We start from the raw sequence: 72089 nt of genomic DNA, 5'->3' as shown, positions 1-72089 counted from the left end.
TTTGTTATACCAACTTAATAGTTTTTTTTCAGAAAGAATAGGGGAAAAATAATCAATATGCCTAGTTCATTTAAAAACAATAAATAACTACAAGTCTGTCCCCTGTTTGGTATGTAGTATTGCTATCAGCTGGGAGAGTGAAAGGCAGCAGTCTGGCCAGCAGAATCAGGCACTGTGGATCTCTTTAAACTCTTTTCCTGCCTCCAGGTGCTGGAAAGAGATCTCACTCCTCAACGGGGATGCATGGAGCAGCTGCAATACCAGCACTGTCTAACCTGAGCTTTCACACCTGCCATTTACTCCTTGCTGCAAGCTGCTTTTCCTGCTCCAGCCATTTTAGCACAGCAGATTCCAGCACTCACTGTCCCAGTCCATAGCCGTGGACATAATTTTTTCTATTCTAGTGTGACCAGCAGGTTGAGAGAGAGAGATATAAGGTAGAAATTCATTACTGTGAGGGTAGTGGGACACTGGAATGGGCTGCCCAGAGAAGTTGTGGGTGCCCCATCCCTGGCAGTGCTCTAGACCAGGATGGATGTGGCTTTGGGCAACCTGGCTGTCGTGGTTTAGGAATGGCACTCCCTAATTTAATGCCCTCTCCCCTGCCCCGTGAGACTCTCCCAAGTCACACACAGCTCACTTGCTCTCCTTCCCCTGAGGAAGTCATGAAAGATTCTGGGTTGAGGTAAGAACAATTTACTGGGAACACAAATGAAATAAAGGAATGAACAGTAACAGCAACAATACTAATGGCAACAGTGTGTGAAAAAGAGGGTGATTTACATGCAAAAATATTCACCAAGCCATGGACAGTGAAAACCAATGTTGGACCAGACCCTCGACAAGGCCACGCTTTGTCCCTATTGCAAGCCATGCCCACCTGTTTCCGAAAGTGGGAATCCCTTCTTTCCACCCTCTGACAGTGAGGTGAGGTGGTATAGAATGACAACCTGACATGCCCTCACTTCTCCAGGTTCCACCCCCACATAGCTAAAGCCAGAAAATTAATTCTGCCCTGGCTGAAAATCAGGACATAGATCTAGTGGAAGGTGTCCCAGTCCATGTCAGTGGGGTTAGATTAGATGATCTTTAAAGTCCCTTTGAACCCAAACCATTCTATGATTTTATTCATTGTATCTGAAAAGAGAGTCTAAATCAGAAACTGCGGCGCTTCATGCAAGGATTGTAAAGGCCATAAGTAAAACCTTGTCTCAAAGCTTGGATCGTTTTTTGCTTTGTAGTACACAGGTTAAACACATGCCCTGAGAAACTGTGGTAAGGGGGAGAGAGTGGGCAGGAACCATCAAGCCCAGACCCCCAGACCAGAGACTACCCTCTGCATGAACCAACCACACAGTCCAGAAGAGATCAGAGCTCATTTCTCCTGTATACCCTCATGTAGCACAACCCATGGTATAAGAAATACGATAATGAGTATAAAACATGGGGTATTTCTTTTTGTGACGCTTGAAGAGTGCAATTTTACCACTATTTGCTTTCACACATTTTTTTTCACGAGTTTTCCGTAGTTTTTGAAAATTCATGGGATAGGCTGGGAAATCAAATGATTAATAAGAACAAACTACAGGCATTTTTTAAAGGATCTGATATATTTCTAAGTCTCTTTCATCTCGTTGCAAACAGAAGGAGAAGAAACGCCCACAAAAATAAAATGAAATCTGAAGATCTAGGTGGCAGACCTTTAAGACACACTGTAAATATTGCAGAAATTATGATGAGCTTATAGCAGCCTCTGAGAAAAATCTGTCTAGTGAAAATACAGCCTCTCAAAGATCAGGACCATAATTTAGTCATGAGCGGAGAAATATGCTGTAAGTGCTTAACAAATTATAAAAAATAATAATAACAATTAATAATACATGAAACCTGAAAAAAAAAGATTAATCACTGCATTAGAGAACACAATAAAAATCTTTTGTTTCTTGTCAGGGATCCTGTTTTGACAACTGTATCTGCTACAACAGCATATGCTGGAAAAATGCTCTGAGATAGGACTCTGTTATTCAGATTTACAAACTAGCTGATTGGAATCTGGCCTGCAGCGTGACAGTCTCATAAATCAGTGATGAAATTTTGCTCTGCACAGCTTCCTGAGGTGTGAAGCAAGTGCCATTTTTGTAGGGGTAGATAATGGCTTGGCTGTATGGCACTGGTGTGTCTGGTCCTGGGATGGGTAGAGCAATGTATGTGAGGAGAGACTGGTGTCACATAGGGTGAGAGGGTGTCAGTCACGGAGAGGACCAACTCCTGATCACCAGATCTGTACAGGAAATTGAACAGAGAAGTGTTTTCCCAGTGTTTTCTGTGTGAAAATGAACCAGCTCCCTGTGGACTTGCCAGCAGACACAGGTGCATGTCCGTGTCCTCTGGCTGGCTTTGGGTGCTGCCCTGAGACAAATGCCTGTCTCCCAGGATGTACAAGCAGGAGCATCCTGCCTGCTCAGGTCAGGGTGCATTTGTCCTCACAGTGAGTTTATCATCCACATGGGAGTGCGCAGAATGTTGTGTTAATGATGGAGATCACTCCCCTGCCTGGGGCTTCAATTCTCAGAGCACTGATCCCAGGGAGAGTGACGTGTTGCAGCTGCTGAGTAGAGAAGGAATGTCTTGCCTTTGCCAGCAAAGGAGAAATCTCAGCTAAAGAGCTAGAAAGTCTGCCCAGGGCATGCTTGAAGGCAGAAAAAGCCAAAGGTGTTTGAAAACATTGGATGTATGGTAGCACTTCTCTTTCTACTTTTAGAATCCTTTAAAAGACACATTTCTTCTGTATTGTTTACTCTGAATTGAACAGATCTGTACATTGGAGATCGATTTTTAGCTATAGAATGGTTATTTTTTCTTATCTTGAAAACATAAAGGAGTCATAAAATAATAATAATAAATCACCCTTTTTACTATGTGGAACTCTCTTAATATTGCCGAAGTGATAGAAATTTGCCAGAGTGTAAAATGAGCCTTAAATCTAAATTACATATTGTTGTTCTCTTAACCTCTGTCATCTTCTCTCAGAGTATGAGATCTTGAGATGTGGCTCTATTCTTCTTCAGTGTTTGCAAACTGCTCAGCATGCATGGCAGGCTACTGTAAACATGTAATAAATAAGTACAGCATGACAGTTTACATCTCCAGCTTCACAGTTTTAAAGAAACAGTGGACACAATGGCCAGCTGGGGGCTCCTTATATTTTAAACAGACAGAACTTTGAAAAAGAAATTATCCATATAAAAGGTACTGCAGAAGATTTCTAACCTGACTAGTGAAACATGGAGACTTCCTCACATCTCCTCTCATTTCTTGTTGAAACTCTTTTTTTCCTTTTAGAAAATATGCCATAATTACAAAATGCTTTGCTCTTTTCTTCAATGCAGTCCTTATGCAGCCTTTCAAATATATAGAGAAAAAGGTCTTTCAGTATTTCTGTTGCTCTTACACCACAGGTAGACAGAAAGCTCTTTTGCCCCAGTCTTTGATGGCGTTTGCACATAACAAGGTGTAAAGCCCCAATTTAATTTTTTTTTTTTTAAATAGAAGTGGAAACCTTTCCTGTACCATTCTTTTCACTTCATCTTTTCTTTCTTTTTACCCAGGAAAATTTCTTTGCAGTTTCTCTCCTTGGGCTGACCTTTACATTAGGATCTACTCCAGGATCCACTCTTGCTGTGTTTTTCTGCTCACAGCCTCAGGGCCTTTTAACTTAAGATGGTTAAACCAGTAATAGAAGGAATATCAAATATTATCACTATTATGAATGTTCACTGCAATTTCTCAAGATGATGAAATATAGCTATTGATAGAGCAAGAGCACCTAGGAGATCCTGTCTCTGGCCAAGGTCACTTTGGCCAATCTTTGCACAGACACAGGACAAAATGGCAAGTATTTCTTCTAAATGAAAAAAAAAAAACCAAACCTCAGTTTATACAAGGTAATACACAACACAGAGAAGGGTGGCACATTGAAGCTGTTACAGTCAGTGTGATTTCAGCATGGCTGGAAGGAGAGACTTCCCTATGGAAGAGCATTTCTCCTCATGAGCTGAAACTTGGAACAGGAAGATTTTTCCATAATGGACTAGAAGAGAAAATCTGCTGCATATAAAAGTAGTCAGGACTTAAATTCCACTGCAGGTGATGAGAACACCTGTCTCTACCTAACATCGCTGTGCTTACCTTGGTCCCAATTACTCAGGGCTTTTTATGCAACCTCTTTATCAGCTCTTAACTGTACTTGAAGGATGAAAGAGAAAGTGAAAAATTTCTAGGTCGTTTCCATAGCTATACCTCCTTTCCCATAATCTGAATGACAATTTGACACCCAAGTTTCTATTGTCAGCTGTTCCTCTGAGGGGATGAGGGAAGAAAAATTTCATGAGGTTTCCAATTACAAGTGTAATGATCTCCCTGCAACAGAAAGCAATATCTGTCTATAACGCAGACAGGTTGGAACAGAAGATGCAGAAGAGGAATAATAGAAATGGGAGTGTGACACATACATACAGAGATGCTGCTGACATCTATCCCCCAACAATCCTCTGTCATTATTTGCTGAAAAACTCAATTTGCTTGTTTGGAGATGAAAAAAAGAGAAAACCTCCAAAATCCAGAAGAAAAAGACTGTGTGGCTGAAGAAGGGGAATGTTCTTCCTTCCTATCATTTTGAAGATTTTTGGAAAGCTGATTCCTTTGACATGAAGCATCAGCTGGACATCCTTGTGGGGATCTGACAACATCTAATTCCTAATGTCAGGCAGCGATTGGCATTTTTGCTGGTTTTGTCAGCTCTTGAACCTGACTTCTGTCTCAGCTCTGTTATGGTTAGTGAAGTTAGGCCCTTATTCTGCATCTTCTCTGGTGCTGCCATGGACAGACCATGATGCATTTTGGGCTGTCAGGTTATGTATCATCTTTACCAGTTTCTCTAAATGAAGGGAACATTTGCCCTTGTCTGTAGGGATATATTATCAGTGTGGTGAAATTGGTGCTGTGCAGAAGGATGGAGTTCCTTGTTTTGTCACCTGTGGCATTTTTCGGCTTTGTTTTGAAAACAGGCAAAACCATCAAACTTTCTACTAATTTAGCCTTTATCCTGCCTGTTTTCCTGCTGCCTGGGGGGATTTTGTAACCAGGCCTTACAGGCTGATTGACTTATCAGATGCAGTTGTTGGTGATAAATGGATGACTTATAAGACCAATGAGTGCAACCAGCAGAGATGTCAGACACAACATGGTTTTACTAGGGTCAGCTATGGAGAATGGTTATCTCCTTAGAAGCTGAGCTTTCCTGAGTTTGTTTTAACATTTCTTTTGAATCTGGATGGGTTTTTTTTCCCCTAAAATCTCCAATCCTGGTGTGGAGGGGCTCTGCCTACCTGTGATGTGTGTTTGTGCTGTAGAGCTGTAGATGTGCTCAGGGACAAGGGCAAGAGGAGCCTTTCAGATTTTAGCTGCCTCCAAGGAGTGAAACAAACATAGGTCCTGCTCCAAGGAAGGGAGGCTAGAGCGACCATCAACTATCTTGATATCTTTTGGACCTCTTGGGGTAAGTAAATGTTCTGGTCCAAAGTAAATCAATTCCCTTTTCTCTGCCTGACTTGATCTTACTTGGTTTCTCTACCTGCCTCCATAAAAACTCTCATGGTGCTGTCAAGAGGCATCATTCCCATCCCAATATGTATCCACCTTCAGTAGCATTCTTGCAAAGTGGCCTGTCCTGCAGTGGCTGGAAATAAAAAGGAAGGATACTGCTTAGCTTACTTTTCCTTGAAATTTATTAATGCTTTGAAGATGTTTTCCACCCTGTTTCCTGAAGTGTGGCAAATTCCAGGTATTTTTATCCTTTTGCATCATCTCACAGTTGAGTTGCTCTTTTCCTGTTGGTTCTGTCTTTGCAGGCAGCCTGGGTGATCTTGGCAAATCAAACCAATGTTCTACCAGTTTAAAAAGTTGTTTTGTGGACTTTGATGCTCATTGCAGTTTGGGAAATGCTCTGAACCAGACTGGTAGAGGCAAAGATTAGCTGTGTTTCTGTCAGAAAGACTCGCTGGAATAATTACAGCTCTCTGCATATAGTGACCAGCCCCTCTCACTGCACATGCAAATTTCAGGCATGTGGAGTGACAGCTGCTTTGGGTTCCAGCTGAAGGACTGGGATGCACTCTTCCCCATGTTTTACTTAAGTGGAAAAGAACAGCTCAGCAGATGGTGTGGCTTGAAGCTTGTCTTGCAGGAGCATTAAAAGCCATGATCTGGGGTCTGTCTCTGCTTGAGTGTTTCAGATGCTGACCTGGAATATACATCAATCAAGACCGGCATCTTAACAGTGACTCTTGGATTGTATTCAGGCAGGTTGTGGCTGCCAGGGGCCAGGAGTGGTGCACAGAGATGGACAAGTGGGTTTGGCAGCCAGGAAGGGGCAGCACAGCCACAGGGGTCACAGGTGGGACTGAGCTGTATTTTCTGCTTGGAAGAGTTCAGGCACCCTCTGAACTGGTTAAAAATCTGTTTACTGCTACCAAGGCAAGTACAGCCTAAATGATCTGATCTCTAAAGATGGCACTTTGGCTCCAGCACGTAGCCTTGGTTAAAATGCATAGACTTCTGGGCTGGTAGGCTGCTGCTGGGAACAAATTTGTTTCAGACTTTGTCCTGTACTGCTGTGAGCTCAACACAGCCACCATGTGCTGTGCTGGAAAAACAGGGAGGATTAATGGAAAGTGAAAGTGATTCAACCCTAGGGCCTGAGAAATTCTCCACTAATGCCAGTTTTCCAGCTGAGCAGCACCTTGGCTTTAGTGGAATTACCCCTGATTCATACCAGTGAAAGTAAAGGTTCTGGAAAAAGACCAAACCAATGTGGATTTTGCATCTGACTTAGCTCGCTGTTCATGTTTTAATTTTCTGATATCAAGTGTGTCTTGAATGCCAATCCTATTTTCTCTCAAATCCCAGAATGCAGATTTGTGGAAATAGGGCTTGGATTTGAGCCCCATCTCTGACAGCAGTCTAACTTCTGCATCTTAAAGAAAGCATAAGCCTGAACAGCTAGTGTTACTGAGGACAAAAAATGAAATCTGAAGAATGTGTTAAATTTAGGATAAGAGATGCAGACTGGAATGATGAGAGGTTTACAAGCCCAGCTTGCTTTGTTAATAGGTCTGGAGGTGGGACATCAATTCTTTTAACCTGATTTGTGCCCTGGTAATGTTCCTTTAAGAAAAGCAACGAGACGGTGAGAGACAGTAGGGTTTCATCACCACTGATAGGGTCTTTGCTGTGGGTGTTGTTATTCTGATCAGCTTTGACATAGTATAAAATAGCACTTCAAGTAAATCCAAGAAGCTTTTCAGAATTCATGAGGTTTAAGTCGAAATAATTACATTTATTGATCTCCAGTATGTGAAGAAAATTTCCAATTTATTGCAGAGCTCTTTGGTGTTAGACCTCAAATTAGGCCATGTCAGGAATTTCTTCTTTTTTTTTTTTTTTGTCTCTGTTTTTTGATGCTTTTGTTTGACATAACATTTTTTACGTGATAATAAATGTTTTCAAAACTGTTGTTGCTGAGCAGGTAAACCAGGATGCCTCAAGCAAGCTCCAGGGCAGGCAGACCCTCTATAGGACCAAAGGGAGGAGGGAGGATTTTGAGTCAGTTGTCCACATCCCTGATGTTCTGCTCCCCCCCCTGCCATGGCCTCATGGCAAATGAGCTGCTAATTGCTCTGATCTCCTCTGGAGGATAAAAAGGGAACTTTCTCTAGTTGCTTCCTCTAGTTCAGTGAGTTAAAGCCCAGGTGCTTGGAGGTCCCCAAATGTACCCTGTGCCCAGAGGTATCTTCCCTAGGAAAGGAGGCTGGTATTCCTGCTGGTTGTTCCAGAGTTAAAGGGGAATCACCAGTATGGCTTCAAGGGGACTAGAAGATCTATATATCCTGCCTATACATCTAGGTAAATTTCCAGGGCCATATTTGCTGGCTAAACTGTAGCTTTGTAGTCAACCACTGGAGACCAGCTCAACACCTCTACCTGGGGCCCAGGATAGGTGGTAGGGTCTGTCTGGAGAACCCTTCTTCTGGACATACATCTTTCTCCTTCTGAAGGTAGGTCAACCGGCTCCTGACAGAGAAAAACACTTACTGGGGGCTGTGCTGTAAGCATGGAAATTTTCCAGGTGCCTGAAAGAAGCATATACAGAGTTTGCTGGCTCAGAAGTTCAGAAGCCAAAGTTGATGCACTAGAAAGCCACGGCAAAAGCCACAGGGATTTCTTACTATACACTAATATACTCTACATTCTATATGGGCTTTCAGTGGCAGATGGCAAGGCTTTCACAAGCTGCTGCTTGCTGTTTTCTTGCTGCTAGGCTCTGCACAGAGCCCTTGGGCAGGGGGGTCAGCCGGGGCTCCCTGTGTTGGTGGCCCTGCTCTGGTCTGACTGTGCTCATGGGAAGAGCATCCCAGCTCATCCCGGGGCCACCCAGCTCCCTGCCTCTCCTTCAGCAGGGTACTGTGGGCTTTGCCTGGGCTGGGGAGTGACCCAGCAAGGCAGTAAGGGGGCATTTGTGCTGAGGGCTGTCTGTGAGACTGGAAGGTGCTGCCAACAGTTTAATACATTATGCCTTTCTTCCAATACACCTTTAAATTTAGATCTCTGTTTAATAAGGCAGTCCTCACATGTTCTTTCAGGGCACATGTATTATTTAAAAAACATTTATAAAGGATTAATGTACTCTGGAGCCCCACTGACACAAATCTCTATCATTTCCAGTGCCAAAAGCCAAAACAGTCCAGCTTATTCTAAGAAACCCTTTTCATCTGTGTGTTTATCTCTAAATCTGGCAGTGGGAAAAATGCTACACTTATAATATTTGTTTATCTACAGGACTCTTGTTTATCCAGTAAACAGGGACAACACAAGCAGTGATACTGCTGTCTCTCCTCTGCTCAGCCTAACCTTTCTGTTCTGCACCTTTCTGTTTAGCATATTTGCACAGGGGAACTCAAAGCTTCTGATCAATTTGTGTTGACTTCTGCCACCTTTGACTGTGCAGGCTGGTTGCCTGTACCTCCAGTGTCCTGGGTACAGATTTGTAAATTAGGATATGTGGTTTTTTGCAAGAGGCTTGTTGTATCTGCAGATGTCAACAGCTAGAAGGATCTTGCAGATGGAATGCTTATTATTTTTACATGGCAGATAGTTGTGCAACAAGGAGCAGCACAGCTGTCTCCCTCCATGACCCCACGGGGGCTCTCAGTAGCTGCCCCTCTGTCCTGGCAGCTGCAACTGCTGGGCAGTGTTGTCCTTCATTTAGCTGGAGCAGGCAGCATTTCCAGCTGTGGAAATCTATCTCATCCTTACATCTGGGGAAGTGATGACTGAAGTCACAAATGCTGGACTTAAGCTTTTGTGGGGAGCAGCAATTCATACCAGGAGAGGAGCAGGAGGTTTGAATCAGGCTTTAGGCATTGCTGTTCTTCTGGCACTCTCCTGGAGGATGGACTTGTGTCAAAAACACTTCCTCCAGATGCTCAGAGCCAGCCCAGCCTTGCTGGGCAGTGAGAGGATGATGGAGACCAACTCCCCTCTGTGCTGCCCTCTGAGCAGCCCCTGTGCAGCCCCACTGCTCTGCTGTGGATGTGCAGCAGGTGTTGGGGTGCACCAGGGCTCCCCCTCCTCTGGCTGACCTTGCTCCCTCTCACCAGAAGAGCTGCTTGGTTAGACAGAGGAGGGACATGGCAGGACAGCCAAGAGATCAGAAGGTTTTTTACACAGCTGAGTAGAGAGGTGAGCTGCAGCTGTGGTCTCACCCCACAGGGAGAGGTGGTCAATCTCCCAGCCTTGCCATGCCTGGCCAGGAGTCGCCATCCCAGTGTGTGTGTCTGTATCTGCACCTGGGTAGGGTGACAGCCCTTCAGCTGCTGGCTGAGCTCCATCTCAGCTCCTTTTCGACTCCCTGTGTCAGAGGAAGTTGTGGGGGCAGGAGGCTGGAGAGATTTCTCCTCACCCTCAGCACTGCGGAAAGCAGCCACTCATTAACAATCAAGGTTTCGCCAGCACCTAAGATCTTTACAAATTATTGTTGTGCACCACTCCTCTTCTGCCCTTTCCTTTCTCTGTGCTCCTTCCCCATGGCCTTTGATTCAATAAATCAAAGCTTAGTGCCAAATCTTGTTACATTCCAGCTTCCCTGTTATTCCCTCTCTGCCCTTTGGGAGATGAAAGCTTGGAAATGTGTATAATAATGAGGGTTCTGAGATGGGAATAAAAGACATGAGAAATGTAAACTAGGATGATGATCAAAGATGATGCATTAGCTCTGACGAGGATCTATATTGTTGCTAATAGGGTGGCCAAACCAATACAGGATGACAGAAAAAAAATTCCCTGAGGTACTGTCGATAAAGTCTCACTTTTCATTGGGAGGAAGGTGAGAAAAGAGTGTCGTAGAAAGGGACCTGTGGTATTTTCATTTTTCTCCATGACAGAGAGATAATCTCGGTTCCTGAGGCAGCTGAAAAGATTGGTGAAAAATATCTAGTTAGGCTTCCATTGAAAATAATGGGAGTATTCCTATTTCTTTCATATTTGTTTTGTAATTGAGAAATACAAAATAACATTAATTATTTTTGTTTTATCTTTTATTAGGTAACTGCCATCTTTAAAAATTGACAAAACAACAAGTTTTTAATTCTAAATTTGTGAGTTTTTTCTCTCCTGTTCCCCTGTTCTTTTCATTTTCATAGTCCTATTTTTTTCTCAATAGACCAAAGCGAAAATAATTGAGAAGTGAATTAAGCCTGTATTAAGATCTAAAGCAGATATGATGAAAGACTGTATAGTTTTAAAAAAATTATATTTTAAACAACAAAGCACTCAAAAGAGAAAAAAAGGTCAATTTGTGTTTAAAACCAGTTTCTAACACCTTTTCCTAAAAAATACCTTTCTAGTTTTCCAGATCAGAAAATTCTGTGTTGCTCACCATCTCCTCTGGTGTGTGCTTTCTTAGTTTTTGGCTTTTCTGCAACTGTCTTCTACATTTTCACCTGCTTCAATCTTCACATCTTGTGCAGAGCCTTGGATCCCAGAAACTAGCCCAGCCCTCATGGAAGTGGGGACAGCACAGAGTGCTGTTGTGATTTTAGCAGAAAACAGTGGGCAAGAGTTGCCAAAATGAGACCAAATTCCCCGAGCTTGCATTTTCCTGTGTCCTGCAATACATGCCTCTAACTTCTCAACCATTCCCTGTCTGATGTCCCAGCATTTGCATTGTTTTTTATGAGCTAATATTTTGTTGAAGACTTTATTGAATTGTGGCTTGTTGATTTCAGACCATTTCTCCAATTTACTGGCACTACTTTGAATTCAGATTCTGTTCTACAAATGTGCTCTTAAGCTGAAGTGATGAGCAGATTTTACAATGCACTATCTGCTGTTGTTTCAGTTACCGATGAAGAGCTGGAACAGATCCAGGGCTGGGTCAGATTCTTTTGGGATCCAGATGAGATTTCAGGCTGGCAGTTAATCACTGACACTTTACTGTTTGGTGTTGTCTTTTTGTTAGTTAGTTTGTTTTCTTTTCGGTTTTGCCTGTTTGTTTGCCTTGTTTTGTGTGTGTATGCTTGTTTGTTTTTGTTTGGGTTTTGTTTGTTTTTTACCCCATTTGTTTGTTTTTGTTTTTTCTCCCTGGCTGCACTGACAGGCAATTTCATGCAATTTCAGTGACTCCCACCTCATCAGCTGTGAAATGCTGATGAGCACAAAGCCGTAGCAGGTGGTCTGCAGGTGCTGCAAAGAGGAATTCTTCCTTATGAATGTTTGCTTATTAGAAGTTTGATAGTAAGGCCAGACAGTGTTTGCAAGGGAGTTTATATCTGGTTATGCTCTAGGGTCCAAACAGCTAAAACTGCTGCTAAGCTGGATTGTATTTCCTTGGTTGGCCATGTGGGACAATATTGAGTGCTCTGCTAAAACATATATCTCAACTACTTCCTCCTTACTCTCTTTACCTTGTCAGAGACAAAATTAGATTTTTCTGGAATAAACAACAGACTTGTCATCCCTTTTGTTGAAATGAAGAACTGAAATTATTTTTACTTGATAAATTCATTATGCTGAGCTGGTTGGTTTTTGTCAACTGGTTTTCCTTTGGGCTTTAATATATCGATCAGGTAGCAATCTCTGCTAGGGTTTTTCCAGGGAGACTTACTAGTCAACATTTTCCCAGGTTCCATTTCCCCCTTATTTTAAATAGATATTGTATTTTCCCTTCCTGCATCTCCAGAGATCTCTTCCAAGGCCTGAATTTCAGGGATGATTGCTGAACAGATCAGGTATTCTTACAACTGGTTCTTTCAGTGCTTGAGGCTGGATTTCAGAATACACTGATAATTTGACCATATCTCAAGATTTTTTTCTTTCTGGCCTGTATTTCTGTCCCCTTGTTCAAATTAATTTTTGAAGTATGTTATGGAGTCTGAAGCAGAGTTGGATTAGGCTGCTTCACCCTTCTCTATATCCAACATAGTTTCCACTTTTCTTGTTAAATAATAGCCTGTATATGCTCTTTTTCTGCCTCTGCTGATAGCCTAACATTTGTACTTGTGGCTTTATGCCCATTAGTAATTGTAATTAAATTTGTGCTTTTGCATTTCTGATTTTTATGCTGGTTCTTTGCTTTGTGGTCTACTTTTCACTTTTTCGCTATCTTCTTTTTGATTTTCAGGTCCCTAAAGGGCTCTTGACACAGCTATAATGGCCTTTAATTCAGCTTTCTATATTTCTATCACAGTAGGATAGGTTGCCATTGTGCTTTAACATGGTTTATCTCAGTAATGGCAAATTTCTTTTCTCTCCTCTATGCTTAAATTCTGTTCTTAGGAGACCTTATCTACCATGTTGCTGAATCTGTTGGAGTCTGGGAGGGAGAGTTCCACATTTTCCTTGCGCAGGAGCACTTCATGTTCTTTAAGGCTAATTCTGCCTCAAAGAACATGAAGTACCAGCATGTCAGAATGACTGCACCCAAATGACTTCCCAGCTGAGATTTTTAACTAGTAGCTGCCTACTGATTGCAATCAAGCCTAGAAAAGTGGCTTGGTCTGCCAGCATCTTCCTTCACTGTTTGAAACAAGTCCCCCAAGCACTTGAACAGACTGGCACACTGTCTGTTCCTGCTCTTCTCCTTTTCTAATGCTTCTAATACCAGATGAATATTGTTGCTTTCTGCCAGCAACAGTTCTGCCCCTCTGCTGCCTCTGGTAATTTATGAGCGCAAAAAGCCAAGCTTCAGCCTCTCCTTGGTGAGATGGCTGCAGTAGCATTTTTTCTTGATCTCAGCCTTAATCTTGTCTTTGTGTCTCTTAAGGAGTTGTTTTTGTTTTCATTTTTTTTTTTTCCACTTTGGAGACAGGTTATGTGGAGTCCTCTGTCTCCCGCATCTGTTTTCATTCTGCCTGTGAGGGGATCCCACTCTTCCTCTCTATTGCTTGCGCTCCCTGAACATGTGCAGGCCACTCACTGGCTGCCCTTGTGCCTCCCTCACCCATCATTTCACATCCTCCATGCAGCAGCTGCTCCTCCTTTTCCTCACCAGTAGGTTTTCTCACCTTTCCAACCAGCAGGCCGTCTTATCAATCCAGAGAAAGGCACCCACAGGAGGGCAGGTGAGTGCTCAGGCGTGTACTTTTTCTGCATCCTATTCCACGGTCCTGGGAGTAAAAGTGGGTCCTGGATGTAGCTAAAGGACAGCATACGAGTCAAAGCTGTTAGCTGTTTTTCACACACAGTAGTAAAAATCCCCAGAATTTTAGTGTTTGCCATGAAATTTATTGATTTTCAATAAACTGAAAATGCTTTGGTTAAAAAACAGCTGCTTTTTGTTTTTCATTCTTCCTTCTCCTGTCCTGGAAAATGTCCAGTAGTTGGTGGTGACTTTCTGAATAACACTCTTCAAGCACAGAGAAATGAGCATTTTTTGGGAAAAAAGGAGCCTATTTTTCTATAAAATGACTTTTATATAAAGTATTTAGCAGATGATATAATTTAGTGACTTCCCTCTGCAAAATGCAATTTACCCCTCTTCCTTTTCTTTATCTTCTCTTCACAGCTTCCCCAGAAGCTGTGATTCTGCAGATCCTGTGATGCTATCAGTTGCATTTACAAAATGTCTGGTGTATATATTTTGCCATTTTCATTCTCAGCTTATTTTTTCCCTGAGCATATTAATATGGGCAATTATCTTTGTCTGAGAGCAAGGAACTAAGAAAAGAAGAAATAAAAATCTTGGGGCTCACATGATCTGAGGCAGCAGCAGCTGGTGGTTTTGGTTGCTGAGGCTTCTGGTTGGGTCTCCAGCATATTGTCTGAGATGCTGTTCATGAAATGAGCAGGACAGAGACCTGGCCATCACCCTGAGCTGTAGCTGAAATATTAACAATAACTCTAGGGAAGATGGACTCTCCCTGTCTCCTTTTCCAAGTAGTAAGTGCATGGAGAAGTCAAGGTAGCTGTGTTGGCATGGCAGGTGTCCCAGTGTTCTCCTACTGCCATCCTATCTGGGGCCAGGGGACACAGATGTGACAGTGAAAGTGTTTATCATTTTTTTCATTTTTATTGCAGGTTTAACTTCTTCATAAAGTCTCATTTTGGGCTCTGGCTCTAATTTTGTCAACAACAGCTGGCTTTTTTCTTTGCCAATGACGCTTTCTGCTGCCCCTGAGATATACCAGCCCCTGAGAGATACTGGCCAGGGGTAACTCCCTTTTGAGCAGCCCACAGAAAGCTCTGAGCTTCCTCAGTCTGAAAATTAAACAGTGGGATGCTGGTAGCTGTTCTGCAGGCAGGTTTTGTTAATGATGAGGAATTACCTATTATGCCAGTATTGGGTGGCTTTGACAATTCCATTACATATTACTAATAGTGTTATTAATACATGGCAGCTTCTCCGTGACTTCTGAGCGCATGTGTGTATATGGATGTGTGAGTGTGCGTGGGTGCCTGGGGCAGGCAGCAATGGAGACAGCAAATCTGTTGTCAGAATGCAGCAGCCACTGCTGTCACCTCTCCCATGAGGGGACTATGCCAAGCGTGCCAGTGAGTCTGGCAGGGAAAGGCCTGGCTCCACCTTTCCTGGGAGCAGAAGCATGAGTGAAGCTGACTGATGGGGAAAATGCTGATCTCTGATGCTGTGACATCCTCCTCTCCTTCCAGAGGGATCCATCTGTGACTTGGGAGACTGATTCCTGGATCCTCTTGTCATTCATCCTCACTTCTGCTCCCCTTTCTTCTCTCCTGGTCTTTAAACTTTTAGACAACAGCCAAATAATTCAGTTTCTGAAACAGGTTTAAGTTCTAGAGCTCCTCCCCAGCACAGCCTAAAGCAGTGGCTGACCAAATAATGGAGGGTGGAACTGCCTTGATTTCTCAGCAGTATTTTAGCTCAAAGGATTAAAAAAATGAAAATTCTTGTGGTGCTATCATAACGCAAAAGACATTGGTATGGCATGCATGCAGCTAGTGCAAAATTGATCTTCATTCAGGTTCCATGGAGATCATATGCGTGCAGCCTTGAGGGGAAGGGAGACATGGGATTAGGGGGAATGTGAGCCAGAACAATTTGGAATGCAGTGATGTAGCTAATCTCCTCCCAGAGGGGTGGCTCAGCCACCCCGCAGGCAGCCTGCCCTGTTCACCTCCTGCAGCCCCATAGTGTGGGGCAGCTCCTGCCCAGCAGGTCAGGCAGGCATCAGCACTGCAGAAAAAAGGGACAGTGGCTGCTTTGGTTTTGTTTATCTCAGAGAGGGAGAGAATGTGCAGCAGCCCTGCCTCTAAGAGGGCTGGAGTCCTTAAACACCTGTGGAGGCAAGTATCAGAAATCTGCGTGTGTGTGTCCACCCCTGTCCCTCCAGTATCTGCACATTCAAATGTGTTTGGATTTAATTCTGCAAGAGGTATAAAAGGTGGAATGTGTCTGTTGCACTCAGAACACTTTATTTGTACAGACCCCCTTATTTTCTTCTTTACCTGCCTACTTTTCAAGATGTTTAAGAGAAAAAGTCTTCCATACAGTGCTTCATATGAACAGCACCAGGGTATTCCATTCCTGGCCAGCCCCTCAGGGGCTTCTACCCTGCAAGTGTGAACCCTGATTTCAATGCTTTGCATTGTTGTTGTCTGCCGATCCAGGAGTAGGACTTCCGTGCAGTGCAGGATCAGCAGCTTTGTGCTGCTGTCTTGGGCTGCCTTCAGGGCTCCAGCACTTTTTGGCATTGTTGCAGTCCTATGGAGGCCAAGGACAAAGCCCTCATTTGATCTTCTGGCCTTTCTTCCCATCCCTCTTACAAGCAACTGTCTTCTGCTGTCTTGTGCAGTGCTGGGAGTAGGTATAAATATGTCAGACCACTTAATTGTAGGCTGGCCCCTTCTCTTCATGCCAATGAGCCAGAGCAGGATGAGAATTATTTCCCCCTAGCATTAGTCTCATCATAAAATACACAGGAAGAAGTTTATGAAACTCATGAAAAAACACTTCCTTCTCCTTTTTCCCCCTACTTCCTAGTGTTTTGAATTTAAACCATCTGCAGAAGAAATATGTGTAGAAATACCTTGTGCATCAGTGCAGGTGAATTTCTTTGCTTTGAAAAATGGAACAATTCTTTCCTACAGCTATTGATTGTCATTCCACATCTATGCTGTCCTCCTAACTTCAAATCAATTTGTGCTTTACCAGGCTCTTTCATGTCATCTTATGACAGAATGCTAACTTTTCCCCTTAAAGGCTATTTATCTCTGTCTCTTTGTAAGGTCAGTGAAAATCACTGTACTCTGGCTCCCTAAAAGTAATCCATCTGGTGGAGGAAATGATGAGGTAGTATTATGTCTGGCAGTCTTTTTAAACAAGTCCTTAGAAACATAAAGAAAAACGTGATAGCCTTGGTCAGGGATGGGGGAATTGAGGATGTTGCAAGAGTCAAGTTTGGAAGCAATCAATGGGAAGCTTGGAGTTTGTATTCTGGAAATGTCCCCGCTTCTGGAATCTGTTTACAGGTATTTTCTGCTGCTACAGAGAGGGTGGGGGGTGGGGAGGAAATTAATAGTAATTTAAGCAGACTCCCAGGTGGTGGATGGCCAAGAGTCTGAATTGGAAGGATAATTTATCTTCTCTGCCACTTTGGAGCCCTTTAACCTGGGGGAGATCCCTTGTCTAACGAAATTAATTGAATGTGTCTGCAGTCTGGGTACTCCATCTGAATTTAAGTTTTAGCAGTTTCCAGGTATCCACTCCTGTCCAGCAGACCTGATGCCAGCATAGTTTGTGTCATGCACTGCTCCAGGCTCACACGGAATAAAATCCCCAGTACAGAAACAGCCTCTTGCTGTCTCTGCGACTGTGTGTCTGAGCTGCCACTGAACTGCATGCACTGCAGTGCAGTCAAAGGATCAAATGCAGTTAGAAAAAGTTATAGAAGAAACTGTCACAGGCTATTTTTAAGTGCAGAACAATAATGTCACAGAAAACTCCTGAACAGCAGGTTGCCAGAATGTAGGAGAGTGTTATTGAGAAAGGGTTACTCTGTTTTCATCCTCCTCTTATGATGTTCACCTCAGTGTTGGTTATTGGCAGTTAGAGAAAAGCCAGTGGATCAGTTTAATCTTTGGCCTGACTAGGAATAGCCATTTTTGCACCTGTTGCTGGCTCGGGAGAGTCCGAAGCTCTTGGTGGAAACCATATATCAAACATATGTCTCTGATGGCAAATAAAAGTGCTCCATGCTCTTTTCCCCAGGAAAATTACACCTTGGGTATCAATCAAGTGCTGGGAAACTGAGCTGTAGCTGTAGGCATCCATGTGGCTATGGCTGCTAATGTTGAAACAAATAATTGGAACACTGCAGGAACCCTCTGGCCAAGGTGGGAGCAGAGTAGGCAGGAAAGCTAGGGGTCCCCAGAAGCAAACTGGTCAAAATATCGAAGAAATCAATACAGGCAGCAGTCACACTTTAATGTAAATCTGATTGGGATTCATTAAGCATTTAGTTGATCAAGAGAAAATTGGTGGGGAGGGAAATTTGTGACAGGCAGTGTTAATTACCATAGATGGCTAGACACTGTAACTGGGATGCTGTTATTTCTTCCTTTTTCTCATGCTACACGGCCACAAGGAAGTCACAGGCATTTAAATACACTTAGATTTCTTTTCTGCTAATTTTTTTACTGCAACCTTCTTTTCCCTCCATCACTAAACTGCATTCAGTTTCTGTGTTTTTAGTGTGGAGCAGATTATCTGATTTTATACAGATTTAAACGTGGCTCTAAGACTGCATAAAGTTGCCAGCTATATGACAGTGTTTTGTGTGGGCATAAATGCTGTACTGTGTGGATAGCCAGAAGCCCAGTTTCATAGTGAATAAATGCAGGTTTGGCATGTACAGATGCATACTTATTGCTGAATACTTATGTCCTCTCAGCTCTGGGAGCTTCCAGAGAAAGTTGTGTTTGCATGACAATCTTGTTCCCAAGGAAGAATAAAATTCTTGTGCAGAAGCACTGACCCTTAGGCTCTTGGATGAGGGAGGTTTTTCTTTTCTTGTTGTAATGGTTTGAAAGCAAAACAAATGAGAGGCTCCAAGTCCAAGATACAATTTAATAGGAAGAAAGGAAAGAAAGTAAAATAAAATAGATGCAATAATACAAAAGACCACTGACAGAGTCAGAATACAACTTGAGCGGAGTGATGGAAGCAGTTCAGATGAGGTGGTCTTCCTGAAGCAGTGATCCTGTAGAAAGCTCTGGTAGCTCTGTTCCTCTGAGAATCCAGTGGGTAAGAGCCCCCTGTACTGTCCCAAACCCCAGATTATATCCAGGTGAGAATGCTTGGTTCCTCTTCCTGGGTGGAGCATCTCACAATGGGATGATGGGTCATGCAGGGGGTCCTTGATGATCCATTAAACAGAGATAGCTCCTGGAGGGAGTTATCTATGAGTCATGGGCAAGGCATCTCATGGGCCATTAGCAGAAGATAATGGCCCAGAGGGAGGGGGTCTGGGAAAACACTGCCCCACCTGGATTCAACAGTTCATGAAGATGGTGATAGAATAAATACTTTGTGCACATCCTATACTACAACCCAGGACACTTGTGTAGGTTGCACTGAAATTAGCACTGAGAAAGCCAAACTCTGACTAGCAGAAACCTGATTTTTTTTTTTGTGATATTTTATTTATTTTTTAAAGGGACATTTAGTTGGTTTGCTCTGCTCTGTCAGTGAAAAACAAAAGTATGCTGATAAAAGCCTTCAGTTAGATTCAGTGGGAGTCTGATTCACTTGGATGCAGTGAAGTAGCAAGGTGAGTATCTGAGCTTGCACATCCTCCTCCTGAGGCTTGAAGACACACTCTTGCCTTGCTTACTGAGGAGCTACTCTGCTATTCTGCTTTGCCTCAGCTGTGCTGTAAAGGTGAGTGGCCCCTTTCATGCCTAGAAACTTAGAAATCCCTGTTGCCTGACACATTTTTTTGCCTTGATGTTGGAAAGTGAGCTGTGTCTTGGACAGTACTGCCGTGCATACTGACCCAGAGAAACCCTTAAGATTCTTTTATGGGTGGTACAGGGAGCATTGCCATGGCAGGGCTTGGCAAGCAAGAGGTGGTCCTGAATATGATTTATGCAGAGAAATCTCCCTTAAGAGAAGGTAGCAAATGTTTCTTACTGGAACAAGAAGTCATTCCTCTGGACTTGAATGTAAATTCTATTGGTTCCAGCTTAAGTCCAAATTTTGTGAGTCTAGTCCTAAGGCACCATGTGGCAGGTATTATTTTCTAATTTAATAAATCTTTTCTCATCTATTGCCCCCTCACCTGTTCCTAATCCCAGCAGACACCAGTATTAGAGACAATTACACAGCATCTCCATTTCCCGTTTCTGTATTTTGTCACACTCAAGTATTTAATCAAGGAGTCGATCAATATGGATGCCTGTTCCCCTGCCCTGCTCTTCCTGGGTGAAGAGGCCATCAGCAGCAAAGGGTGCTAGACTGGATTTAAAAAAAAATCTCATAAAGATTAGTCTTGACATTTGATATAGGCCCAATAAAAGGTGTCACACTAAAACCCCACCTATTTTACCTTTTGTTTTTTTTCTGTAAAATAATATAAAAAAGATAAAATGCTGCAAGACTTTTTCATTTTCTGCACCCCTGTTTAAAGCAAATATGTTCTTTCCCAGACAATGTATAAAAAAATAAAAAAAAAAAGGCCACAAAGTACCGGCTTTTATAGCAGACATAAAAGGTGTACCAGTGCCCTCTAATAAATACAGATGGTGTTTGATCTGTCTGGATCTACCATGCAATGAGTAAGACGGTTTAATGACAAAAGACTGTGCCTTCCTGGAGAGCTTGCTATCCTGATAGGGAAAGAGCAAGTCCACTTCAGCTCTGCCAGAGAAGTTTTAATGCCCTCTTACCAGTCTCTGAAGAGGGATACGGTGTCCACTGAGAGGTTACTGCAGGGACAAGGGAGAAAACTTGCCTGGGAGAAAAGTTTCAAGAAGAGCAATGTAGGAGCCCTGAAGGACTCTTTTGCACCTTGTCAGAGAAAGCTGTGGGACGTGTTCAGCAGGATGGAGCCGGTTGCCAGAGAGACTGGAAGGACGTGGCATGTGAGCAAACAGCCCTGAACCGGCTCACTTTCTGCCATACTTCACTTTTTTCATTGTTGCAGAGGACTAACTGCTGTCTCTTAGGCAATTACTTTAAATTGTTCTTAGATGTGTAAATCTAGAGTGGCTTATCACTGTTCTTTGGATGTGTAAATGTGGTTGAGTTCCTAGGAAAGAATGCTCCTGTGTCCTCTTTGAATGTAATGTAACAGTAGCATAATGCTGGAGTGGGCAGGGAAGGATCAACACTGTTTTCTCTGGACATGTCATGTCGAAAGCTGCCCTGGTCATATAGAAAAGGAACATGATCTGCCATAGCAGGAAACCCTGCTCATGAACTGGGGAGGGTGCTGTGTAGACACCGGTTCATGTAGTAGTGGCCGCTGCGCCAGGGCAAATTTGCTGATCATATACTGCTGGAGTCCTGCTTCCATAAGCAAAAATACTGAAAATTAATTCCAGCAGTATTGCATTTCTCCTTGGTAAGTGAGATGGAGGCTGACTTAGCATGGAAGGTCTGATTGACATAGATCTGGCAGCTGACTACAAGACCTGCAATCAGAAATGGTGTATCAGGAAAAAAAAAGAACATTTTGAAAGAAGCTTGTGGGACTCAGACTTTCTTTAGGAGAGGTGAAGTTTAACCAAACATTTCTCCAACTACTTTGGCTTCTGGGTACCTTAAGATTTCAGTAGTCAAAGCAACAAGGCTTCAGAAGCTGTTTTCTGGACTGTGCATTCCCTTGGACCTTGGACTGTCTGAACTTGATCATCTGCAAAGATATTTGCATGGATATCTTGAATATATGTAAACTGAATGGGTATCCAGCTGGATGTTGAAGAAATTTCTCTGGGAAACTGAAATTTGTTTCCTATAGCTATTACTTCTACTTCAAGGGTCTCTAAACTGCTGTTTGGAAGTGATGTTTCACTGTCTGTAACTGCAAATGTACCCAGAGTAGAACAGTTGAATTATCTGAGCAGCAGGGAAACAGCAGAGATCTGTGAAGCTCGTTGCCTGCATACCCCCAGCTCCTTGCTCAGCCACGAGCCAGCCCAGGAGAAGAAGTTCCCACCAAATGCCACCTGTGAGCCACCATATGGAGCCAGCGGGAGATATGCCACAGCTGCTGGCAGCCGCAGCCTTCAGGAGAGAGCCACCTCACAGCAAATGATGATGAGACAGGGTCAGGGCGTGCATCAGTTTAGTAATGTCTCTTCATACTTTCTAGCTTTCCAGCAGCCAGGAAAACAAATTGCCTGCGGGCACAGCAAAGGCCAGGGTTGCCATCAGCTCAGCGAAATCGCTGGCGGTAATAGTCCCATCGACATTTCCCTCGGCAGCAGCGGCTGTCAGCACAAGGTGCTCTCATTATCTGTGGGCTGGGCTTTCGTGGGATCACTTTGTGTTTCATTTCAGTGAGAGTCACTTCTCACCTGTCATGTTCCTGGTGAGCTGCTCCCCACAGGGTAGCAAGGACAGGAGAAGAGAGGCTCAGAGAGAGATAATGTGTATTCCAGTGAAATATTGGAAGTAACCGGATGTGCCATTGCTTGCAGAGTGGCAGGAGGGAAGCCCAAGTGGTCCAAACAACCCTTTAGCTCTATAGGTGTCTCTTGCAGTGGTGTAACCCAGAGGAAAAAACATGCCAGAGTAGATATTTGTGTTGTAGTCCTCTGACAGGAAAGCTGACTTTAGCAGGTACGGCTGACCCTTCTTCCTCATCACTGCTTCTTATTTCTCTTGGCCTTTTATTCCCATAATGGTTTTGGTTTTAAACCTTGTTTTAAAACATCCCCCATGCCTAAGGCTCATTACTAGTGCGTGCCAGGTACATTAAAATGTCAGTAACCAGTCCTACAGAGCTGCTGGGTGCTGCTGCTTCTTCTAGCCTTGCCAACTGAAGTTGGTGTCAACCAGGAAATGTGGGACCTACTTCCTGGGTCATGCCATTTTTGGTCCACAAAGACAACCTCTATTCAGCACTAAGGTGTACAACTTATTACACTGCCACTTCTCCAGAGAACCAGAACATACAGGCAGGAACCTGGGATAAGGGTCTTGAAAAGTGGGGTGTGAACCTGGTCTTTTCTTCAATTCATGGCAGAAGCAGAAGCAGCAGTGGGAGCTGTGCAGCTAAGAGGACTCTGGGGCTGGCAAACCAGGTGCCAAAGTACAATTCCTCTCTCACCCACTTTGTCATCAGCATATTGGTTTTAACTTCTGTAAAGATGGAGTGTTCTCTCAGCAAAGGAAACTCAAAATATTTCCATGGCTGTGAAATGCAGACTCAAGAGACATGAGTCATTCAGATTCTCATTTTCCAATGGGCTTGATAGGTTTTGAGAAATGACTGAGTTGCATGGCTTAGTTGTGCAGTGATTTGCAACAGGGCACAGTGTGAGTCAGGTGCTGATGCTCTGAGCTGGAAATTTGCTGTCTGACTTAAATGCAGGCCTGAATTAGGACACCCACTCCTTAACACTTCAGAAAGTGGCTATCTGTGGGTACAAGCCGGATAATGGTAAAACCCGTGATGCTTTGTGTGGTGAGATTTCATTTCACCTTTTACCTGCTACTTGTGAATATACTTTCTCCGTCAAATCAAAGTTTGGGGCTCCTTTAATGTCAAATGAAAATTCCTTACCTAGTAAAACAGCCCAATGACTTGTAACTGAGTATTTAGCAACTAACTGAAGCATGTCATCCAAAACCCCTTATTTGCATTTCTTCTTGTATCATCTTCCCTCCTTTCCTGACATACTGCCTTACCTGCATTCACAGTTGTGCTCTCTTTCAAGTAATTTCTTCTGATCTCTCCACCATCTAATTAGAGAAGCAACCCTGAGAGCCACCATAGATCTCAGCTATATGTTACAGCTGTGTAAAATTCACTTTGACATTCAGACAGCTTTCATTTCTCCCTGCCTGAGAAGGAAGTCAGTGAGCTAGAAAGAGGAAATTGTGTGGATTGTGCAGATGGGACAGGGTACCAGCATGAGCCTCATACTGCAGCAGGAAGTGCTTTGTGATTTAAGTTAGTGTCTGGAGGAATGGTAGTCTGGTTAGGCAGCAGCAGGAAGGGAAGCTGAATTTTGCCTTTGGAAAAGAGAGTCCTGGAGTGTGTGTGTGAAGGTTTTGAAGCCTGAGCCTGTGGCTTCCAGCCTCATGAGACTCTGCTGCTTCCCTTTGAAAGGGGCCCAGCAGTGTATGAACTGGATGAACCAGCAGCCATCTGAACTGCCTTGATGAAAAGTCAAAGCCCCTCATCAAGGACGAGGGCATGACCAGAAATGACATAATCACATTTATTTAAGTAAAACTCTGTGGTCTGTTTTATTTGACAAATTATCATAATTGTCCCATTTGGAGGTAGAAGCTATGAAACTGTTTCTGAGCTATTTTTATAATTCACCTGTCATTAGGAACCTCATGAAGATAGCATTACCACTACATTTGTAGATAAAAGCCACACACATACATTTGTCTCTGTGTAATCATGCCCATGGCTGGAGATTATTAACAGGGTCACAAAAGCAGGCATTCAAACAGGAATCAGTACCCAAACTAACACTGCCCAGGAAACTTGTGCTTTGTGTACCTCTGCTCTGATAGTCTTTAATTACTTTATCTCATTGTTTTATACCTCCTTTCAGGGCTCAGGATACACAGCATCCATTTAATGAGCAGCTGTTCAATATTTTGTGTTACCATCACTGATGAAGACACATCCCCTTTCCTTGTTACTGGGAGCTAATCAAACCCTCTTCTGAGGACAGCATGAATCACTTCCACTTGTTTTTTTCTGTGGTGCTTGCTACTGATGTATCTTAACACTTCCCCCATGAAATTGTCTTCAGAAGACGTGTTGAATTGAACCTGGGTGCTCTTTTCCACTCACTGGAGCAAAGGAGACATGGGAATAAGGAAGTGTAAAGAAGCTGTGAGTTTCAGAGGCCACTCTGTGATACCAAGAACACCCTGTAATGTGAGCCAGGCTCTGCTCACAGTGCACCACAGCCGTCGCCTGTAGCTGCTTTCTGTGTGTTTCTGCCGACCACATCCCGAGATAATGGATCAGAAGCCAGAAAACAGCCACATGAATAACGATTAAGTTGCCTTTACAATGCTCAGTACCCTATTGTGTTTACAATCACAGTCTTCATTCCCTGCGAAATCTTTCAACTTAAAAAATTTTAAAGAGAAGGAGCTAGGATAAAAAGCAAGAGTAAAGGTGCATAAGAGATCTTGTACAAATCCTTAGGGAGTTGAAAAGAATCAAATTAAATTAGCCTGCCAGGGACTGTATTATAATTGCACCAAAAAGGTTTCATAGGCATCTTCAATTCTAAAATTTATGTCTTTTGCTTGCTTTTGCTGAATTTGAAACCACAAGAACATTCTTTGCAAGTGGGTGGGCATAAATGAATGGGTGCAACATCCTAATTTTAAAAATAGAGATCTGAAAACAAGATTTCCATCATATAGCTATAGATGACTGGGTATGAACTATCACAAGGTTAGGAACATTTTGGTTACACAGATGTAGACCTCTGCCCCTGAATTAAAGGAGTGTCTGACAGTTTCAGGAGTTTGTCATCATTAGGTTTGGTTTTCTATGTGGGGAGAAGAGACATCCACTTTGCCAACACCTACTCACAGATCCTTCTGTTCAGCAGAACGCTGGTAACAGCTGGGATCATGAGCTCCTCTTCTAGACTCTAAGGGCTGTGTTGTTCTGATGGGTGCAAATGCTTTTGCCAGTTTTCTTGGGTTTGTAACCAAAAAAAAAAATGTTTGTTCTATTCCATCTGTTGAAACCCACTTGGGGAGATTTTCTTTATCTGTTGTAACTCCAGAAGGGAGGGGGTAACTGCCTTCTCTGATAACAAGCCAGCTGTTAAAACCAGGTACGGCATTGTTTCTAATCTCTGCTCACCCTCCCATTCCCTCCATGGAGATAGCTTTTGTTAATGGGACATTTAAGCTCACCAATGACACAACACATTACATCATCTCATTGTGAGATGCTCTACTCAGGGAGGAGGAGTCAAACCATTTCCAATTGGATAAGAGGAGCCACAAGTGTCACCAGACAGCCAGTGTTCCCAATGGACTCCCAAAGGAAGACTGGACTCATCTCTGGACCCTTGGCTCCACAGGACCATCTCTGCTTCTAACAGGACCACATCTGCCACTTCAGGAGGGCTTACTTTTGGACTGTTTCCAACACCCTGACCAACAGGGTGTCAGGTTGTATTTCTAACTCTGTCAGGGTTTTCTAGGATTTCTTGTTTGTTTGTTTGTTTGTTTGCTTGCTTATTCTTCTGTACCACAACATTTGTATTTTTTTTTTCATATCCCTAGTAAAGAGCTGTGTCCAGGGGTGTCGTTGTGAGGTTTGTATCCCCAATCATCTGTTGGGTCTGGGAGCAGGGGGAAGGGAGAAGCATGTGGTTTGTATTCAGAAACTTTCCTCCACTGGCTGATCTTGAGAGTCGGATTCAGCAACACACAGCGAGGGATGAAGAGATCGTGGTTTTTTTCCTTTTTCTCTCAGTAGTTAGTTAGTTGTTTAGTGAGTAGCTAGCAGAGGGAGAGAAGCTTTGTTTTTTTCCTTCTCCTCCTGTTTTTTTTTCCCCTTTTTTTCTTTCCTGTTTTTTTTTTTTTTTTTTTTTTTTTTTTTTTTTTTTTTTTTTTTTTTTTTTGCCTTCCCTTGAAACTGTTACAATCTCTCTGGACTGAGGACATGAGGGAGCGCCATGGGGGCTCGCACCTGGAACCCACCAAGATTCCATCCTGTGCAGCAACGTTTCCCAGCACCAGCGGGACTGAGACAGAGCAACCACTTCCAGGAAGGACTTCTTTTCCAAATCTATCATCTCTCCAGAGCAGCACAAAGTTCTTGTCATCGAGTACTGTCCAATTTATTGTGCTCGGGAGTGCTTTGCCTGTTTAATAAACAGGGTTCTTTCCACTTCTTTCTGAGAAGTTTTTTTCCAAACCGGTTGGGAGAGGAGAGGGAGGGCCTCTTAGGAGGTTTCCTCCCAAATCTGCCTTTAACCTTTAACAAGCTGCTATACCTATTCCCAAAATCTTTGCCTGACAGCCGTTATTTGCAAATTTATAATTATTTGGAAAAAGTGTGGGTGTGGGTGTGGGTGTGGGTGTGTGGTGTGTGTGCAGTGGTTACATTCCAAAGGAGACTCCAATCTTCTCTGGTAGATACCTGTCTATCTAAACCAAGACACCAGTGAAGGACTTATTGGCTTCATCTGCCATGGAAGGAGAAAGGAAAGAAAAAGAAAAAAAAATATAGGAAAGCCAGAAAATACATGTGAGCATTCGGCAAGAATTCTTTAAGTGCAGCTGGATTTAGCAAGGGTTCTGTCGTTTCATCTTCTTTATTCTCTGAGTGGTAGTTGTTGAATATTTGTTAAAAACATACAATGTTAGTTTTATATAAAGATGTGATCCTCATTAAACTGCACTAATGACCAGAAATCCCAAGACAGATTGATATATTTGTGAAGTTTACACAGGAAAACATACAGTGTCCCCTAAGGGAAATAGGGGAAACCTGAAGCTGATGTATTATATTTGGAATTGATTTTGAAAGTTTTTTTTGTTTAATTTGTTTCAGGGAATACTTGACAGTCAATTGGTGAATCCACTGGAGAGCATATTACAATACAAGGACAGTCTAAAAACTTGGGATCCCTGTTCTGCTTTTCAGTCCTTCCTAGAGAATGGGGAAAGGGTCCTGCATCTTGATGAAAAGATTCAGGCATCTTCAGCAATGAAGTGTTTCTGAGTGAGCTTTTCAAACCATCTAATCTGTTCATCAGCTAAAACAGAAGTTGCCAGGCTTTGTCTGGCCTCTGTTATGATCAGTGTACTAAATGGTTTCCATGGGTATTAGATGTTTCCAAGGGAAGAGTAGAAGTCTCCCAGGTGACAGTTCTGGAATCACTCTATTTCCTTTCACCTGTCTTCTCTGTGTGTCTCATTTATTATTTGATATTTTTGTCAGTGGCTGGAAGCTCTTCTAAGTTCTGCACAGGAATAACAGCAACTGGAGCTGAAATTCTAGTTCTGGAGATGGAGAGATGGAGGGAAGCACAAAAAACTGAAGAAGGAGAAGGACACAAGCAGTGGGACTTTTTAGTCACTTTGTCTTTCAGAAGACCATCCTGCTGGCTCCTGTAGGAACACTGACTATCTTCCAGGAGGTATCTCTGCAGGAGCACGGCTGCCCTAGAAGAGAGGTGCTGCTTAGAGAACACATGGAGTTGAGGGAACAAGGACAAGGGGCAGGTGCAAGAAGTGTACACAACCAAATCTCAGAGAAGTATGAAAGGTAAGGATGGAGATTGTGCATGGCAGGAAGCTTAAATAAAATTCCAATCAGGGGCTCTTTATCTGACTTCATTATGAAAAGCTATGCTGTCTACAGGATCAAGTACAGCATGATGTGATGCCAAGAGGTTTGCTGCATGATATCAAATAGATCATCTTCCTATTGTGTGATGGTTTCTCAGGTATTTTTTTGCCTGAAGTCGCTCAAGTTCTTCTTGTGAACACTTGACTCCATTGAAACATACCAGGCTTTGTCTTCCTGTTTACTCCATCTTCACTCTGTCCCATCTGTTTCAGACTTAAATTATTTCCTATTTTGTGAATCTCATTATGTATCTTCTGTTTCTTGGAAATGTTCACCATAGAAAGCAAAGCTACAGTGAAGTTTATTTCCAAGGGAGCCACTGCAAGCCCTTTGGAATCATGTAGTGTTTTGTGCAGTGATTTTGTGTCCTGTAAAATGTCACCTCTCTTGGCTGCTCTACAGGCAGCCTGAACAAGCAGGAGGAAGAAGAACTCTGTGCTATCAGTGATGAATAGGAAGGCACAGAACAGAAGATCTTGAACCTCAATGGAATTTTCAGGTTTCCTCATTTCCAGCTAGAGTGTTTTGAAGTTTGGTTGGAAAGAGCATCCAGAGCCTCCTTTGTGATTTATGATCAGCCTGACCAGCACAGCTGGCTGCTGGCTTCAAGCAAGTGTCGAGGCAAGCTGTGGCTGTCCATGTGTCTAGCTGAGGTTCTGTGAGTGCCACTGTATTGCTGTGATGTAACAATTTTTGTGATGACTACCAATTTTTGAATCTCTAGCATAAATAAAGCTTCCTCTCATTGTACTGCATCAAATTTGTGAACCCACTTGAACAAGTGGGTCTTGCAGAAGCTGCTTGCTATATCCTAGGACTATCAAAGCTGGTGTGCTGTGGACAAAGAACATTTTGCTTTATAAATTACGTTGAGCTGTTCTGGACACATTTAAAGTAGGAAAACACTGTATTTTCATACACATATTTATGTCAACTGTCCTTTTTAAAATGCCAATACTTGAAATAAATTCTCAGGGAGTCCTTACCTGTAGATAAATTGCACTTTTTGAAAACAGGCATGATGAAAGAGTCTGAGGCCAAGAAATCAGAGAAAAGGGATGATTCTATGGATGTACTTTAGGGAACATTCCCAAGAGTTTCCTCCATGTATACGTAATCCACAATGATGATGAGTCCTGGGGAGAAGAATTCTCTTTCTATGATTTTAATGCACTGGACATGCACAGAAAAATTCTGGTGCACATTTGAAGCAGCACTGGTATAATTTTCAATTTTGCTTTTGGTTTGAATGGAGATTTTTACCCTTTTTCTGTTAGCTGTTTCTCTCCAGTCTAGTTCTGAAATATGCATTTTGAAAGGCTTTTTATAGGATGCCTATCTCAGCTTGAGCAGAACTCATTAATTTTCTGAAGTATTGAACCAAAAGGTTTAACGAAAGTACCTCTTTTGGATTTGTAGTTATTTTGACCCTTCATTTTTATTTCTAATTTCTAGTTTAAATTAATAAACCCGTTGGAACTCACCACCTGCTTTCTAATTAATTAATGATAATTGTCCCGTGTGTTGGGTCTGGCTGAGATGGAGTTAATTTTCCCCATGGCAGCCCTCATAGTGCTGTGCTTTGTGGTGTGGTCTAGAAGGGTGTTTTCTACATAAGCAGTGTTTCGGTTGCTGCTGAGCAGTGCTTGCACAACATCAGCACTCTCCCTCCAGCATTCCTCCACCTCACCAGTAAGCAGGGGGTGGGCAAGGTCCTGGGAGGGCACGCAGCCAGGATAGCTAGCCCAAACTGACCAGAGGGATATTCCACACCATATTGACACCTGCTTACTGAAAAAGGATAAAAGAAAGCAGTAGGAGTGGGGGCATTTTTTACTATAAGTTTTATCTTTCAGAGAAACTGGGAGGTAGCTGTACATTGCCTGCTGATAGGATATAGAGAATAAATCTTTTACTTGCCTTTGATTCCATGCATGACCCTTGCCTTTTGCTTTATTAAAGTGCCTTCATCTTGGCCCATAAGGGTTTTTTTGATCTTATTTTCTCCCCCTTGATTTGCAGAGGAGGGGAGTAATGGAGGGGCTTGGTGGGGTTAACCCAACACGCCCAGGAATTGTATTGCTCCCTGGAGGTGACTGGTAGCCTTATTTGAAGTCTTGTTAACAGCAAAGTGCCTCTCCAAGACACAGCTCCAGAGCTGCTGTAGACAAGCCATTACATGAGAGCTTTTGTTCTCTGCAAAAATAAAATAAAACAGAAATAGAAGTCTGAAATTCTCAGGTGCTGGCAGTAGGCTGGAAAGTCTGATGTAGCTGTGTACTGAGTCTCACAGTTCAGAAGGGAGACAAAAGGAGACTATCATGAATCCGTAAGTCAATTCAATTCATCAATTCAAGTCATCAACTAATTGTTTTTACAATTGTAATTCTTGGGTATTTGATTTACAATTATTTTGTGCTCCTCAAACTGGCAACCTCAAGATTTATTCAACCCTTTGGTCATGGTGCTCTTCCAAGCTAGGCTGCTAAACTCCTGTGCAAAAGCACATTAGGCAAAGCAAAAAGGAATAGGAGGTCTCAGTCAGAGTCTTAACCACAAGGTCCCTATTTTCACTTTTTGGCCCAGGAGCTCCATGAAAGTTGTTTTTGCTTTGCAAAGGCATCAACTTCCACATACTTACAGGATGGGGAAAAAACCCCCCAAAACCCAACAGAACTGAAAAAAAAAAAAAAAAAAGAAAAAGAAAAAAACCAAGCCACAAAACCCCCCCTCCAAAAAACCCCAAACAAACAAACAAAACAACCTACCCCCAAACAACCCAAGAACACCTCAGGTACAAATTAGCTCATCTCCAAACCGAACACAGGCATGATAATTTGATTTGTGCCAGCTGAGACACCTACTCTTGGCCCTCCCTGCAGTCAGTCTTGTCTTTATTTTGCAATGAGCAAAGAAGTTCTATTACAGGGAGCGGTTATTAAACCTGATATTTCATGAAAGCTGGCTTTTCACCTAGTAATAGCATGTATATATTTTCAAAAGTAGCACACTTCAAGGTTAAACTATGCCTGTGATTTTGCAAATGGTTGTATTAAGACAGCAGCTTTGTGTGCAAACATTTGCAGTTAATTGCAGGAAATCTGAGTGTGGCATCAGGACTGAAGAAACAGGTACAAGTGATTTACACTTCAAAGATTTCCCAATAAACATCAATCCAAGCATTTTACACTTGGTTCCACCATAGCTTATATAGGTGTAAAACAAGAGTAATTTTATTGAGGGCATGAACCGTGCAAGGCTAAAATGGCACAAAGCAAGCTCCATAAAGATGTCATTGTTTTAGCTGAAGCCTTACTGGCACTCGTTATGACTAGGAATAAACTATTTCACTCAGTGGCAAATACTGGAACCTGTGCCAATGTGTATTTGTATTTATTTGATAATATTGCTTCACACAACAATGGCTTGTGGAGAAATTATGACCAACCCTATGTGTGACTGGGAGAAAGATTTTTGAAACATTTGTGATAATAACAACTATTTCTAGTAGAGGAAGATTTGGAAAGGAAGAACATCAAGTGACCACTTACTATTCTTGTTATTAAATTAAGCAAAGATACTTGTCAGCTGAAGTGAAACCAGAATTGAATGGAAAATGTAAAATAAAATGTAAACCACTCTTTTCAAATGAAAACAACTCTAGTCAATGGTTGTTCAAGTTTTAGGCATATCATGTCAAGATCCACAATCAGCAAAGCATCAACTTGAACATAAAAATTTTAATTTACTAACTGTTGTAGTGATTTCAATACTGGGGCATGAAAGTGGTACAAGGGAAAGGGGAAGCAGACCCACACTTTATTGAAAGGGATGCTCCAGCTGTTCAAGCAGGTCAGACATCCCAGCAAGGGACACCTTTGCCTTCCCTTCTTCCAAGGACTTTGAAAGGATTACCAGCATGCAATTCCTCTTCTGGCTGAGGGTCTTTATTGTCTAAAAAGTTGCTTTTCACTGACTTGAATGTATAGCATGTTTGCAGTGTAAGCAGGGAGTTCTCCATAATGTCATTGATTTTTCAGAGTAGAATGTTATTATCTGACCTTGTCATTCAAGATGTTTGGAAGACATCTGAGTGTGAGGTTTTCTTCTTAAGATTAGAAGTACAGTCTTGAATAATGTCTGTGTGAGCTAGTCTTTCATCACTGGACTGGTAAACACTGCTATTTTTATTTACACATGTAATAATTGAGTGAGTCTGAAATTTCTTTTAGGACATTTCTTAAGATAATGTTTGCAGGTGCCTATGAAAAAGATGTTGTGTGGGGAGAGATTTTGAATGGACTTTAAAACTTAATATAATGAAAAATTTAATGCATGCAGAGACATGTGCTATTTACATCTAAATACTATCTGTGATATTTACTAGATTGCAACTGTGTTTGAACAGAGGAGAGAAAGAAATTCTGATTTTTCTTTTCCTAATAGAACCAGTGCAAAAAACAATAGGACTCTGGATGGCAGGGATAAATCCAGTTCTATTGTATATTTTGACCAATTTAATGTGATAAATAGTTCAGTAGATCAGAATTCTAGCAATAATAGGCTGTTAGTGCTGTGCAAGTCCAAAACATTTTGGGAGGATGTGAGTCCAGTGTTTTATTCTGAATTACGGAAAAAAATTATGCTCAGTCATTTTGTCGGAGTGCTTCAGATCTGGCACTGTCTTATGCGTCAGTGAAAAATCTTTTCTTCTCTTTCAGGTACAACTTCATTGCTCACGATTCAGGGCAAGGGGGGGGTTCAATTGAGAGGACAGTCACGGTTCCGGAAACATCATGATGGTATTGAAGCTTATTTTACCCAGCAAATTATCTGTGACATTTCATTTGAAAACTAAGGTTTAATAAAAAAAAAGGAGTCTCTAGCTACAGAAGTAGTGGCAAATACACGGGACAAGCCTTGAGAAAAAAAGGTTTTTAAAGTTAACCTTGGGAACAAGAGAGTTGTTGGCATGAAGATCCTCTTTCTCTCAAGGGGGCGAGGGGAAGGGAAAGGAGGGGAAGCTCTGCTACATCTGCACTGCTATCAGAGTGCCAATCCCACTAGTGCTATGAAGCAAAGGAGACACAGAGTGAGTTCACAAATAAAAACTCTCCTAGGCTGGTTGTGGAACTCAGGACAGGTTGCAAAGTATGATGGTCTTCTCAGGGAGGAAAAAACTGTTGTGTCACTGGTGCTGCCATCTGACAGGTGTCAGAAAAATGAAGCTGTGACTAGGTGAGTACAAAAATTCACTTTTTATAAATATTGTGCATAACTCAAAATATTTTTAAGCTTCAAGCAGATTTAAAAATTTCTCTTCCTACTTAAATTTCCCCCTGAACTTTCAAACACGGATGTTGTCCTAAGTTCTTCCTCTTAAAATGTGCCAGTGGATACTGGTGTTTGTGAAAAGAGACCAAGGAAGCTGCATTTTAATGCAGATGTATTATTCTTACATATACACACAGACAAATTGTCAGCAAGAGCTGGTGCAATCTGTTTTATCTTCCTAGAGACTCTGGTCTCCACCCGTTAAACTGCCACCAAAGGCTTCAGGCCAACAGGTTTTCTTTTCAAGCCCCAAGTTCACTTTTTTCCAGGTTCCTGTAAGGTCCTGCTCCATCCTCAGAGATACTCTCACTGGTGAATGACTCTTCTCTGTTACTGCTAAGTAGAGTATAAACAGAAAAGAGACTCCCTTCAGCCAGCCAGGGCACTGAGAGGATTCTTGCTCTGATACACGAGCCAGGTCAGTAACCACAGCCTGTGGTGTTCTTGTATGGAAACATCATGATAACATCATGTTACTAGATGTGACGGCCTGTCTTGGTTTGGAAAGACAAATGCCTGCCAGGGAAAGCTGGAGCCTCCATTGGAATGGAGAATGTAAAACCCCTCCCTCTCAAATTGCAATTTTGAAACTAGGGGGCTTTCAGGCAAAGATATAGGAATAAGAATAACAGTTCTTTACAAGGAATATTAAAAATATAATATATTTATATAATATTTATATAATATAAATGGTATATTAAACTATAGTAATCAAAATACAAATGTAGTAGTACAAAAAACCCCAAATAAACAACATTAAAAAAAAAAAAACACCAAAAAACCCCCACTGACAGAGTCAGAATACAGCCTGACGCCCTGTTGGTCAGGGTGTTGGTAGCAGTCAAATTAAGTCCTACTGAAGTAACAGATGTGGTTTTGTTGGAGCACAGACGATCCTGTAGAAGGGTGTAGTTTTCTGCTGAAGGCCCAGTGGTGGCGAGATGTGTCCAGTCTTCCTCTGGAATCCAGTGGAAACAGGCTATCCTGGTGTTCTGAATCTCAGGTTTTATCCAGGTAGGAATGCTTGGGTCCTCCCACTGGGTAGAGCATCTTACAATGGAATGAAGTAATTTTATCAGTCATGCAGTGAGCCCACTAACCGCAGATATCCCCCTGGAGGGAGGATGGGTTGTGGAAGAGACAAAGAACACTGCTCCACCTGGTTTTAACAGCTGGCCCATTTACAGAAGACACCTTCCTCCTTCCCCCTAGAGTCACGAGGAATGCGTCACAGAATAGAAAAAATACTTCCCCAAGCGGTTTCAATAGATAGAAACAGAATACATTCTTTTGGTTACATCTTGCCTTGCAACCCAAGACACAGCCTTCAGGACATAAAGTACACTTCTCTGTGAAGCAAGTGGCACTATTCCTGCTCTGTTAACTAAAAGAATGTATGCTACTGCACATGCAGGTATGTTCCTGTTGCTGTGTGTGCAGTGAAAAGTCAGATTCAGGATTACGACAATGCTTTCTGTGTTCTTGAGGCAGCAGTGCAAAACATGCATGTCCCTTTTATTGCAGAACAGGGATTATAACAGGTGGTTTTGAGGGGGCTTTTAAAGCATGAGCAAATGCAGGACTGTAGCAAACATATGTTTGCCCTGTTACTACTCCTGAGAAGGTCTTGAGAAAGTAATCTAATCTACATCTGCTCCTCCCCTCTGTGCATGCGGGTACAGAACCTGTTCTGTCCCTAAAGGGGAAGCCATGTGGGCTAATTAATGAATATTTGTAAAGTATTTTGTGGAGGAAACCTGCTACATTGTATAATTACCTGATACCAGGCAGATCCCAGGGGAGTGCTTCAGACGGCTGGTGCTCCATCCTTCGCCCCTGTTGCTGAGGCCAGTCTTGGGCTCTTCCTGTGATGCAGATGAGGGGGCCTCTGGGACCTCTGCATGGTGGTTTCTGTAACGTGAGATTTTACTTATTTAAATGAAAAAATAATTTTGTTATCTCTGCAAAACTAGGTATTTGAAGTCTCTCTTTTCCCCTTTGATCTTCACTGCCTTGATTTTTTCTGTTTGCACTGAGACTGTGGGGCTGAAAGAGCACAGAAGAGGGGGCAGGTGGAAAGAAAGCCGAACTAGTGACTATCCCTACCCTGCTTTTCCCATTATGCATGTTTTATGGACAGGTGATCTCCTTAGTGGCCTTGTTGCAAAAAGCCAGAAGGATTTTGCCCTTCTAACCTTAACAGCATTGGTTGCTTGTAGAATTTGTTTGATTGCATTTTCAGTGGGCATTTTCATTTTTTTGTTTGCCTTAACTTTAAAAGCTGTCTCTTAGTGAACTGTCTATGCTGCTGAGAAGGAAAGGAACCAGGCTGCATAAAATTTGAGAGCATGCATTCTGCGATCAATATGTTTTGTAAGAATGATGTTAATATAACCCAGGGATAAAACTTGGCAAAATTTTCTGAGAAGAGCTGATGGGATGATTAGAGAACAGCTCCTCTGGGAGCTTAAACTGTTTCCTTCTTAAAAAGAAGTTTAAGTTTGGCTTTAGCAGTCTGATCATAGAATTAATTTAATTTACAGTCTCTGCAGTCCAAATGTCCCCACAGGCATCTATCTCTGAACATAGCTAAACCACACTGAAGACAGGCCTATTTCTCATCCTGGCCATAAAGGTGACTGAAGCAGATGAAGACCTGTGGTCTGATCCATCTTCAGTCAGGTGTTAAGTCCACAAGACAAAAAGAATCACAGACTGTGAATTAAAGCTGGTGTGGTTTATACTGGAAATATTTAGTAGGTTTATTACAGTGAATGTTGTGAAAGGCATATGATAAACTCTGCTTCATTGTAGGTTGGAAAATCTAGGCAGGCATTTTAACTTTTGTTGGCAAAGAGCAGTGAATCTGAAGAAGTTCTCTGGCTGATGGTAAAGCAGAAACCAGGTTAGATTACTTTTGGGTGAAGCTTTCAGTCCAAATTAATCCTTGTGCTGCAAGTTCCTATGATAAGATCCCCACATCTCAAAGTAAAACTCAGCAACCACCCAAATTCACATGGCCAAACATGATGAGTGGATCAGCAAACAGCAAAGAGTACTAAGAAATTATGCAGGAGTCTGAACACGTTTGCAGAGAAAAGTGGATGGGGCTGTGGAAATATTTTCTTCAGTATTTTGGGACCTGACATGAATTAGATTCTCATGAATGCTGGAGATACAGCAGCTTCAGGCTCGGGGGAATGCACTGTTTTTATTGTCTCTTTGTGCTTTCCTCCGGCATGGCATCATGCAGGGTGAAACCCAGAGTGATCTGGGAAAATGTGCAATAATAATTAAATCATCAGAATTGCAAGAAAACCTGCTCAGAACTCACACCCTGAAAAATAGCAATAGCAAAGATCAAACCTGAAAAAAGAGTAACTCTGTGTGTGAAACAAGAGAAAAAAAGAGAGTCTAGACACCAGAAATCACTAGAGAATTGACGGGGTAGCAATGGTCCTCCTCTTCTCTCTTCCATCAAACATGAACTTGTCTCCTCTTTCAAGGTGAGAATTTGCATCTTGCCTCTGATCAGCCCTCAAGGAGAGTCTCTTCTGTCTATTTTGCTGCCAAAGGTACTCAGCAAGCTTTTTTCTTCCATGTTATTCTTCACATTTTAGAGGACTTCATGGAAAAATGCACAAATACCTCATTATCCTGTGCTAGGTCTCTCATTATAGCTTCCCTTTGTGCAGCCTACAGAAAGGTTGGGCTGCCTGATTTGCAGAGGTCTGCTTGACCCATTGTTTGCTGCCTTGGAAAGCTTGGAAAAATGTCTGCACTCTGCATAAAAGGCTTTCAGAAAGTCATATTGAATTATCTGTTATATACTACGTGTGTACATATATTTAAATGCATATAAATAGGTATTTGGCCAAGCATATATGTGTGGAGTCCCTTTTGCTTGTGTAGTTGTGCAAACTGCCTTCCTCTGAGGATGTGCCAAAAAGAAGCCTGCTGCAAAACGTGTGCTGCAGAAATCCTGGGCAAGCTGTGTTACAGTGAGTCCCTTTGTGCATGGGCTGTTGTAGCTCATCATCTCAGCCTTCTCCTCCCAGACTGAATCTGTCCTCTTCTTTTCAAGGGCTAAATATGCTTCCAAATCAGGATGTTATTTTGCACATTTCTTTCCACACAGAAGGAATGTTTGCCTGTCTGCTGAACATTTTAACAAATATTTTAGGTTCTTTGGCTTTTTATTATTCTGTGTGACACCATCTGCTGTAGATAATTAACTTGTCTACTTCAGTGTGCTTTTTGTGGGCTTCTCTCTCTCTTCATTTTATGTTCACAGGCCACAATACTGCAAGAAATATTGGTTTGTAGCTCTGCTGATGCAGCCTCTTGTGACTCCTTCTCTGACCTGGCAAGTACTTCTGGCAGAACAATATTCATGGATCAGCTGAGATGCTGGGAATTCTGGAACCTCTGCTGAAGGCAGGGATTGTAGCTTTGCTGGGTACTAAACCTGCGCTCAAGGCTGCACATAATGAAGAAGTTCCAGTGGCCTCTTCATCAGGGGTCTAAGCCAGTGGTGATTTTGGCACTAATATTATCTTCCTTTTTTGCTTGCCACCAGCACTCCATAGCAGGGACACATAACTCTGGTTCCAGAAGCAAAGGGAAACATTTTCTGCAGTTGTCTTTTCTCATTACAGCCTTAAAGTTGTCCAAGACAGAGATTAAGGCTGTGTCATTCTTGGTTTTTGTTGCTGTCTTTGCCAAGAAAATGAGTTGTCACAAAATCTCAAGACCTAATCTCTTCTCATTAAGAGCCCCTCTCAGCCTGAGACTTAGGGGAGTCTTAATGAGAACAGACATTGATGCAGTATGAGCATGTTCTTACTGGGGCTAGTCCAGTGGCAATCTGAATACTTCCAATTCTTTCCCCTGCTGGAATTTAGAGATATGTTTCTACTGAGTAGGAAAAGTGAGGCATCTATTATAGGTTCAACAGCCTACAAATACTGAAGAAGCAAGAAGTGAGTGATATAAAAGCCACCAAGCAAAGAAAAAAATACCATGAATGCCCACCTTATTTACATATAGACAATGTCTTTATCTTGAAAATGCAGTGGCCATATAACACAAGGCTTTTTGTCATCATTGAAGGTGGGAGTGGTGTCTACAATGTCGAAATCTCCTGGTAACAAAAGTAATTCTGAAAACCCTGAAGTGCACCTTTGTTCAGAAAAAAAACAGGTGTCTCCCCAGCAGTAGTCGTGTCTGGGAGATACTGTCAAAGTCTAGTGTCTAGGAATGTCCTGTGAGGTCTTGGGACTTGCTATACAACATTTCATGCATAAGAGTTTATACCCATTGTTGTAGAACAATAAATTGACTGTTTGTAATATTTTCTCAGACTAAAAATTGCTCAGTGGCATGGGACTCCCCTGGAAATATGTAAGCATGAAAGGAATTTCTGTGTCTTCCATAGATATGTTCACCTCTCAGCTGCTTTCAGAGTAGCCCATGAATCCTTGCAGGTGGAGCAATAATACATCTTCAGCCATTCATTTTCAGTACTCCAGTAACCTTATTGTGCTCACAAACCAGCCTGTTAAACTCCAGTTGGCTAAAGCCTTAACCGGAATGCATGCTGTAGGCTCACAGACCTCAATAATGACAGCCAGCGTGATATGAGGACCTGCTTTTTTGAGATGTAGCACAGGAATGGCTGTGTTAAGGCGTTTGCTCAAAACTACATCCCATGGATCAACAGAAAGCTGCACTATTTCCTGCTCTTTCCTGAAATGATCAAAGCAGGTTATGTCTTTCGGAAAAGTTAGTAAAACCTTTGTATGCAGTTTCAATCTTCCTGCATCTGGGTGTTTTACCTGCCTCCTGATCTGGGTGTTCAAACTCTGTTTTATTTTACGATCGGGTCCTTTATGCTGGTGTCAACAGTTCAACCCTCATTAAAGCTTCTGTAAGGCCTCTAGTGTTTAATACATTAGCAAACCCTTTATCAGAGCTACACAGGAACCGCTCAGAAAGACCAGCAACACGTGAGCAGGTAGGAAGGGACCTACACTGGTCTTCATTTTGCCAACACTCTTTCTCACTCTTATGTGACTTAGTGTTGAGGCTTTGAAAGTAAAAGGTTGAAAATGATAATTTCTTGCTGGATCTTCAAGTCCAACAACCTGAAATGTAGGACATTTAATCCATCAAGAGACTTTTTAAATTTACCCATATTAAACATATGGCCACAGATATGTTTTAAATGCAGGAGGAAATTATATTTAAGTTTTAGTAAAGAATAGACAACAATGAGAAAATCCTTTTGATATTTTAGCCTTTATAAACATCATCCCTTAGTTATTCTAAAGAAGATACAACATGAAACTGAACTCCTCATTTTGGTCCAGGTCCTTAGCCTAGAAAATTACACTAAAATTGCAGAGGGTCACTTAAGCCCTTTGGATATAACTGTTCATCCTCATCCAGTGCAATCATGAAGATCTATCAGTAAGCCAGAGTAGTTTTCCTTTCATTTTTCAGTCTGTAGACTTTACAGTAACCAAAGCCTTGGACATACCATCGGCAACAGTACAGTCAGCTGAAATTCACCAGTCCTTAAGCTTTTGCTCACAATGGTTCTGTGTACCACAGGCTAACAAGAGAAATCTGGAATGCCTCTAAACTGTGTTTTGCTATTCCTTTATGTGGGCACTCACCATCATGAGTTGAAAGTATGATACAGGGGATACTAGCTGCTCTACAGTGTCCCACAACACATAAAATGGGTAATAAATCGTGTTTGGAGCTAATTGGGCAGGTACCACAAAAAATAGGACAATGGATTGATGTTTTTGAGTTTATTTACCCTTCTGCCTTCCTTTACAAATGTTCATCTTTGATTAAACCTGAAATGATAGCTTCAGAGAATATACTCAATATATTGACTAAATATACTGATCTTCTTGTCATCAATTTTGAAACAAGAGAAACATTAAATTTTATCCCTCAAAACAAATAATCAAAAAACCTAGCTTTGATGCCTTCAAGTCCAGAGGTTTATGTGTGGAATTCAGAATGTGAATACAAATTTGCTATAGGAGCATTACAGGCTACTGCATATATAGATATGTTCCAAGATGTTAAGTAGAAAGGTGGCCTGCCTAGCAGGAATAAACATTCCCTACTTTTCAAAACAGTCTCTAAGCTTAGTGATGGCTGGAAACAAATGACTGGTGCCTTCACTAAGTGTAAATTTCTGGTCCTTGCTGACAGAAATCCCCACTGAAGGTATGCAGGTTCTCAAAGTGCAAGGTGAGGCCTCAGTTACTCAAACTTTCATTTACTCTATCACAAAGCTCATTCTCTGCTTATGCTGTAAATACGGGTGAGTTACCTGTGCCAATGCCAAAGGTAAACATGGTGAAAATCCCTGCTGATGTGAATCTTTCTTCTAGCTCAGCATGACGTCTCCAATTAGCCATCATTTCCTCTTCTTTTCTAAAATATTTTTTTCAAATTCCTAACTACAGTGTTGCCTCAAAAATGAAAGAGCTATTAGATGGACCAAAATAAGGGTGCTCTTTTTTTTTTTTTCTTAATTTGCACACACACATATGTCCCTATTTTCAGCCTGACTGAAATTTTGTAATTTATTAGTTTTGCAGGAGTACATTTTTGCACTTTTGCTGACTTCCAGCTTCAAATGTCAGGGAGCTGCCAGGGAACTTAATATCATTCCTTGTGTAGAAAAAGACTCCTCAGACTGAAGGACAATAAATAGATCCTTCCTATAATTTGAAACATGGTCTGGTGTTCTCAGGAGGGTGTTCTCATTCTGCTAGTTCAACTGTGGCACGAGCAGGACAGCAATCAAATGTGAATGCAAAGAGGAGCAGAAATGTTTCAAGGAGAGAGAAGCACATCAGAGCCTCAGACTTCATTTGGATTAACATTTTCATTGCACTGTGTCACTATGGAGGGCAAAGAAGGACATTCTTTACCCTTCATTCCCTACATTCCCTTCAAAAAAACTTAGGAATAAATGATGACAAGTCCAGATTGATTGATCTAACATAAGAAACTTCCATCTTTTGCTAAATGTTTTGCTTCATTGGGAACAAAGCATGCACATTATTAATAACATTAGTAGAATTTAGAGCCATTCTTAATATTAGAAACAACTTATTTATCAAGGTGACATTCTATCGCTCGTGTTCATTCTAATGCAGGTACACAACTGCTATAACTAATTTTATAGCGTTAACAAACTATTAACAGCCAGTGCAGTCATGAAGTAATGTGGTTGTAAACATTTTTGTGGAATGTTATAAACTCTCATGAAAAGGTAGCGAACCAGTAGCTGGAGCCTAAATTACACACATACACACAGACAAACACACGGGTGAAATGAAAAAGAAAAGTTTTGGGAACAGTGCTTTTCTAAATGGAATTAATGTCGGTGTGCATATGCTATTATTATAAAATATAAATCATGGTGTTGGCAATGTAAAGCTCCCATTTTAGAACTATGTGTGTCTTTTCTGAATTTAAAAAAAATTCACAGAGCACCCATAGCTCTTGTAGAACCAATTGTAAGGACTGCACACTTTCCAGCTTCCCTAATTACTCTGGCATATGGCCACAGAACTAATCCCCCTGAAGAGCCCTCCTCCAGCCTCAGCCAGCATTTTTTTTTGGACAACTCCCACTGGAAAATTGGAGTCCTCCAACAAAACAAGTAAAGCAACAGATCCAAGCTAAGAATTAACTCAGCTGGGGCTAGAAGCACATCTGAGAGACAGAGATGCTTTCACCAAGTGCCTAAATAACTGCTCAATTTCCCTTGAGGTGAAATTGCATAAATTTCATCACTTCTGCTGAAAATTACCCTTGATAGGGTTATCTCGAGAGAGATCTCCCAGGAAACCATGGCCCAAACTATTGAGGGATTTAAGAATTAAAGAAGCAGCATCATAAATTCTCCCAGACCCAAGCAGGACTTGAACAGCTCCTGGCCAGTGACAGAACACTCAAAACCACTAGGAAAAAGCACCCACCCCCAAGAGGAACATAGTTTCTCCTGAGCAGAAACCATGGAGTGACCCATCATCTAGCAGCAAATCCAAGGGGTTTCTCTCCAAGCTCTCTATGCTCCTTCTCTGATGTGCAGGATGTGACCTACTTAAAGCCAGCTCTAGAGAGGAGGAGGGGAGCTGATGTCAGCCATGCAAATCAGACTGATTTATATTCTGATGCAATCAGCCACAATCACAAAATCCACTTAGCTTGGTGAGGACTCCAGCTACTTTGTTCAATTACACAATTATCATATTCCATTTAATCCCCAAATCAATTCCTGTATTTAGAATTATTTAAGATGCTTCAGCAATTATACCTAATTAGGTTCTATCAGTAAAGTAAATAAATGATGTGATGTGCCAATCAGATGACAGCAATGCCAGCTGAAGGAAAAGGAGCTCCTAAGTCCTCTGCATCATGCAAATGAGTGTTTGGGTGTTACAAAGCCATTTGCTATTGCATTGGTGAGAAGAAAACCACTGAGCCCAGATTTGTTATTAACCATTCAATCATTTCAGCTGTGCCACCTTGGACACCTGCAAAGCTCTTTTTGTTGGGTAGTTTGGCCACTTCATTTCCCAGCTTAATTTTTATAGAAGGCTCTGAAGAGATAAAGCAAAGGAGGGAAATATCTGTTCTTCTCATAATCAGGTGCTACCTGTCCTACCTATAGAGAGAGGTTTTCAGACCAGTTTGAGAGGGAAAGGGGCAAGCAAGACTAGACTGTCCTAGTACTGGAGAAGAAACCTCCAGAACCCTCCCAGTCCTCACAGGAACCCCATGCAGGGTCAGTGACTGAAGCTGTGTGACAGCATCCCCTCCAGCCTCAGGGAACCTTTTTTTTTCCATAGGCAGACTGGGCTGTTTTAGAGTCTTCTGATGCACTCCAGACTCCACTGAACCAGCAGCTGTGTACAGTCTGTCACCATGTGATTATGCTTTCCTATGGGAAAAGCAGCCAATTAAAAAAAAAAAAAAAGGCTCTGCTTTTTGGCCATTTTATTTAGTTCTTGCAGTTTTTTCTTTATTTCAGCTAGGATGTCTGGCTTTCAGGAACAGAAAATTATTTCTTTAGTGTCATCCCATTCTGTCTTGAAGAGCAAAGGATTTTAAAGCAGGGAGCTGTAATGCCAAAGCACAACTTTCTACACCTTGAGCTGAAGAGCTCAAAGCTATGGTATTTCCATTAAAAAGAAGCTTTTTTAAAAAACAAAGTCTATTTTTAATCTCCCACACACATTGAGAAAAGGTTGTGACTAGTGACTTAAATGACTGGACAACCTCTTTTTCAGCTGCTGAGCACGAGTGCCACACAAACATACTACTCTACAGAACTGCTGTGAGGGAATTACTGGAGAACACCATGTAATTATCAGCTGCAGTAACTGTAGTTATGTGTTAGATATGACAAAATCATTAAAGCTAGTGGGTTTAAAAGTCACCATGAGAGAGACTTTGCTCCCAGGCAGAGTGTGAAGTGTCAGCCTTGGAGATGGGGCCTGGGGTGTTAAACCCACAGCAACCACATGCACTGTCTGGTGGTCAGTGCTTGGCTCTCTCTCCTTCTCTCTCTCCACCACTTGGCTAGGGATGAGTATTGTGAGAAGAGGCTGCCTTGCGTCCTTTTTGATCAAGCCCACATGCCCAAACAAAAGCATTTATTCCTTTTAGGTGCTTGTTTCTTTCCCTGGGATAAAAAGCAAAAGAAGCCTGAAACTCTTTTCATTTAGACTGGTATAGGTCAGGAATTACTCACTGGGCTCAGTGTGGTAAGTGATATCAGGTTTTGTACCCTACCCAGAGCATGTAATTAAATAGCTGATGGTTAGCAAGCAATTGCATTTAATCTGTGTTCCTATAATTTTTACTGGTTTTGTGGGTGTAGTTCTGTTTTGCTCTCTGACTTCCAATTTGTCTTCCTGTTGGACACTGAGAAAGCACCTGGAGTGAATGTTCTGTTTGCAGCAGAGAAGGCTTCCTGGCCGTGCTGTGCACATCCCCTGGGCACAGCTGGCTCCCTGCCAGCAGCTTGGTGCAAAGATGAGCCTGGGGCCAGGGACTGCAGCGAGTAGCCCCTTGCTTTATTTGGGCAGGACTTTGAGCAAACTGGTCTAGTGAGAGGTGTCCCTGTCCATGGCAAAGGGGTTGAAACTAGATGATCTTCAAAGTCTTTTCTAACCCAAAGCATTTTATGATTTTATGATTCTGTGGTTTGCTCCTGGAAGTTCAAACCCCGGTGGAGGTTTCTTCAACTCCTGCATTTAGTAGAGGATTTACAACAAGTATGCTTTTCTCAGGCCTTTGAAACAATCTCCAAATTTACCCTGACTGAGCTGACAATAATGGGATTGGAGCAAAGAAAATAAAGAGTTGGACCACTTAAAGACAGGAGGGTGTCTTGTACTTAGAAGTTGATCTTCTGCAATCTGATTTGTGGCAGGAGCAAAGTTTGTTGCCAATCCACCTGTTTGACTTTTATTGAGCGTTAACACGACATGGGGCAAAACTCAGACTTGCTAAATGAGGGATATTTCAAAAGAAAATGTGAATTCACCAGGAGACAAACCAGAAAAGGAGTCAGGGAAAAATTGATGAAACTTTTCGGAGGTCACCAAGAGACTAAGAAGGCTGCAACCAAGGTACCCTTGTAGAAATGGTGAACTCCTGCCCTCTTCCCATGCCGTAGTGAAAAATACTGTGTGCAGTGGCACCATGTCCAGCCATTCAGCTATTTCCTGCATCTGACTGTGGTACAGCAGACCACCAAGCCACTGAACAGGGGCAACCTGTCACTACATTTGGATTTTGGCATCATGGGTTTTAGGAAACAAACCAGCAAGTTTTGGAGTAGGTTTGTCTCCTAAAGTGACAGCTGGAGTTGGAAGAATTTTGACTATGAAGGATGCTGAACACGTGCTGAGGAATATATTGTGTGCTGATCTACAGCCTACAGATGATGCTGCAGTTGCTCTGGCATAGTTATAAACAACCAGCCCAAATGATATTAATAGAAGTAAAACATTACTGCTTAATGATACTGTGCCATTAACAAAGCATCAATAATGGCAGGATGGCATTACATACATAGATAAGCCATTGAGTGTCAACAAACTAATGAGTTATATTTATATCCCTGTCCAATAATGTTTATCGATGTGGTCGTGGAAAACAAGGGAGACTGTATGTTTTATGGGCAGGTCTAATATTAGAACTAATTGGGGTTTGTGAGCCAGAACTTCTCCCTCCATTTAATATGTCTGTTGCAGAAATCACATGCTTTCGATGGCTTTGCTCTTAGTCTCTGTGTGTGGTTTAAAAAGTGCTAGAAAGAAAGAAATGTAGAAATGACTGATAAGTCTGAATGAAATCCATTTTACCACTTGCATGGTCTTTCAATGCTTTGCATTAATTTGTCCTTCTGAAACAATGATTGAGTTAGATGCTTCTTATTTTTTTGTATGTCCTCAGCTCAGCCACCTCAGGTCTCTTCTTTCTTCTCTGCACACTTTTATGAGGACCACCCCTGAAATGAATATACTACATAGATTTATGAATGCCAGAACTTTATGAAAGCCATCAGGCAGGAAAACTGGCAGTGAAGCACATTGTGGAAAGTCTTCTCAGATACCCAGCAGCACCTTGAGCTGGGTATATCTTTTTCCTATCCAGAAATCCTTTTCCTGATTGTAAGATATTGGTGACTCAGTGGAAAGAGGGTTGCTGGCACCACAAAGGCTTTTTTGTACTATAGGAGTATGAGTCATTTCCAACACCTCAGAAATGTGTGTGGCTGACCAGTGCTTGAGAAAAAGCTAAGCAGTTCTTAAATAACCACTGTGGAACTTGTAATTCCATCAGCTTAGACCCATTCATTTTTTAATTAAAATCTGTTTGAACTAATGCACTAACAGTGCTGGGAAAAGGCACTTGGAATGCCCCATTGGTAGGGAAGTGTTTCAGAAATAGGATGTGGACTCTGTCTCTCACTCTTTTCTCTGCTTGTTGGAGAGGGCACCTGATAGATTAGGTCCCTTGGGGGATGCAACCTGATATGTGATACCTGGTAGCCTTGGATGGGGCACTTTGGGGAGCTCATGGAATTAGGCCTCTAGGAAACTCTGGTGTTCCAAAATGAGCATACTGATTGATTTTAAGTGTTGGAAAGAATGTTGCTTGTGTTGCTCACTGAGCCTTGAATGCCAAATGCCTACCCAAACTGGGTTGTAGTCCAGATGGTCTTGCCCTGAGGTAATCTGTCATGATCTGAACTCACTCAATGGCTGTAATTTATATGAAATGATAACTTCACTCCATCCAGAGGTATGTGTTTCCATGATGAGAAGTGGTCTTGTGTCTTATTCTCAATAGACAGGTATAATATAAATGGTTAGACAAATCTCTGCTGTTTGCAATGCCTGCTGCCTGTGGATGGAAACCAGGGAAAAGGCTGTGGAACTGAGGCAAATCTGTCTCTCATCATGGTGCATCATGGTGCTCTACCTCTGCAGGAGCTGGTGGGGGATCTGTGTGTTGTTTTTCTTGCTGTGTCTGTTTTGGGTCACATGGGAATGTTGGTCACGCTCATCCACAGCTGCTGACTTTACAGCAATAGATTGTGTGACTTCAATGCAAAAAGGAAACCCAGCCCTTCTCACTCCTAATGTCATCAAGCCCATGCCCAGCTGATCTTTAAATTGCAAAGTAAAATGGCACCTGCAGTGTCAGATTTCATTAAAAGCCTGAGAGAAGCTGTCTGTAAAAGGTTCCTGACGGTAGCTTCTGATCTGCTTTCCTGCCCAACTTATCTTGTCATGCTGGACCAGCAGCAGCCTCTGAGGGGAGATGAAGACCCCTGATCTGTTTCTGCACATTGGTCCCCAGGCAGCCTATAATGTTCTCCTGTCTCTAGCACACAAGATTGTAGCTGGCAGTCATGTGCTACCTATGAAAGGCTTAAGATATATGAATGCTGTGGGGGTGTCTGACCTTTATCTCTGTGCAATGTTGGGGACATTTATTACAGATTCTCTCACACTCCACACATTTCTATAAAAAATTATGGGGCCCCACACGGGTGCCTCTAGTCCTTCCTTTCATCTGGGAAGTGATAAATGCAACAAAGTAGCTAATTAAACATTTTGCCAGTGTGGCATGCACAAATAATTGAGATTTCTAATGATAGTGCTGTGATAAATGAAGGAGTTAATGTATTCTGATGGCACCCAGACAACGTGGATGAAATGATCAACCTGCATCTTGTTTTCTCTCCCTAGCATCCCTTTTCCCCCTCCCTGAATCCCTGTTGCTCCTCCAGGCAGACCATATCAAGGAGCTAAAGAAGATAAGATCTGTCTCAGCTGGGTATCTCAGTAGAGAAAATCCAAAAAATTAGATGTCAGGTCATGGTCCTCCTGACCTCCCAGCAGATCCTGCCCCTGGGAAGAGGATTGGTCTCATTGTACTGCAGCTTCCAGGACCCCTCCTCAAAACCATTTGTCTGTATCAGTGGGCAGGGCAGAGAGAAGCCTGGTAGAAGACAGAGAAGAAAAGACACAGCTGCAGACATAGGCACTCATGCACAAGTGCAGCTCACCACGCAGCCAGCTAGACAGGAGCAAGTGGAATTGCCATCTGGCTGGAGCAATATGAGACTTTTATTGTTTTCCTCTGTTACTGACAAGCTAAAATTAAAAACTGTGGGAAGCAAAGGATATCTGGTGAACTTTAGGGGCAGAGTCTGCCCTGCTTTGTGCCATTGTAAATACTGGCTTGGGATGAATGAAATACCCTGCAGATGCAGCTGAGTGCAACCTGGTGCAGAATTGGGCCTGAGAAGGCTGTAGAAAACCAGATTTTTCTGCAGCTGTGGGGTGATATTGCAAAAAGAAGTGTGTTAAATAAGCCCCGAGTGGCATTTTTATTAAGAGTCTGTGAGTAAATATGTTACTTTAACTCCCACCTGGTGTGTCCATGAATGTAAGTGCTTGAAGAGTGTGTTGACAGAACTGGAGGCTGAATTCTCTTTTCAGAATGTTCTAATACTATCATCAACATTGCCACTGTCCCCTTAGTGAGTCCTAGCAGCATCCCAGGACAAGGACTTTTACCCACAGAATGTACTTGGCCTCATGAAGTCAATGGGATGATAATTGTGACTTTCTGTCATCTCTGAGACTCTCTAATTCCAGATTTCAAAAATGTTTCCAGCCCAGTACTTTGCTGAATTCAAGCCTATCCCAAGAAGAATTGTGGTTTTAACAAACCAGTGTTTTCCACTGAAAAGCTGATTGCACTGAAACATTTCCAGCCCAGATGTAGTGAGGACATTCATTAATACATGCCTTTGGGCCTGTTTTATTTCACATGTCAGAGGAAGATAAATCCTCTAATGTTTCTCCTGCTTCAGGTGATGTGGTTGGTTGCTATCCCAGCGTGGGCCGTGCTGGAACTGAGACAAAATGGGATTGTGGAGATCCAGGCAGGAGTTCAGTGGCTGATTGCTAATAGACACTACTGCTCTTGGTCAAATGCATGCTGGAACTGCTGCTGCTTTCAGAGGCAGCAGGTGCAGGGCTGGTGTGTCCTGCCTTGAGCCAGGGTGATTTTGTCTCTCTGTGCCTTTATCTGCCAGAGGTAAATGCAGCTGCTAGTGTGAAAGCTGGCAGCTGCTGTGACCAGAATGATGTTGTAAGTTGACACTTATTTCTGCAGGTTTTCCTATTAAAGATGGACAAAATGAGCTCTTCCTTTTGTCTTCAGGAATCCTGAGAGGTGATGCAAACTTGCGGGCTTGGAAAGATAGGAGCATGCATGAGAATTCATCCTTCTCCCTGGCACTTATTTCTAAAGATATTGAAATAATTCCACTGTTATTGCGGATTTGTTGAATTTCAGAGGCACATAAGAAGAGCCACCACGTGCAGGCTCTTGTGGTTTAAGCACAGCAGTGTTTACAGCTTGCTGGTGGTGGTTGTGTTTCACACCCACAATTGGCACAAGCACTCTACAAATACAGCATTTCCGCAGGAGGTTCCCACCAAGCCTTGGAATGTGTGTCCAGCTGAAGGCTTGTCCCTGGGTGATCACAGAGAGACAGTGTTTGCAAGGCGTCAGTGGAAGAACCTCGACAGAAGCAATGTAAATACTCCCATTGTAAGCAGGCATCACTTCCCATAGCAGGAAGCATTGAAGACACACAGTAAAAGTAAAGGGCATCACTTATGGAGGCAGTTATTGAAATCATGCACTTGTATTCCACAGTATGTGACAGACCCATGGAATTAACAGCCTCTGGACATATAGGCAGTAGGGTTCAAAGGATGGGGAGAGACATCAGTGAAAGGAGTCTATTTGGCAGATTTAAACTCAACTGGAGGTAGCCCCCACTGTTTATTAATCATTTATCAATGAATAACTTCTGTCCTTATCTGGTGTTTCACTGCTGCAGGTGCTATAATGATGCACAGAGACAGTCCTGGCTCTAAGGTATTAAAAATATACAAAAAAGGGATGGGACTACTGGCAACCAAATGTCTCTGCAATTTCACCTTTTCTATACTGTGGTTTGTGTTTGCCATTTTTTAAGTAAAAATGGGCTTTGGAAGAAAGTTTCCTGAAAAAGAATAAATGATTAACACGTCCAGTGGGAATTCAGAAATTAGTGAGTGGGGAAAGGGCATTACCCTTCCTCTGATGTTTTGGGTGGTGGTTGCTAGAAACTGAGCAAAAGGGACTTGTCTGATATAGAAATTCTTCAATTTCTTATGATGGAAAGTGCAACATAGGTAAAAACTAGAGAAACAGGGCAGAAAAGGTAGCATTCATCAAGCTGTCCTTTACGTCCAAAGCTGATTAATCAGACCTTGTGAAACAAACCTTTGTAAGCATAAGGCTGCCTATAAAAAAAAAAAATCAAAAGGTGGTTTTGAAATTATAAATCTTCATTTGTTGTTATTTAATCCTTTAGGGTTCACATGCTCTGGTCTGGGTAAAATTTGTTGTTGTCCCTGCTATATCAGTGCTGTGTGGGGAATGGCTGTGTGGTGTCCTCAGGAGAGACCCAGCTGCACCGGCACTGGAGAGCTCCAAGAGCTGCTCCCTTTCCATCTGCTGCCAAAAGGAACTAATTTTTGAGTAGAGCAAGGCAGAGCTGTTCACCTGTTCACTTTTAGCCTTTAGAGAGAGCCACAACCCACCATGGGGGCACCATTCACATGAACAGGTCTCACAAAGGCTGTTTGTTTAACATGAGCTGAGAACAGATGCATGCACAGGCAGCTCTTCAGGCTGTTGGATTTTACTGCAAGCAGAGGCAAAACCAGAGTGAGTAGGGAGCATGAGAATTCAGTCCTGAGGAAGGAGCAGAGGGCAGCTGAGGCAATTCATCTCCTCCTGGAACAAAAACAAATACCCAGTGTTGACGTCTGACTGCTGTGTGCCATCCATTTGAGCATCCCAGCAGACAGCTGGATTTTCCTCTCAAAGGGAGGTGGTATCAGCAGAAAAGTGCCAGATGCGGAGATAATTTGAAGAAATGGGAAGAAGCGGGCTATTTACTGGCCTGGAGATGCTTTTATTTTCAACTGCTATAATTTTCAGCTGTCTCAATGAATTTAGGTCAAAGAGCCTGCTATGTATCTTAGTCCAGACAATACCAGGCTGTAGAAAACACTTGTTGGGGAGGATCAAGGAAAGGGTGATGGCATTTACTGTAGTTCTGCTGCCCCACATCTTGTATCCCTCTCTAAAGCAGGATGGAATGTGACAGAGCATGGCCAAATGTCACTGGACTCAGCCCAGGATCTGTGCTCTGGCTGCTATGAGCTGCTGAAGTGGGCCATCACTGCTTCTTTTGTTCCCAGTGAACACGGGCAGAGAGAATTTAATTCATCCTGCATTTAGTGAGATAGACAGCAGTGGAAATAGCACAGAGAGGAGGATTTTGGTGACCTAGTGAATGAGGAGATTATGATCAGTTTTTGAGCTTGAAAATAGAGGTATTTAGAAGCTGGCATTCAGACTGGCGAGAGGTTTGTCATCAGAGATGGAGTCACTGGTTGCTGACACACCTGCTAGATGGTGATCTGTCTTCCTCCTGCCCTGGTAAGCCCCCGGTTAGGAGCTCTTCCTTCCCTTAGAGGGAGCTCCAATGGCAGGTTTGTCTCACCTCCTAAGGGGACAATTCACAAGAATGAGCACACCTGAATCTAGCAGCTGTCCTCCCCCCTGACCTGGGACTCTCTGCTGCCACCCTACCTTTCCTGGAGCTCAGACCTGTTCTCTGCCTTGAATCCTTATCCTGCCTAAAGGTACACCAAGGCTCCTAGGACTCCTCCATACCTCAGGTGACAATCTCAGCTGGCTTTGGAAGCATCTCCATGAGGACCACGAACAATGGATCTGAACAGGGGCATCATAGACTTAAACATGAACCTTGAAGACACAGGCTAGCTTGGCAAGAAGACCCCTTACACATGGACACACCTTTGGGCACACACATTCAGATGCATGCAATTTTTCTTCACAACAAATATATTAATCTTTTTGTATGAATAAAAAGAAAAGTTTTTAGAAAAAAACCAAAGACAACAAAGCACCCCCCTCAGCTGAGCCCCCAAAAGCCAGGATATTCTCATATAGAAAAGGTGCTGCACCAGGAATCTTCCATCAGAAGACTAAACCGGTGTGAATTTCTGCAGCAGCTCGGAAAAGTTTCCTGTCTATTTACTGATCCTTTGAATGATCACATCCCTCTACCTGTAATGTTTTCCTTTATGCTGTTTTTGGCTTTTACATATTGTCATTAAGGCACAAAAGATAAAGAGGATTAGGTTCTTGTGTCTGTAGTTTGAACTAGTGTCTGGTAGCCTGAGCCAGTCTCTTTGTCTGTGGTTCAGACTTCAGGTAGAGCCTTTCTCTTTCTTTCAGATGTAATTATGAATATTCACGGTTGTCTCAAATACTGTCCAGGTGTTCACCTATAAATATTCACAAATCATTGTTGCGTGTGAGCATAAATCTGCATTATCTAAGCATGAATATGAAATTGTCCAGCTACATCATGAATATTCATTGTCTAGATAGACTCTGAATAGACATAAAGTGTCTCACGTTTTATCAGTTTGATCAAGGCTTCTTTCACAATGACCACCCCGCCCCCCCCTCCTCCCTCCCCAGCTTTACAGAGGCTGGTCAGAGTGGAGACAATAACATTTGTCATCGTGAGCAGTGATTACTCATGGTAAAAGCATAAACTCATCCTGCATTTCTTTCTCAATGCATAAAATGAGCAGAGACATGACTGATCAACCTGCACTCCCTATTCCATACTGTGTGTTTTCACCCTCGATTTTCTCTAGGCTCGACTTGTTTTCTTTATAAGTTGGAGCAAGACTGTCTTTCTCTCAGAATCTCAGACACAGTCTATATGGGTCTGTCTGTCTTTAAATTGCTCTAAAAGACCATCTCTGGTGTCAAGCAGTGAAGAATTAATCCCAGAAAGTCTAGAAGAAGTGTAAGGTCCTGCTTCTTTCTGTGGTTGTGCTGGAGCTGTCAAGGAATCCAGGAGGGACTGTTCTGCTCCCAGACTGCTTGAAGGCCATTTGGTGCCACTGAAAATTCACCAGGAGCTATGTTTTTTCTGCTTCACAGAGGACCCACCCAGTAAAGTTCTCCACACATCATCTCCACAGTGTCAGATACCCACACATAAGGGCAGGATTTATAGGAAGAGGATAAAATGTTGTATTAGACCATTTGATGGAATTGGAAAAAATCAAAGTTTTGATCTTTTAGAGTGCTCTCAAAGCACTTGAGGCTTGTTTTATTTAGTTTTGGTTTGTTTACACCCAAAAAAGAAGACAAGGATATCTAGATCACGTGTTCATATCTGCCTTGTTTAACTCGTAGATATCTGACTTTAAAGGAAGTACTTCTACTCTTTGTGCCTTTAATAATTTTTGGGAAAGTGGGTTAATTGACCTTTCCCATGAGCTAAGGAGGAATATGCTGTAGCATGGGGTGTTCAGAGGTGGAAATAATAAATATGAGGAGAAGAGGCTATGGACATTGTAGCTAAATGTATAGAGTAACCAAAAATACTAGAAACTCTGGATCAGAGCTTTTCCCAATAAAATTAATGTGAATTTGATTCACTGACCCAAAATTCTGGTGTTGGGGGTTAGGTTTGTTCCTTCTTTCTCTAAAGAATTTTTTCCCCACAAGTTACCAAGGAGACCAAGTGTTGGATACTTGAGAGTACTTAACCGAAACAAAGAGGTGGACAAAGGTGGAAGGGGGAGATAACGCAGGTAAAAGACAAAGCTTGAGGCAGCTGCGTGCTTTTATTTTTTTTTCCGGCGTTCGGAGAGACGCGTGTCTGTCGCTCCTCGAGGATCTCAGCCGCCGCGAAGCACGCCGAGCGGAGAACGGCTGTTGCTGGCTGGAGGAGTTTCACTGTGGCCAAAGGGATCCAGTCCTGGGAAATCTACTATCACCGGGTCGGCCTGAATCCGGAGTTTTCCCGGCCACCCGCGGGGAGCTGGTCCAGGCACTGCCTCTCCTTCGGTTTTCTTCGGCGCTGCTCGTCTTGCTACAGCGTGACCCTGCACCCCCTGCGCTGCCGGGACATCCTGCCCCTGCCTGCCGGGACACCCTGCCATCCCAGCTACCAGCCCGGGACTTTTCCACTGTTTCAGCTTGGTGCTCTGAGGATCCTGCAGGGACACCGAAACCAAACTGCCCTGGGTTTTGTGAAACAAAGCCCTCAAGGTTCTTGGTACTGTTGTCGTTTGTCATTAATGCTGTAGTTGTTTGGTGGTGGGGGGGAGTTTTTTTTGTGTTTGTTTGCTTTGTATTACATACTAGTAAAGAACTGCTATTCCTATTTCCCAAATCTTTGCCAAAGAGCCTCTGATTGTAATTTTACCTGGCAGATACCTGTCTTCCCAAACCAAGACATCTGGTCAAGCTTGGATCTATATATCCTCTGCATGGGCTTCCCCCAGAAGGTGCTGTTAGATGGAAAACCTTATGAAAGCCCAGTGCAAGAAAAGTAGTAATCAATGCACAATATTGGAGCAAAATACTCCTTTGTGCTTGATTTGTCTTGACAGGATGATGCTTTTTGTCTCTCTTGTTAAGAATCCAAAAATGTCACAGGCACAGGAGAAGTGGAGGTCAAATGATACACATTTGTACTTGGGTTTCCAGGGTCCAGAAGTGAATACTTGTGACTTTCATTGAAGAAATAATGTGGGAAATTCTCCTCCATGGCAGTTTAATTGAAACTCAGATCATTATGGTTCTCTCTATCTGAAATACATCCAGACACCAAATCCTTGCATTTTCTTCACCACTTCTACTTTATTTCCTCTTCAAAATGCTTTCTTGCTAGTGCAGAGCAGGAACCACAGAATCATAGAAAAAATTGGGCTGGAAGGGACATGCAGTGGTCAGGTTGGTTTCACTTAGTCCAAATTCTTCTATTGTCCATTTAAGGTGTGAGTGAAAGGACAATTGTGCCATACCAGTCAGGATCCTGTAAAAGCTAGCAGTTGCTGCCTAAAATCACAAAGCTGTCATGAAATTAGCTGACAGTGTTTGCTTTGGTAGAACAATTCTTCTAACATGCTTTTTCCTTGATGAAGAATTTCTTGTAGAGGAACTGTGTGCAGTGAAAATTCTCTGAGATTGACCATTAACTGTAATGCTGGTATCAGTAATACTAACAACACAGTACATTTCAGAAGAGCATTGTCCTGCTGGTGGAAGAGACACCTTTTACAAAGGAAATAAAAATCCTTGACTGAGAGATCAATTTAACATGACTGCTGATGCCATTTGTTCTGTTTGTCATTGTGGGAAGTCAGGGTGCTCTGTACTTCTAGCTCACCATTTTTTTTTTTTTTTCCCAAGGAGGTTCAGCTGGGCTCTGACAGAAATCAGGGTGCAAAGCAGTGAAAATCCCTGGATATCTGGTCAGAAGCCTGTTTTCAATATCTGTATCCTTTGCTGCAACCCAAATAAACTTGTTCAAATTCTTTCCACCTTTCACTTCCAGTGATGCCCATGCTTTGTGGTAGTCATTTGTCAAAGACAAAAAACTCATAAAAGCTTGGACAGGCAAGAGACACAGGCCTTATGAAACAGAGGGAAGATACTGCCTGATAGTAAACAGCATCACATTGTACAACACCTTTGGCTCATGAGAGAACAGAGAGGGGCCTGAAATCACTTTAGGGGAAGATGAGGGTCAGGGAGAAAAAGAACCAATGGTCTTAAGAGTTTTCCAGAGCTAAAGCAGAGATGAACTGTTTACCAGATCACACCTGCAGGATGGCGACATGTTGAATCACCTTTTTAAAGAGGCAACTCTAAAAAAAAATAGCATAAAAAAAGAAGAAAAAAAAAAAGGGTTTTTTCTTCAAGAAAGAGCCGATAAACTTAACCCCACAGGAACAAGGATGATTCTGACATGATCCTACCTGTGACCCTGGAAGGAATTAGCTCTGCAGGCTTGGGTGTACAGCAGCAAGACTGAAAAGACTACATTTGTGTGAGGAGTCATAATTTGTTTTCAAGAGTCATACAAGGCTTGACTTAGCTGTGAAGAAGGTCATGATTACACCTTTCTGAGACTCACAGGATCTGAACATTGTAGATGCTTATAAATAAATAATTACTTTAAATAATGTTTCACATCCTAAAGCTGCTACCTCACAGGTCACTTCAACCATCTTGGGTACTCATGGCTATAGCACATGGTAACTCAGGCTGGCAGATGCGAAATTCTGTGTATGCTCCAAAAAGTAGTAGATCCTGCTGACAGCTGGGTTGGAAGCTAGTGGGAATAACAGGACTGGCTGAAAAACCCACTCTGGGGTGTAAATTGAACACAGAAAACACAGCAGCATCACAACAATGTGAAGCCAGGACTCATTATAAGGACAATTTTGTCTCCTGAATGCCAACACCGAAGCAGCTGCTCTGCATGGCCTGAAAAAGAGGACTGTATGACTAAGCCAGAAAACAAACTGCACAGAGAATGTTCTCTTCAGCTGTGCTTAAATCAGGGTCTTCAAAGCTTTCCTTCTATGTTTAATCTGGCACATTGCTTGAGAATAATCAAAGGCTCAGTGGTCCTATTGCCACAATCTTGTACTGACAACAGCAATTGCTATCAAGGGGGGGATGCTCCTTCTGAACATACTTGTAGAAGCCTTCATGTGATGAGATGCTGCACTGGGCTTGCATGGTCAGGTTTTGGCAGTGGGGTGGCTTCTGTGAGAAGCTGCCAGAAGCTTCCTCCTTGCCCAGCAGAGCCAATTCCACAGCCAGCTCCAAGAAAGGCTGGGCCTATTGGAAATGGTGGTAATGTCTCTGTGATAACATATTTAAGAAGAAGGGAAAAAAAAAGGTTGTGAAAGGAACAACTCTGCAGACATCCAGACACCAAGGTGAGTGCAGAAGGAGGGGCAGGAGGTGCACCAAGCTCTGGAGCTGAGATTCCCCTGCAGCCCATGGTGCAGACCATGGAGAGGCAGCTGTGCCCTCAGACCATGGAAGTCCCTAGGGTGCAGAGATCCACCTTCAGCCTGTGAAGGAGCCCCACACCAGCGCAGGTGGGTGCCTGAGAGGAGGCTGTGACCCCCTGGGAGGCCTGTGCTGGAGCAGGGTCCTGGCAGGAACACACAGATCCATGGAGAGAGCTCACTCTGGAGCAGGTTTCCTGGTAGGACTTGTGATCCCATGGAGGACCCACATCGGAGCAGGCTGTGCCTGAAGGACTGAACCCCATGGAAGAGTGACCCACACTGCAGCAGTTCAGAGAGAACTGCTGCCCATGAGACAGACTCATGTTGGAGAAGTTCATGGAGAGCCGTCTCCTGTGGGAGCGAGTCCATGGCAGAGCAGGAGAACAATTCCTCTCCCTGAGCAGTGGCAGGAACAATGTGTGATGTGACCATAAACCCTCATTCCCTGTCTCCCTGAGCCACTGAGTGGGAGGAGGTAGAGCCTGTGGAGGAGGGAGGGTTGAGGGGAAGGTATATTTAAGGCCTGTTTTTATTTCTCATTGTCCTGCTCTGATTTTGTTAGTAATAAATTCAATTAATATTTCTAATTTGAGTCTGTTTTGCGTGTGATAGTATTTGGGGTGTGATCTTTCCTGGCCTTGTGTCGACCCATGAGCCCTTTGCTATATTTTCTTTCTGTCGAACTGTGGAGGGGAGTGAGAGAGTTCCTTTGCTGGGTGCCTGCCATCCAGCCAGGATCAACATCTATAAATGCTGTTGTTTTAGGAGAATGCACATGTGTCCTTTGGCCCCTGTTTCATTTGCTGCACTTTTTTTTTTTTTTCCTTTTTCTTTTTTTTTTTTTTTTCTTCTTTTTCTTTCTTTTTCCCCTTCAGGGCATGACATGGCCCATAATGTCATGGCCTTAAGGTAAGTCCCTGCACCTGGGACAAAACCCAAGCCTTTGAGAGTATTGGTTCCTGCAAAGTCAGAGCCTGCCACATGAGAGACATGTTTCCAGAGCATTACACTGGATATGGCTTTTGACACTCTTTTCATTAGTGTTTTCCTATCCATGTATCTAAGTCTATGAAGCTGTGAAAATGGTTTTGGATAGCCCTACTGCACAGCTTAAGGAGCTACCTTAGAAATAACCTATTTAACCATTAATGTAGAAAACATAAGTCTCAAAGACTGTAGAACTACATGTTCAGGGATGAGGACTGCCCATCTATTTTCCCTACAAATAAATATTTACTACTTTAGAAATTGTCATATACTATTAGCAAACAATTCCACTGAAGGAATTGATGAGAAGTTGAACACTGATTTGACTGGGAGAAAATACGGCCTTCTGTTGGCTGAAGGTGCTCAAGATTGTAATTTTACAAAGATGAGCTGTCATGAGAAGTCTTTAAATAATTTGTGTTTTCTGAAGTTTCCAGACAAAATCAGCAGCTGGAGTTTTTTTTGTGTTTGTACATGCAGGGGCAGACCTTGTGTTCTCACCTTGCAAATAATGGGACTGTAATTTCTGTGTTGTTTCTGTGTGTAAACTGATGGAGAGCTGAAGATGAAGGGTGACATCGACAATGTCCTTTTAACATTTTAATTGGCAGGTCTCTGCCTCCAGTCACTCACCATACCCAGAGAGAAAGCTATCTCATTAACAAAAAAGAAAGAAAAAAAAAAAATGAAAGCCACTGCCTTGTGTCGTCTGAGCACAAGTTGTAAGACTTTGCTGACACCTGCGAGGTGGAATAAACACCTGCATTTCAATCACTGGGAAGAGAAGTCCATGTTTACAGAATTCAAATAGTCTGTGCAGGCAGTTCTTATTTAAAAGTTAACAAGCCAGCCTTCAGTCAGAAAATCCCATTGTGATCTCCCCCAGGATGAGAGTGATCAGTTACACGTATGTTATGGGCTGCCAGGTTCTATGGGCTACCCAAGCCCAGGGAGCATCAGGCAGAGCATCCTTTAGCTGGTGAACAGTAAAGGAAAGGTTTGCATTGCTGGATTTGGCTTTACATGGGCAGTCTGGGCACTTAAAAGGAGAAGGGCCCAGCCAGGTGCTGTCACTGCCCCATGACTTGCTCAGAGGAGGAGATTCATCTCTGCTCACCCCAGAGACCACGGGCAGTTGAGGCATTGCCCCTGTGGGGTGCATTGCTGGGGACTGTCTGAAAGCAGAAGGTCCAGGGTGTGCTGGGGATGCGCCATGGAGGAGAGCTCTCTCTACAGGAATCAAACTAATTCAGATGCACCAGCAGTGCAGCGCTTCCCGCCTGCCTGCCGAGGGCGATGGCAAACCCAGCTGCCCTTTCACAACCTCCAAAGCAGCACACAGCACATAACAATAGAGAAAGAAATGAAAGCCCCTCAAAGTAAAACTGAGGAGCACGGAAATTAAAACTGAGGGAGAAGAGAGGAAGAATTGCTGAATAACCTCTTAGAGCTGGTACGTTCAGACATGTGTGACAGTTCTGGGTGGCAAGCTGCAGGCATGGATACCTGTAGCGGTCCAAGCTATGCTTTCATTAAATTACCTGTTTTTATTACAGTGCCCCAGATAATATCCTCCTTGCTCAAGTTTGCAGTGACACTTCTCTGTTCTTCAGACTAAAGCAGACTCAGCTTGTTCGTTGGTTTTGTGGAGTGCTTTTTTAAGTTTTTTTGAATCATTCTGTCACATGTTCCCTTTAGGGAAAAATAAAATGAAAACCCTTACTTATTCTGTGATTATAATTCAGGTTAATCTTCCTTGGACTGTAGTTTTCCTTGCTCTGTGTATATGTATATATATATATGTAGGAGTTATTAAGTGAGACGTTAGAAGGCAGAAGAGGTTTGTTACTGCTTTTTCATAGTGCTGCTTTGCTCAATGGACCTTAGCAAAATTTTTTTAGTCACCATTCCCTTCCCCAGTATTCTCTTCATCTTTAAGAAACCTAATGCATAAGATAACCTCAGAAAGATTTCCAGGACAGAAGACATCAGTACAAAAATCTTGGAAAATTGACACCTGTATCTGCAGTATGAGCAATAGCAGCTTCAAATATCTCCTCCCCAGCCTATTGATGGGCCCTCTCCCGATACAGGTGAATCACCTCTTAGAAAATGTTGGATACTTTGTCCATTTGCTTCTTGTTCTGCACACATTTTATAAATGGTTGTCAATATCTTTTTAGTGTTTTTGTCCACACCATTTCCACACTAGAGTGGTCAAAGTGCATTATCAGTTTCTGGAAGATATTGTTAAATAGAAGATCTCAGTGGAAAGCCAGATTTGACTCTCTATGGAAATTTTATGGGTACATGTTTTGTCCAGCAAGTGATCATAAGAACTGGACATCTCTGCTCTCTTTCCAACCCTTTCACAACCCTGTATCTGTGCATCTTCACTTCCATTTGGTTTGGGTGGTGGTGTCCATTGTGAAGGAATTAATTTTTTGTGGGAGTGTGGTAGGGTGCTCAGAGTTTGGGACATTTGGCATGGCTGTGATGTCCATCACTACCTACATTGTGTCCCACAACCTGCTGGTCTGTCACATCAACATGGGCTTGTTTCAACCAGATCAGCTCCTTTCTCAGTGCTGTTCCCAGCCTTTTTAAGGTTTGGGATTTTTTTCCTTCCCCTTGGGTGCAGAACATAGCATGAGCCATGATGAGTTGTCAGGATCTTCTGCTTTTACACTACTTTGTCTTCCAGCATGAATTTCCTGTTCTATCTGCAGTCCCTGTTTCTCTGGCTGAACCACAATAGGAGGCTTCAGGCAGTGCCGCAGAGTTTGGGTAAATAATAACTTCTAAATTAATCCAAAAGCAAGATGACTTCAGCTACAACCATCATTTTTCTTGCTGTTTTAATGCAAAATGAAAGAGATCCACACCACACTGGAAATGCAGGTTACTTTCTGAAGGCACAAATACCATTTTATGGCAGCATCCTTCTCTTGACAGCTTAAAGGAAAGACCTGAAAAGGAAGCTGTTGTATTGCCTAATGTTCTTTGTACAGCAGCATTTGTTCTTTGTCCATTTCCCCTGGTTTTCCTGGAAAAAAGAATTTGTCTTCTGTGGATCTGAGAGATTTTTAGGCTGCTAGCAGCTGGGAACCTTTTCCCAAGGAAAAGTTTATCAAAAAAGCTTTTTCTCAAAACAATCTTGGTAAACAACTATCCTTTCTCAAAACAATCTTTGTCCAACTGGTGTTTGCTATTTCTCTAGTTTAACCAATAGCATCAGAGAGATGTCGTTGCTATTCACCAATCATGTTAATCTGTATTGGTACACCTTATAAAAAGGTAACAAAAATGTAAACAGTAAAGTCTTCTTTTTCTATACTCTTCGCCTTCTAAAATACTTAGAGTCTTTAATGTCCTACAGCGACAGTCTTCTCTTAATTAAATGCCAAAGATTATGCTAAATAAGTGCCACTTTCTGACCCTGTTCTCTGCAAGCTCCCTGGTCCCAGTGGGTAGGTCTATCCTGTAACTTAAGGCCATCCTCGTATTACATTCTGAAGGGACTTCATGATCCCCTGGGCTTGAATACATTTGGGTGCTTGGCATGAAACCTGCTGTCTGCAGGTCAGGTCTGTGGCAGGAGGACAGGCAGGGACACAGCCCTGCTAATGACCAGCTGGCCACTACTGATAGTCCTTACTGATGATGGCTCTTTCTTGGAGGTGAGAACAGTTACTGAATAAGAGCAGGAAGAATGAGGGTTCCCCCATGGAAAAGTATAGCTGATCTAGAAATGGGGTCAAACCCGTTTCAGCGGCTTGATCTTACAAAGATGAGGGAGCTGCTGCTGTACCAATGTCTAAAGAATATCAGTCCATGCAGTGGCATTCTGTGTGGGCTGCTCCCCCAACATAGTATAATAGATGCATTTGCTGGAGGAAGCCTGAGAAAATGATGTGGTGGGGTAACAAAGTGGCACTATCACTCCCCTTATCAGCTGGACAGGGGAGAAAAAATAGAAAAAAAAGCTTCTGGGTCAAGATAAAAGCAGGGAGAGATCACTCACAGATAACTGTCATGGGCAAAACAGACTTGGGTAAATTGGTTTAATTTATTACCAATCAGATCAGAATAGGGGAATAAGAAATAAAACTAAATCTTAAAACACCTTTCCTCCATTCCTTCCTTTTTCCTGGCCTTAACTTTACTCCTGATTTTTGCTACCTCCTCAGCTGCACAAAGGGATAGAGAATGAGGGTTGTGGTGCATTCATCACATGTTGTCTTGCTGTTCCTTCCTCCTCAGGGGGAAGACTCCTCACACTCTTCCTCTGCCTCAGTGGGAGTCCCTTATACAGGGTGCAGTTCTTTCCCTGTGTGATAGGTCCTGACAAGGTAGGTCATTCCCGCCCCCACTCCCCTCCCAAAAAAAAAAAAAAAAAAAAAAAAAAAAAAAAAAAAAAATATATATATATATATATATATATATATATATATATATATATATATATATATATATATATATATATATATATATATATATATATATTGTCCTGGAGGTGCTACTGCTGCCTCTGATGGCTCAGCCTTGGCCAGCAGTGGATCTGTCTTGGCAGATGGCATTGGCCATGGCAGACATGGCAGACATAACAGCTCCTCACAGATGTCACTCAGTGTAGTCCCCCTGCTACCAAAACCTTGACACACAACCCCAAAGTTGATAAAGTTGCATACCCACCTGGTGTAAACTGGGGAGTTCCATTAGCTTGAAAAGCTCCTGTCAACTCAGAGCAGTCAGGTATCTGGTCCCAAAACTGCTGCTGCTCTGTCAGTTCTTTGGGTAGTGTGGCTAAACCTAAAGAGGGCAAGCACTCCTTGAACTTGTAGATCACACTTCCTTGGCATTGGAGGGACCTCAGATAATTGTAATAAAATTGTTCATAAGATGAAACACAAAAGTCATGAGTCCCTTTGAAAATTTTGGCTTGGAAAAGGTGCCTGTGTGCCTGTGTGCCTGGGGTATCTCCTACTTCTCCACTTACACAGACAGATGGGTCTGGAGGGAGGGCTACCTTTTCTGGTGGTGATGAGAAAAGAGAAAAGCCTGGAGTGTTTCCAAGATCATCTCTGGGCTCCCACAAGGCCAGCTTGGATGGAGAGGCTTCAGCAAATGGAGAATTATGCAGTGTACTGGGAAAGGCATGGGAATTCTCTGAAGACTAATTCAGCCAGTATGAGTCACCCTGTGGGCTTCTCTGCTTCCACCTTCACCTGCAGAGAAACCTCATGCCTTTTCTTTTATCTTCCTAAGGTAAATGGCTCTCAGCATCCTATCGCCTTTCCTGTGCCTTTTTTTACAGCAAAGCTGAGCTGGAATACCTGGGGGAACAGGACGTTTCCCCCATCCCATTCCTATCTTCAGAGCCTAAAAGATGTCATGGTGATGTTAGCCCATCTGCTCTCCTTAGTTTAGGAAAGTGACTTTTGATGTACTAAGTAATAAAGACCCAGCCACTGTTTTTTGTTTTCTTCCTGAATTCATAAGCTCTAATTCTTATCTTGTAACTTCCTGGGGTCCCACAGAGAATACTACAGCCACAGCATCACATTCTCCCATGAATCTGCCTTCCCCCTTGTGACTACAGCTGTTTCTGGGCTAATTACCCTGCCTAGCTCTGTTGGTTGAGTGCTTTTGTTATTAAATAAACACTACTGTTCAATCAGCCTCTGGTGAATTTCTGGAAGTGCTATCCAAACACTTGGAACATCCTGCTGCCTCTTGTGGGATAGATGTATGAAATCTAAGGGTCTGGATTTTCTCTGTTAGTGTTGCTCAGGAGAAGAGTTTATTAGGCACTTTTCCCACCTGTGTAGGAAGGCTAAAATGAAAAATATATATTTTTTGTTTCTGTAGGATAAAGAATTTCTTTGAAAAATGATGGTCTTCCATCATCTTTTAGGTGGAGATGCATGCAAAAAAAAAGACTTGCAAGCCCAACTCCAAATGGTTTCTACACCCACTTTGTGCAAGTTCAACTCAAAAGGGTCTTGCTATCTCCATTTCTCTTGGGTATGTGAAATGTGCATGTGTTTTCCTACCGGTGTTTGATTTTACTGGTAAATTTTCCAAAATCAGGGAACTGGGTCTAACCTTTGCAAATTAAACCAACATCTGATAATTCAACCCAGACTGTTTTACAGATTGTTGCCACAGATGATCAACCTGCCTCTGAAATTTAGTGGGTTGCTCCAGAGTTATTGTGTGCTACAGTTGGTTGAATAATGAGGAAATCTGGAGGACTCTCCTCCTGAATGAGATTCATGACTATTTGCAGAGGCATTGCAACTTATTATTCACCAATATCCCAGTGACTGCTGGGAATTTATGAAAATGTTTGCAACTTTTAAATGGTTGAAGGATACGTTCTGGAAACGAGTTATTTGCTATTTGTCATTCACTGGTCTCCTTTTTGGAGGCATATCTCACATACAAGTTTCAGTCACTGAGTCCAAGAACAAAAATTATGCCATATGACTATTCACACATCATGAGTGATTGGGAACCAAAGTGAGCCATTTGTGAACAAATTGCATTTTGGAAATTATTTATCTGTACTAACTGGCAAAGATTTATAAACATGACTTGAATTGTGCATGTTTGGAGCAAGTCAGTACTTTCCCCTGATGCTTTTCTTCTTCTTTCCAAGAATCTAATTTTCGATTAGGATACATGATCTATATAAACACATAAAATGTTAGTCTCTTGCCTGTGCCATTGGGAAAAAAAAAATCTTCAAAATATGAGCAGCATATAACCAATACTGTAATGTCTTTCTGCTCCCACAAATAACCTCGTACCTGAAGTCACTGCCTCGTTCATCTCAGATGAATTTGGTATTTGAAATTTAATGAGCTTTAGAACGATGATGGCTGAAATATTAACATTTGTATTTCACTGTTTATTAAAGCCCACAGAAAAGGTGCGTATGAGAGATGGCCACATTTGAGTAACTTGGAAAACCTGGAGCAAGAAGCAGTTTATAAGTAGGATGAGCCTGCAAGATGAGTGAAGCTTGGGAATATTCTCTCCCCTTGATTTTTTGCATCTTCAGTCCCTGCTTATGAATATTGAATCCTTTGACTAGTTGATGAATGATTCATCAACACAAGCACACACACAGAGCAAAATAGGGAAAATGTTTGCTTTCATGAGTTTTGTTTAACCACTGTTTTGCTTGAGACAGAACAGAACTCGGGGTGAATGGGGGGATTGCCAATGAGGTGCAGCTGCTGCAAGTCCCACGGCAAATTTAATTTGAATGGTACTTCACTTTCCATGAATGGCTAGTGGTGACTTTTGAGCTCTCATGGGCAGACAATGGGAGGAGATTGGTTTCAGGCAGCAGGACTCTGATACTGCTATCCTCCTCAGAGAGGTTTGCAGCGTGGCACCACACAGGGTAACATTTTGATCATGCATTTTCTTTGCAGCACAGTTGTATCATATCTCTGTCTTAGTAATCTCACTCATTATTTGCAGAAAAAGCTAGAGGTGTCCTATGAACTCTGGGCTGGGATCAAACAAGCCCTTTAAATCCTTCAACCAGCTCTTGCAGAAAGTACTGCAGACCTGCAAGATGGAAAGTCTCTCCATGGAGTCCAGTTCTAGACCACAGCAGCTCTCCAGAAAGACTGGGGGTGAGGTGGGGATAAATAGGGTCAAGGACATATCCTACATACATGGTTGAGCAGTGCTATAACTACAAATAAGGCAAACTTCTCATTCACCTTCTCTTCTAACCTGTGAGATGGAGTCCAATGCTGGCAATGTATCTGCCAGAAGGAGTCATGCAAAATGCTCCCCTTGCACACAAGGGGTGTGTGACATCCTGGCATAGGATAGTGTGACCCCTGCCATGAGACAGAGGGCAAGACAGAGGCCTCACTGCTGAGGAAAGTGAGGCAGAAGCCTTCTATCAGAGAGCTATGGGTTGTGCATAACACTTTACAGCTGGAATGAAGGAGCTGGTGCTGGGAGGTGGCAGGGCTGTTTCTCTACTGCTGCTGGCTGACAGGAGCTGTGGTATCTGCTCCCCTCTCTGCAGCTTAATGTCCCTTCCTTCCCCAACCCATCTTATGATAGTTACCCACCACTTGGGAAGAGAGACAAACCAGACTGTGCGAAGAGTAAGGAAAAGAGTAGTCAGTCCAAGGAGCAGGCAGCATCTTATGAGGGAATCTGTTAGTGCAGGACTGAAGCAAAGAAGATACTGAAATCAAGTGCCTGTAGAATATAAGGTAGGTCAGAGGAAAACTGGGAAAAATTTTAACAGGGAACATGCAGGAAAGAGGAACATCCTGTTAGGAGACAAAACGAAGAAGTGGATAAAAACTATGAAGGCTTTTCTTTCTTTCAAGCCCTTGATTGTGCAGATGGGGGTCTGCTTACCCTGCTGTTGCTGGCTGCATTTCAGTAATGGCCACAAAACTCTGTGTGTAGCTGGAGAAAAAAAAATAATAGAACAATCTGGAAGTAATGAGTCAAAGATAATATAAGATGACAGTAATTAATTCTTTGAAATAAAATTCCACAGGAGGGGAAAAGAAAACAAGCAGAAGGAGGGTTAGGAATGATGCCAGATGGGAAGCCCAGGGGACAATTCTAGGAGCATACAAACTTGAGAACATTTGGAAATCCATGCACATTCTTAGGGGATGACCAAAGCTGAGCTGAAAGTTCCCAGTAGAACACTTGAATTTTTAAGTTTATGTTGCCTGTTTTGCCTGGGAAGCATGATTTTAGTATAGATCTGCTTGTTTATCACCTTCCAAGGAGTGCTCATTTATTTGTTTGGTCTGTAAAGGAAGTTTCTGGGGATACAGAAGCAGAGCACCATCTGAAAAATACTACACTGGCAAATAGACTGGCTTCCTGGTCCTGATCTCCTGATTGTTCACACTGAGTATGTGTATGTTAGCATGTTAGTCCCGAAATCAGTCTGATATCCAGCCTATTTAGACATCTTTAACATACATAAACTTTAGAAATTGTAACAAATCTTTTTAATACAGATTTTTTGTGACTGTCTTTGGTGACAGTATAGAGCTGTTAGAACCTAACAGCTGGGTTAGAGGCAGTAAGCAAATGCAGTGAGGCAAAGTCTCAGACATTTCAGGATTTTGAATTTTTGCAGGATCCATGAGCAGCCACTCGTTTTCTGCTGATTTATAAGTCAAAAACCTTCCTCTATGGCTTCAGAATCAACAAAGGATTCAGGAATTTCCATTGCTTTTAGTGATGTCTTAATTTACCATGAATGGGACTGATCCTGGAGGCTCAGGGTTTAGCATCCATGGTCAAGGGCTCTGCTGCAGGTGCAAAAAATCTGAGTCAGTCCCTGTTTATGGCTTTGAGGTCCCTATTGCTCTGAGATTCTGTCTCATTCCTCCATGGAATGTTTTGTATGAATTCCATGTATACAGGTGCAGTCTCTGTACCTGTATACACCAAGGTTCAAACTCCTTCTGAATCTGGAAGAGCTCAAGGCAGTATTTACAACAACCCTTGCTCAAAATTGTCAGGGAGGTTTGGTACAAGCCTCTATCAGCCTCAGTTTTCAGACCCCTTAATTTGGACTAAAGGAGTCTATCGAAGGGTTGGCAGCAGGAACAACACGCTGTGATTTGAAATGCAGATCAGTTGCCAGAGGCTGAAATAACATGCACTTTACAAGCTATTTATTTTTGGCCCTCTGAAATGAAGGCTCAGAGCTCACCTGTTTTGGTTTTAGAAGAATAACAAGAGATTTCAGCAAAGAAGGTTGATGTTAGGAACAAAAGAAAAGCTACCTAGGCAGTGTGCACTGTGCAGCATGGGAAAGCTACCCCCAAACCCCACAGGCAGTACAGCTCATTTTCCCTGAAAAAAACTTGATAACACTGAAGCCATTCACACAGGACTGGCAGTGTCTTGTGTCGATGTCCCAGGTACCAAAGGCATTTAGAGGACTATACTTGGGCAGCTAAATTGCTCCTGGCACATTTGGCTGCACAGTGCTGGGTTGCAAGGAGGTCTAAGCCATTTCCACACCCTTGAACAGTGACTGGTGTGCATTGGTATGAAAAAGGTGCTGCATTCCATTAGACCAGTTCCAAGGGAACCGGCAGGTGCTGGAGTGGCTGCGGTGCTCTCAGGCCAACTACTTCAGGTCAGCCTGGCCCCAGCTCCTTCTCTGACAGCCCTTCTCCTTCCTGCACTCTCTCACTTGTCACAGGTTAATTTTTTGGAGTGCAGAAGTGAACAGGGGGTTGTGCTCTGCTGCTTCCCAAGGATGGGGTGTCCAAGATGGATGGTGGTGTGTGCTGGATGGCTAAAGGATCTTAACTTCAGGGAGGTCTGCAGAGGTTAACGGAATAAGATTGGATGGGAACAGGGGCTCCACAAATTGTTTTCAGGGTCATGCTCACTCAATTATCAACTCCAAATGCTGAAGGCAAAATGATGACTTCTGGCCTTCCTTGTCCACCACTACTCCCTGGGTGTCATCCTTTCAGGCATAGCATGGCTTACTGTTTCCCTACTCATCCCACCTTGTTTTCCTCTCCCCAACACCAGTCACACACTCTTTTTCCCTTTCCTTCCCAGGCTATTTTAACATCAAGTTTTAATATCAGCCTAGAGACAGAATATCCCTTATTCCTACATAAAAAATGGTGGGAAGTATAACCTTACCCCAAACAATCTCTCAAAATCATCAAAGCTGGTGGCAGCATCACTCTCCTGTATCCTGCCTGCAGGTTTTGGTTTTTCACAGATGGAGTTTTCCTTTAATCAAGTTCAGACTGAATGAAAGCAGCCCTATTAATTAAACAATGGCCCATCTGGTGCATTGCAAATATCTACAACACTGGGAGATTAATATCAATTATATCAGAAGCTGGAGGGATGCAGAGACCTGCCGAGATACACTCTTCGGGTTGTGTTAGAAACAAGGCAGAGGAAGAGTGCATTCCTGTGTAGAGATCTCTGGGCAGGGAGCAGCGAGAGTCTGATCCTGTTGCCAGTTGTGATGCCAATATTCTTTGAGCCACTGGACAAGCAATGTCTGTGAAGTTTTTTTCAGGTGAAAGTTGGGACAAATTTGGAGTGTTACTCTCAGTTGTACCTTTGAAAACACATCCTGTGTTCCTGTACTCTAGAACTCCTCCACTATAGAATCCTTTCTTCAAAACGTGCTTTAGGAGAAAAGGGTCTACAAGGACTACGGATAAAACCTGCAACATCTGGTCTGAAATCCCTATTTTTAGTGTTTCGGTTCAGTGTGGTGCTTTCTGGCCCAAATCCAGAAACTCTCCTTTTATCAGTTCTAATTCTCTCTCTAAGCTCATAATTGTGAGCATGCTGTTTTGGAAACCAGATTATTTTTTTCTATAAAAATGCCCCCAGCCCACTGGCACAGCCCAAGACATCCCAGCTTTCTTATGCACATCATATTGTAGCAGCAGCTATCCAGAAATCCAGGAAGGTTGATTGCTGTGGTGGCACATAGCTGATTTCTGTCACATGTATGGCAAGCCTGGCACATGTGGTGCTGCAGCTGTGCAGATGAAAAGAAATGATTTTTGGACATTTTGGTCCCCCCCTTTTGACTGTGTTGGCAGCAGTGAGTATGTGTGCAATTTAGTTATGGCAGGGCATGTCACTGGATTTTCTTACGAGAGCACAAAGAAATAGGAATAGAATTAAAAAAAAAATAGAGAGAGAGAGAAATCAGCTCTGTTGTGTTATTTTCAGAGCAGCTGACTTTATCTTAAGGTGAGGAGTTGTGTGCAGTAAACACTGGGTGACTGTGATGAATAGCTATTCAATCAGAGATGGAGAAGTGCCACTTCACAGTAAGGAAGGAAAACCTATGTCTGTGCTAGAAACAGTGACTGTAGGTTTGTTATCAGATGTATGAGTTTTCTATCTTCTACATTTAGCTATCTGTGACAATTAAAGGTCATGAATGTGGCTTCTTGAGCAAAAGTTCCCTGTCTAAGACCCCATCTGATAACTCATCCTGGTCCTTTTTCACCCTGAAAGGTAAAGCTGATTTTCAATTACAAGTCAATGGACTTTTTGCTTGAATGGGAATTAAGTCAATCAGAAGTCAATGCTTTTTCTTCCCTTACTAGACTTCAGAAATCATTTTGGCTTTGGGCTGGGTAAATCCAATGTCAGGCACATTGGCCTGCTCAGATTTAAAGCTGTTTTGGCCAGATGAAATAAAGCAAGGGTGGGAGAACTGAGTTGGAACAAATAGAAACGGTTCCAAATCCTCAGACTTAATAATCAGCTTGGCTTGACAGGGCTTGGAAGCTAGCAAACTGTTTAGATGAATAAATGCTCTTCTGCATTTCCTCACTCTGGAAAGGTTCTTTGGAAGTTTCCTGTCCCAGATGAGGCTATAGGATGTGTCCATGCTTCTAATGGGAGTGCTGCTCCCCTCACTGGAGAGACAGTTTCAAGAGAAGGTCACACAACTTTTTGCTGCTCAGTGCAAGGATGGGGTCCACACGCAGCCTCACATACACTTACTTGCAAGCGGTACTAAAAGAAAGGCTTTGGACTTGGTTTTACCATCTGCAACTTATTCTGCAACCTGCTCCATGGAAAATAACTCATTTTTGAATGGAACTGCAGCCCAGGGGAAGTTGGGTCATGTTTGCAGGCTATGGAGCTGTCAGCCCCTCTTTTGACACCTGTATGCATTAGAGAGTTGTCCTTGTCTTGACACAGAGGGATTTGAATGTGGCTGGTTTGTTCCTGTGAAAGTCAGACTTTTTGCTCCCTGGTCTGTGATGGAAATATCTCTCTTTTTGGTCCATTTTTTTTCTCATCTGTAGAATATATTTTATTATTATTTTATTTTATTATTATTTTATTTTATTATTTATTTTTAAATTTTAAATTTTTTTTAATACCATCAGAAAGATCGGGAAGAACAGGTGAATACCTAGAGAAAAGGAAGGAAAGGAAGCTAAAATTCAAATGTTGCACAGCAGTAATGCTTTCTCCTTTGTGTTATAGGGTGCTGCTGAGAGTAAAAACTGAACAGGAAGATGTTGTTGAGAAAACTTACAGAGAACCGACATTTTCAGAGACCTTCCAGATTTAGGACAATAGAGAGCAAAGAAATAAAGTTGACTTGTTGGTGCATTAAACCTATGCAAGATTTTGTGATATTTCCAGGTGAAATTTCTTGTAGAAGGGACATAAGCCAGGAAGGTGGTTTCATGTTTGCTCTAGACTAATAGTACAGATCTGAGTAGGTTAATTATTTTCTGCAGACCTCATCAATCTCAGGTCAAATTTGTGTTCTCAACTAATTGAGGGTAAGGTCTCCTTGGCAGAGATGGGATTAGATGGGATGGTAGCCACCTCTAAAATAAGACTTGGGTGTGGTATGAGGTATCCTGATCTTGTTTACACACCTGTCCCCTTGTAAATTCTACATTTTTATTTTTATTGATGCTTTTACAGTTTGACAAATATTTTTCTATGAAGAGAAACATAATTAACTTAAGTCATTTATATTAATCAAAAAGGGGAAGACTCATGCAAAACGGGTAATTTTGCACTGAACAGGTTGAGTAACCTAATGAATATAGATGATGCTGATTTACGTGTTTACAGAAAAGTAGCACTCGGCTGGGGGGTGGAGAAAGAAAACAGGCCAGGAAAATGGACTGTTAAATGATGTTCTATGATTTCTGTGGAGTCCTGCTCAAGAAGTGTTTCAAATGTAAATGCAGCTTTTCAGTGTGCTTACTGGGACTAAATTATTCAGAACGACAAAGCAAGACATTATACATTCCCTGTTTCTAAATGATGGCCTGACCCTCAGTCCTGTAAATGAGCCACATTGTTAAGTGTTTCCACTCATTTATTTCACCTTTTTTTTTTTTTTTTTTTTTTTTTTTTTTTTTTTTTTTAAGGACACATTTCTATCAGGGAGACATGCACTTTGCAAAAGCTAATGTCAAGCTCACTACCTTCTTTCTAGGACTTGCATCAAATACTGGTCGGAAAAAACATAGTGTTGAAATGTCAGCCTCATGGAATTAATGACAAAATA

This window comes from Chamaea fasciata, unplaced genomic scaffold (genome assembly GCF_029207755.1).
Source record: "Chamaea fasciata isolate MVZ Bird 193981 ecotype frontalis unplaced genomic scaffold, bChaFas1.0.hap1 SCAF_3, whole genome shotgun sequence".
In the NCBI taxonomy this organism is placed as follows: Eukaryota; Metazoa; Chordata; class Aves; order Passeriformes; family Sylviidae; genus Chamaea; species Chamaea fasciata.
The sequence above is the reverse complement of the archived record's forward strand: the minus strand, read 5'-3'. Positions refer to the sequence as shown.